At 38.6% G+C, this 72089-nt stretch overlaps 2 protein-coding genes and 1 long non-coding RNA gene across 3 annotated transcripts; 1 reads left to right on the plus strand and 2 right to left on the minus strand.

The window, feature by feature from the left end:
• The first annotated feature begins 11413 nt into the window (after window positions 1-11413).
• Window positions 11414-13102, plus strand: LOC122820119. The gene is made up of 5 exons (XM_044097293.1): window positions 11414-11519; window positions 11599-11844; window positions 11926-12108; window positions 12239-12365; window positions 12841-13102. The coding sequence occupies exons 2-5, from the start codon at window positions 11637-11639 to the stop codon at window positions 13100-13102; spliced, it is 780 nt and encodes a 259-aa protein (XP_043953228.1). The 5' UTR covers window positions 11414-11519; window positions 11599-11636.
• Window positions 13103-24343: 11241 nt separating this feature from the next.
• Window positions 24344-46553, minus strand: LOC122820845. Its single transcript, XM_044098478.1, has 8 exons — window positions 46462-46553; window positions 46137-46382; window positions 45998-46045; window positions 45756-45923; window positions 45564-45659; window positions 40614-40715; window positions 34813-34923; window positions 24344-28094 (listed from the first exon to the last, which is right to left on the minus strand). Exons 2-8 carry the CDS (start codon window positions 46342-46344, stop codon window positions 28033-28035), a joined length of 795 nt encoding a protein of 264 aa, XP_043954413.1. The 5' UTR covers window positions 46345-46382; window positions 46462-46553; the 3' UTR covers window positions 24344-28032.
• Window positions 46554-46604: 51 nt separating this feature from the next.
• Window positions 46605-47489, minus strand: LOC122820869. The gene is made up of 3 exons (XR_006368876.1): window positions 47322-47489; window positions 46951-46986; window positions 46605-46779 (listed from the first exon to the last, which is right to left on the minus strand). It is a non-coding gene; the product is annotated as an uncharacterized LOC122820869 (long non-coding RNA).
• Window positions 47490-72089: the final 24600 nt, after the last annotated feature.

Below are 72089 nucleotides of genomic sequence, written 5' to 3' on the forward strand. Positions count from 1 at the left end.
AAAACTTTGTATTAATTTAGAGTTTAGTATCAATAAACATCCATCATGCAGATTATGTTTAGAAAAAAAACACATTTTAGGAAAAAACATTTTTATTTAGAAAACATTATTTATGAAACAGGCAACACAAAATATTTTATACAAAATTAAAGAAGAAACATTAAATAAAAACATTTATTAGAAATAAACAAATGTTCAACAGAGCAGCAGGTTGGACCTTTAAGTTCCTGCTGCTCAGTTCAGGTTCTGCTGGTTCAGATCAGATCCTCTGTTAGAAATGGACCCGTTTTCTGCAGGACGACTCTGACCAAGTATGAGTTTTTACCAAGTAAATATTTATTTTTATCTCTTATATTCTGTTAGAAAATGTGATTATTTGACTCCAATAAACATAATCTAGCAGCAGTTATCAGATCATAATGTAAAACTGGATCACATTAGATGTGATTAAATTAGTTAAAATAGTTATCTATGAAAACAGGAATCAACATGATCATCACAGGTTATGACATGGTTACAAAATGTTTGTTTTTAGGTGTAAAATGAAAAAAGAGTTTTAATCCCATCCTGTCACTTAAACATCTTTATTCCATCTTCATTTCTAAGTTAAAACCTGTCAGCAGAAACAAGCAGAAAACAGAAAATAGATCCGACCGGATGAAGCCGTTTCCTGCAGTGAGGTCACATCCGTTTTTACATCTCTAAGAAAAGTCAGAGGAAACTGATTTTATGCTCAAACGGCTTGCCATACCGGACTCGCCCTGTCGGAGCTGAGTTCAGTGAAAACAACCATGACGTCACAGTAAAATATGAACATCTGTCTCTGGTTTCCATAGAAACACAGAGAGCAACATCTGCATCAGGCAACAAACTGGAATCTGATCCAACATGAACCTCCTTTAAAATCCACCAGAGATCTTCAGACTTTAATTAGGACATAAAGACGGACAACGCCCAGATCTCTGAGGAACTCACTGCGCATGCCCGGGTTCTGCTCTTCTTGTAAATCACGTGACTTCTGTAGAAGTGAAACTGACTGAGTTTATTTATAAAGTTTTCTTCATGTGATCTGTTGAAACTCATCAGGTTGAATCTGGAAGCAGAAAAAACAACCAACTGGAATCTGTTCATGTGAACGTCACTGGAACCAGTTTAGATCAGAAACTGAAGCAAACAGGAAGTCAGAAACTTTAAACTGGATTTTAGAAAACTGATGTAAACATTCATTATTGACATTCTGCTTCCTGTCGGGATCCAGATCCAGATTATTATAAAGTAGTAAACATATGACGTCATGTAAGTGGATCCTGCTGCTGGAGTCTTCACATGGAACGATGCTGCCACCTTGTGGCCAGAGATGAACACTGCACTCTGTTCCAGTAGAGTCTGAGATGGTTTGAGCTTCCAGTGAAAAGTTTCTGCATCAAACTGGTAAAAACTTTTATATCAGGGCTGAACTGGTTTCTGATGTAACTTCTCTAAGGTTAAAAAGGGGCGGAGCCTCAATTAATCAATCAATCAATCAATCAATCAATCAATCAATCAATCAATCAATCAATCAATCAATCAATCAATCAAACTTTATTAGTATAGCACATTTCAGCATCAAGGCATTTCAAAGAGCTTTACATAAAATCAAACAACAAAAACACAAAAACACAAAGCAACATAGAATCAACAATAAAAACAACATCAAGTCAGATTCAATCAATAAATTTATAATTGATCACGTTTCCAATAAAACTCTAAACAAGTGGGTTTTTAGTTGAGATTTAAAGGAAGTCAGTGTTTCAGCTGTTTTACAGTTTTCTGGAAGTTTGTTCCAGATTTGTGGTGCATAGATGCTGAATGCTGCTTCTCCTCGTTTGGTTCTGGTTCTGGGGATGCAGAACAGAACCAGAACCAGAACCAGAACCAGAGAGTTCTGTAAGGTTGATACAACAGCAGCAGATCTTTAATGTATTGTAAACAGAAACAGTTTAAAGATTCATCGTGTTTCTGGGTCGTTTTGGTTCCTGGTGAGAAATTATTTAGTTCTGATTCTCAGTGTAAATATTCAATTCCAATAAATTATCATTTTGTCTAAACATCAGAATTTTTGTCACTTATTTCAGAAACTGAAACTTTTATATTAGATTCATTGACCTCTGAACCTTCATCGGAGCCTGCAGGCCGTTTTTTAATCGTATTTTCCGGGTTCAGAGTTCATGGGTTTTAAATGTAGAATGAAATATTTCAAGTCTTTATTTCTTGTAATTTTGATGATTATAACTTACAGAATCAAAACCCAAAAATCAGAGAAAATGAAAATATTCCTTCAGAATAATCAAAACTATATTTTAAACAAATACAGTTTCTATAGATCCAGTTCCTGGTGGTCTGGGTTCCTTTTGCAAGACTTCCTGGATGATACCAGACAGAGGTTCTGCTCAGGTTCTGCTCAGGTTCTGCTCAGGTTCTGGACATCCTTCAGGTCATCTATTGATGGTTCTGCTGTTTCTCATCTTCCTCTTTATTTTTAAATAATTGAGCTGCTCACTTCTTTTCATTGTTTCACCGAATATTTTCATCATATTTTCATAACTTCTTCCTGTAAATCCTGGAGGTTCTGAAACGTCCCATCAGTCCCATCAGTCCCAGTTGGACCAGTTGGACCAGTTGGATCAGCTGCAGCTCCTTCAGGACGGAGGACTCTGATTCTCTGGAAGGAAAATCTGGTTCTGTGGTAGAAACACAGGAAGTGACCAGAAAACTCCTAAAATTAGATTTCCTCCTGTCATTGAAGATCTTTTAGGAAAAACAAGTTTAAATTATTTTAAGGTATCAGAACTTTAGTTATGAATCATATTAACAATCCTCCAGAGATTCTGTCTGAGGTTCTGGTCGGGTTCGTTTGCTCATCAAACGCATGAAGCTTCTGGAAGATTTGGATTGGTACCAAGTCCTGCTGGGAAATGAAATCAGAATCAGAAATGGACCGGACCGGGTCGTTGGGTTTTTCTCCTCATCAGCAGAACAGGAGGAGAGGTCAAATGTTTAAACAGCAGATCCTGGTTGGTGAACTTTGACCCAGAAGGTGATCACATGTTTACCACAGTACCAGGTTCAGTTCTCCTGAATAAGAGTGTAACTGGACCACAGAGCAGATGTTCTGGTCCACTGGACCTCCTGGAACCAGAACTCTCTACAGAGTCCAGACAGACTGCTGTTCTACTGAAAACTAACGGAACCAGGAGAGGTCCGACTGGTTCTGATGTTTTCTGAACGAGGAGGAATTAAATCTTTCCAAAGTGGAGATTTTTTAAAAACTCAGTTTGTCTTTTATTCCAACTTTCACACATTTTGAACAGTAACTCATCCATCTGTCCACTAGGGGGAGCTCGTCTTCCTGCAGCTCCAGTCCTGCAGCTTTAAGTCTCTCTGCTTCAGCTGGATCCAGTATGAACTCCCAGTATAGATCTATAGAACTGGACTGATGACAGTGAGACACTTTAATCATTTCACTTTAGTGTGGAGGAAAAGAGACAAATCTTAAAGTCAGAGGATTCTGGACAGTTTCAGTTAGAGAGGGACGGACCAGACCATCATCATCATCATCATCATCATCATCATCATCATCATCATCATCATCATCATCATCATCATCATCACCATCATCATCATCATCATCATCATCATCATCATCATCATCATCATCATCATCATCATCACCATCATCATCATCATCATCATCATCATCATCATCATCATCATCATCATCATCATCATCATCATCATCACCATCATCATCATCATCATCATCATCATCATCATCATCATCATCATCATCATCATCATCATCATCATCATCATCATCATCACCATCATCATCATCATCATCATCATCATCATCATCATCATCATCACCATCATCATCATCATCATCATCATCATCATCACCATCACCATCACCATCATCATCATCATCATCATCATCATCATCAGGAGGAGGAGTCAGGCTGCATCCTGCTTCAGGTGAGTCTGGCCCCTGGGGACTGGAGTAGGAAACCCCTGGTTTAGTCTGAGGTCAGAATGAAGAGCTGAACTTTCTGAGGGAACTTAATTTATTTCTAAAAGTTTTTATGAACTTTATTTTTCAACTTTTTCATGATTTACTAAAATAAATAGGGAAAAAGAGCAAAGTTGAATATTCTTTTATTTTGTAGAATATTCATCATCATATTCAGGATGTTTACCTGCAGTCTTTGTCCACCAGGTGGCAGCAGAACCTGCAGTATTTGTCCACCAGGTGGCAGCAGAACCTGCAGTATTTGTCCACCAGGTGGCAGCAGAACCTGCAGTTCTTCATGATGATAAATTATGTTTGTCTCTGCAGGTTTATTGATTGATTATTGATCCTCTGGTTGATCAGACATGATGTCTTTAACTCATGATGGTTGATGGTGAAAACATGAAGAACTCTTAAAGCTGCAGCTGGAGCTCAGAGGAACCAACTGGACCGGAACCAGTGAAATCCTTCAGTCTGATCCAAGCAGAGTCACTGGGAGAACTGGAGTCCAGATCCACTGGGCCTGGTCAGATATCCTTCATCATCATCATCATCATCATCATCATCATCATCATCATCTCAGATGTTCTGTCTGGTTCTGATCCATTTTATGTTTTATTATTTAGTTTTTTCTAACATCCATCCATCCATTATCTGAACACCCTTCTTCCCTAATGGGGTCAGGAGGGTTGCTGGTTCCTCTCCAGCTGCGTCCCGGGTGAGAGGCGGGGTCACCCTGGACAGGTCGCCAGTCTGTCGCAGGGCAACACAAAGACACACAACCATTCACACACACACTCACACCTAGGGAGAATTTAGAGAGACCAATTAACCTGACAGTCATGTTTTTGGACTGTGGGAGGAAGCCGGAGAACCCGGAGAGAACCCACCATGCACAGGGAGAACATGCAAACTCCATGCAGAAAGACCCCGGGCCGGGAATCGAACCCAGGACCTTCTTGCTGCAAGGCAACAGCTCTTTTTTCTAACATGTCTTATGCTAACCTAGCATCGCTGCTAACCATTAGCCTTCCTGTTAGCAGGAGCTTCAGATGAAGCTTGAAATGAGGCCACATGATCAATGACATCACTTCCTGTCCAAACATTCACATTTTGGAAAATATTTTTAACAATAAGTTGAAAATATTTTGACTTTTTATACTTTATGTTTATTTCTCTTGATATAAACATAAATAAACAGCTGCTCTGCTGTTTGGTTTGGTTCAGACTCAATGAATATGAAAATATTTGAACTAATAATCAATTATTATTATGATTCACTTTTGCAGAAACGTTGATTTTCTGCCATTTTATTTTCTGTTTTCCATTTTTAAATCAAACATTTTCATAAAAATCTTGATGCCATTCAGAAACTTTAGCAGAGAAAACTGAGCTGCACAGGAACACATCATATCTGACCTTTGACCTTTGAAACGTCATTTAGTCATTAAACTATTTAACATTCAGATTGTTACTGAAACCTGGACTGTTGTTGACATCTTGCTCTGCTGTTTATCTGAAGCTGTTTGGATGATTTTCACTGCAGGTCAAAATATAATTTAGTTAAATTTAGTTTAGAAATCAGAACAGATTCTTAGATAATCCAAAGCAGATTAAAGAGAAATCAGAACTTTAATGTTTTCCTCCAACAAACTGAACATCTGGACTCAGATTAAAGTCATAAAGATGAATAAAATGTCTTCATGCTGTTTGGACTGGATTTTATTCAGGAGCATCAGAAGAACAGATACATGCCGCACTTTTCAGAATATTTATGAAAACATTTCAATTCTCCTTCCACTTAATTATTATGCAATAATAAAACATAAAATTGTTCAAAATAAATGTAGATCATTTTTCAGCTGCTGCATTTTGTGATTATTGATTTATAATTGATTATTTTAAAGGGACATTTCACACATTTTACATCTAAAATACATTTCTTTGTGGTTTATTTTTTAATATAACAAATTAAGACAAACAAAGAATAAAAGTGAAGAACTTCAGTTTGTGGAAAATTTAATTATGACAGAAATCAAACTCCCAGATTATTTATCTAATATTGATGTTTTGAATTTAACATTAACTGCAGTTTATCACAGATTTTCTTTAGATTAAATCAATAAACAACCTGAAGGTTCTGCTTTGGTTTCACACTCAGGGATTTTTTTCTGTTTTAACAAGTTTGTTCTGCGGTTCTGAGTCAGTTTTTCTCACCTGCTGCTGTAAAAAACAGTTTCCACTGCAGAACCGCAGACAGACAGACAGAGAGACAGACAGACAGACAGACAGACAGACAGACAGACAGACAGACAGAGAGACAGACAGACAGACAGACAGACAGAGAGACAGACAGACAGACAGACAGACAGACAGACAGACAGACAGACAGACAGACAGACAGACAGACAGACAGAGAGACAGACAGACAGACAGACAGACAGACAGACAGACAGACAGACAGACAGACAGACAGACAGACAGACAGACAGACAGACAGACAGACAGACAGACAGGATCATCATGTTCGTTAGCAGCAAGCTGCAGAACTGCTGGTTCCACTGGTTAAACACGTTAAACTGGTTAAACTGGTTCAACATGTTAAACTGGTTAAACTGGTTCCACTAATTAAACATGTTAAGCTGGCTAAACTGTTTAAACTGGTTCAGCATGTTAAACTGGTTAGGCTGGTTCAGCTGATTAAGCATGTTAAACTGGTTAAACATGTTAAACAGGTGAAACTGGTTAAACTGGTTAAACTGGTTCAACAGGCTTTGAGGTTTTAACAGTTCAGACATTTAAAATAAAAACAGTGAATTACTGAAAACATGAGACTGAAACATTAAATACATTCATTTGGTTCTACAGACAGATAAACTTTCACCAGGAGCTGGTCGATCATTCTGGGCTTTAACTAGACCGTGGAGGTTCCTGCTGGACCTGAGGATTACCTCAGGGTGGAATAAACTACTTTTGGTTCTGGTTGGTGATCTGGAAAGAAAAACATGAAATTAAATCACAAATAAACCAAAGTGAACCTGAACTGTTTGGTTCATAATGAGAATCAACTGGAATGGAAACGATTCAGTTCATGAGATTGAACTGAAATGACTGTAAATAAAATAAATCAGTTTATTTAAAGGACCACAGAAACAGCAGGTTATCACTGTAATATATAATATGAATAAACAAACTGAAACTTTATCTATAATCATCTCATTATGCTTTTAGCTTCATTTTTGTAAATTTACTGAATTTTCTATGAATTTTCCAGAATAACTGATTCATTTATTTTCAACCTGTTGCTTCAGTTCAAACTGTTTTGATGCAAATATTTTTTATTTTTATTTTAAAGTTTATGTATTCATTTATTATTAATAATGAGAGCAGAAATCAGCAGCACAGGTCTGTCCAGGACCACATCAATCTGCATAAAATAATTTATTTTTCTGTCTTTCTGACTGAATCCAGTTTTATTCAACATCACTGTTTCTGATTTTTATATTTCAGATTAAAGATCTGAACAAGAAGATTCATTTGTGCTCAGTTTTGTGTTTAGAGAAGTTTTACCTCTTTTCCTGGTTTCTCTGATGATTATCTGTCCATAACTGACTTCATCTGTCGTCGCCGTGGAAACGCCTGCAGACGGATCGCTTCCTGAAAAACAAACCATAGAAGCTGAATATTGCAAAATGTGGACCGTCATTAAAATGTAGATGTATAAATAAATAGAAGTGACTCACAGCTTCTGACAAAAAGAATTAAAGACAGAATCTTTGTTTCTTAAGATATTTTTAAAATTAATCTTTATTAGAATAATATTTTTATCTTCTGCTTTACATTTTATCTGATCTTCTACTTCTTGTTCTGTTTCCAGATTAAAATGAAACATTTTTATACTTATTTTTAAAACACTTTCATTATTTTATTAGTCATTTTTTAACTTCTAATTTTTCCTTCTTACTGTTACTTACTGTTTGATAGTTTAATGCTTTTTGTCATTTTTTCATTTTTATTAGTTTAACTGAGTTTTATTGAAATTATTTTAACTGGTGGTTGAATTTATTTTAATAACTTTATATATTTTGTAAACATGTTTATTAAGCTGCTGTTTGATTTCACTCCATATATTATTTTATAAAACCTCACATCACCAGGCAGACAGTCAAGAAACAATAACTAAATATTTGGTAATTATTTTCTGATGGTGCAGCAACATGATCATATTTTTATTAAAAGTATAAATTACCAAATCAAAGCTGCTGTGGTGAAAGTTCAGCTTTAGGATAAAAACACTAAACATGCAGTTTTATTTACTTTAACATATTTAAAATGTCTTATTGTCATTAATATTTAATATTAGATCATCTTTAATGTTAAATTTTCTCCTGTTTCAGTTCACCTCTGGAAGTGCTGAGAATATTGAACTTACAGACATTATTTATTTATGATATTATAACATCATTTATATCACTGCTCTCTGGTTTCTAAAAGCTTTTAAAGGAGAATTAATTCAATCATGAACTGAGAAAAAGTCCAGTTTGGTAATATTCTCAGTTTGTAAAATCACAGGTCCATAAATGAAGATGAAGATCATCAGATGATGATTCTGCTGCTCTGTCACTAAAACTGAGAAAACCTGAACAAAAAACCACCAGAAGGTTTTTGTTCTGATCCATTGAGGATCGGGTCCAATTCAGTCGACAGACAAACAAAAGATAAAAATTAAAAATCAAGTAATTTTTACCTTCAGTTGTTATGAAAATGATTTGTTTATAAAATGACTTTAAAAGAAAATTGAGTTTGTGATTTGAAGCCTTGAAATTGGCCTCTATATTTGATATGATTCTAGCAGCATTTATCACTCTGTGTTTTAATACTTATGATAAAGTCAATCTGTGGTTATAGTATGAATGTAATTAAAGCTCTGAGGGAATCAAGATGGAATTTGGCTTCAATTCTCCATCAGATCCATCAGATCCATCATTTCCTCTGTTTCCTAAACAAACGGATCCGATTCTCTGGTCAGAGACGATGGGAGGAATCAGGTTGGTGATTTACAGACCAACCTTTGACTGGAAAGTGACATCAGACACTTTCAGGTTGTTGTGAGGAGAAAGTTTCTAAATGAATCTCTGATCATTTCCTGCTTCATGAAGATCAGGAGGCGTCTGCCTCACTGCATATGTTCTCTTGTTTCTATTTTGAAGAGTTTTCTTGTTACTCTCAAAATCTACAACGATGTTTGTAGTGAGACAAAACACCAACAGCAGTTCAAGGCATTTCAGAGGCGTTTCTGTCAAAACCAGAGTCTGTTGGCTGCAGCAGCTGCAGCAGCTGCAGCAGCTGCTGTCTGACCTTCGTCACTCTGGTTTCCCTCAGGCGGTGATTCTTCCCAGGTCCGGAGCCACTGAAGCCTTTAGCTACAGTTCAGAAGACCTGAGGGCCCTCGTGTCTTTAAACGCCTCCTTCTCCATTACATCAATGGAAACACACCAGTAACAGACCACACTGCCCAGTAGGCGGCCGTGTAGGCCAACATGGGTTAAACATTAAAGATATAAAGTTCATAAACTTAATAATCGCTCTCAAATTAAAGGTTGATATTTTCTGGATGGTATGATGTTAAAACAGTCCTGTTGTTTCATTAATATTTAATATTAGAGTGCCAGTTTTAATGAAACATGGTAAGTCACGAGAACATGTCTGACTGTCAGCAGCGGAAACCACGATGCATTTCACCTCTGTTTACTCAATGTCACAGTTCACATCAAAGCAGAATTAAACAGTTTCAATCAGGTTGAACGGAATCAACAGTCCACGAAGTCCAAACCACAGAGCGACCAAACGGCAGCAGCTCAACCAGCCTCTGATGAGATTCTGCTGTGGTCCTGATGAGAGAAGATCCTGACCAAAAACCAGCCAACAGAGGAACAAGACCAACCAGAACGGGTCCAACCGGTCAGAACACAAGGTCAGAACACAACCGGTCAGAACCCAACTGGTCAAAATCCAACCGGTCAGAACACAACCGGTCAGAACACAACCGGTCAGAACCCAACGGGTCAGAACCAACCTCTGTCCCTTTAAGAACCCAATCTCAGAACTCTGCCTTCAGTCAGAACACGGAGATACCGAGTCAATAAACATTAATAAAGACAGTTTAGTTAAAACTAAATATTCCTCTACTGGTGAATATTTAACTGTTATGAGAAATAAAACTGAGGTGGTTCATAAAAAAATTCAATGGAAAATAAACTTAATAGTTTGGATATTTTAAAGTTATGATCAGTTCATTATAATAAAAACATAAAAACCTTTCAGCTGATTTGATCAATTTATAAGAAGATCTATTATCAATCGGATCAATATTGGAGGATATTAAACCTCCAATATTTTAGGTTTATTAAAATAAAGTTTGTTGTTGGTAACAAACAAAGTTAATGTTCCAACATGAAAGACAAAATGGCTCCTTATCAGCTGTAACTTTTCAAACTGCCGTAAACTTTTAATACTTTTCATAGATTATGAGCAGAATATTATAAAGTTCTGGAGTTTTTCTAGGAGTTGATGAGAAACAGAAGAAACTTCAGGAAGATATTTTACCAACCAGACGCAGAATATAAAAACAGATTTTATATGGTGGAAAACCAGGAGATGAGAAATTAGATAGATAAATATTAATAGTTAACATTACTTATTAATAGTTAACATTACTTATTAAGAGTTAACATATTAATAGTTAACATTACTTATTAATAGTTAACATTACTTATTAATAGTTAATATTACTTATTAATAGTTAATATTACTTATTAATAGTTAACATTACTTATTAATAGTTAACATCATTTATTAATAGTTAACATATTAATAGTTAATATTACGTATTAATAGTTAATATTACTTATTAATAGTTAACATCATTTATTAATAGTTAACATATTAATAGTTAACATTACGTATTAATAGTTAATATTACTTATTAATAGTTAACATTACTTATTAATAGTTAACATCATTTATTAATAGTTAACATATTAATAATTAACATTACTTATTAACAGTTAATATTACTTATTAATAGTTAACATATTGATAGTTAATATTACTTATTAATAGTTAACTTATTAATAGTTAACATTACTTATTAATAGTTAACAACTGAAATCATAATAATTGAATCTTTCCAGTTCTCCCAGTTCATCTGACTGTGAATCCCAGCAGATCTCAGTTCTTTAGAGGAGAATCAGTGATTCTGATCTGTGAGGATGAAAACAGATCTGAAGGATGGACTGTGAGGAGAAACACAAGTAGGAATCGATGTGGAGATGATTTTGGGCAACCAACTGGTTCAGTTACCTCCTCCCATCAGATACTGGTGTGTACTGGTGTGAGTCCAGGTCTGGATCCTCCAGCAGCAGCAGCAGCAGCAGCAGCAGCAGCAGCAGCATCCAGCTCTCTGTCTCTGGTAAGATCAGACTGTGGAGTTAGTGTTGCTGAAGCTGTGTGGAAATGGATGAAATGCTGTAGTTTGTCTCTGTGTTGAGGTGGATCAGTGATCCTGCAGAGTCCTGTCCTCCCTGTGATGGAGGGAGATGACGTCACTCTGAGCTGCAGAGCAAGGAATCCAACCCACAACCTCCCAGCTGCTTTCTATAAAGATGGCTCCTTCATTGGTGATGGATCATCAGGTCACATGACCCTCCTCCATGTTTCCAGCTCTGATGAAGGCCTCTATAAATGTAACATCACAGGTCATGGAGAGTCTCCATCCAGCAGGATCTCTGTCAAAGGTCAGAGGTCAGCAGCTTCTCTGTTTGCTTCAACCTTCATCAGGAGACAAGAAATCAATTATTACCTTTGATTCATTTCAGACAGAATCTCCTCCACTCCTCTATCCATCACCTCCATCCCTCCATCCTCTTCTCCTCCTCCTGGTTCATCTTTTCCCACCATCACAGTCGTTGTTTCCATTTTTATTTTTATCTTCCTGGTTTTTCTCTCATTGATTCTTCTGGTTCTTCTGGTGAGACGATGTTCCTGCAGGAAACCTGAAGGTGAATTTTGAATATTGTTTTTTGTCATTTTAACAGAGCTGCAGTTTAACTTTTTTTATTTGCATGTTTTGTTTTAATGATTTAATAAAGTTACTCTGATGAGTTCTGCTGGTTCTTCTGTTTATTTCAGCTGAAGAAGGAAAAGATGGAGAAAAGGAAATTAAAGAACTGAAAACCTTCATTAACCAGCTGCAGCCAATCAGAAGCAGCAGAGGTAAAACTAGCAGGCTAACAGTTAACATGCTAACAGCTCTGCGGTAATTAATGCTAGCAGGCTAACAGTTAACAGGCTAACAGTTAATTACTTATTAATAGTTAATCTTACTTATTAATAGTTAACATTACTTATTAATAGTTAACATCATTTATTAATAGTTAACATATTAATAGTTGTGGTTAGTAATAGCTAGCAGGCTATTACTTATTAACAGTTAACATCATTTATTAATAGTTAACATATTAATAGTTAACATTACGTATTAATAGTTAATATTAGCTTATTAATAGTTAACATTACTTATTAATAGTTAACATCATTTATTAATAGTTAACATATTAATAATTAACATTACTTATTAACAGTTAATATTCCTGTTATTGAATAGGAAACATATTGATAGTTAATAACTTATTAATAGTTAACTGGGAGGTTAACATTACTTATTAATAGTTAACAACTGAAATCATAATAATTGAGCATCCAGTTCTCCCAGTTCATCTGACTGTCTGCAGTTTGATCCAGGAAGCTCTTTATAAACGAATCAGTGATTCTGGATCTCTGAGGATGAAAACAGATCTGAAGGATGGACTGTTTGTGCTGCAGGAACCTCGATGCGATGATGAGGACAACTGGTCCATCAGTCAGATCTCCTCCCAGAGCCAGATACTGGTGTGTCAATCTGGGTTTCTGAGTCCAAATCTTCTGGATCCTCCAGAGAACAGCAGCAGCAGCTGCAGCAGCAGCAGCAGCATCCAGCTCTTCATCATCTGGTAAGATCTTTCTTCTTGCTGAAGCATCTTAAGGAAATGTGGTACAAAGATATGAATCTGTTGCATTCTCTGTGTTGAGGTGGATCATGATCCTATAATACTGTCCTGTCCTCCCTGTGATGGAGGGAGATGAAACCCAGCTGCAGAGCAAGGAATCCATCACAACCCTCCCACACTTTCTCTGCCAGGAGGTCAAAGATGGCTCCATTCATTGGAGTGGTTTAGAAACATCATGAGTTTCTGACCCTCCTCCATGTTTCCAGCTCTGATGAAGGCCTCTATAAATGTAACATCACAGGTCAGGAGAGTCTCCATCCAGCAGGATATGTCAAAGGTCAGAATGTTCTTTTAAAATAAAGTTTGCTTCAACCTTCATCAGGAGACAAGAACATGAATTATTACCTTTGATTCATTAAATCAGTGTACAGGTCTTCAAACAATTTTTGAATATTGTTTTTGTCATTTTAACAGAGCTGCAGTTTAACTTTTATTTGCATGTTTTGTTTTAATGATTTAATAAAGTTACTCTGATGAGTTCTGCTGGTTCTTCTGTTTATTTCAGCTGAAGAAGGAAAAGATGGAGAAAAGGAAATTAAAGAACTGAAAACCTTCATTAACCAGCTGCAGCCAATCAGAAGCAGCAGAGGTAAAACTAGCAGGCTAACAGTTAACATGCTAACAGCTCTGCGGTAATTAATGCTAGCAGGCTAACAGTTAACAGGCTAACAGTTAACAGGCTAACAGTTAACAGGCTAACAGCTCTGTGGTTAGTAAAGCTAGCAGGCTAACAGTTAGACAGCTAATATATCTGTAGAGGAAGACTAATGTAACAGGCTGAAAGTTAACATGCTAACAGTTAACAGACCCTCATCATGGAGAATGCAAGAAGAAATACATATGATGCAGCTTTCAAGTTAACAGAGTTAAAGAAGGAAACAGGCTAACAGTGAGGAAGAAGACTTCCATGGTTTCAGTAAAGCTAGCAGGCTAACAGTTAACATGACTAACAGTTAACAGGCTAACAGTTATTTAAACCAGCTTCCTGTTAGTGTTGTTTTGCTATATTGCTGCTGTTCAGAAAGAACTACAGCATATTATTAAAACTTTAAAACACTTTCTGTGTACCATCTTTCTTTGTAAATATCTCATGTTTCAATTTGAGGCACAGGAAGCTTATAACACCAGTGCGGCTCTTCATGTATGCAGTGTGTCAGAGCAGCACTAAAAATGTAACTGTTTGTGCTGCAGTTACAAGTTACCTTGTTTACTCAGTGAATTGTAGCGTCCATCAGGGTCAGATTTTAAAAGTAATGTAACTAATTACAATTTTGAGGTTTCTGGTCCAAATCTTCTTTCCGGCTCCCATGTTCAACATTTTAGTTCTGGAGCTGCTGTCCTGCTGCAGCAGTGCAATACCTTCATCATCTGGTCCACTGTTTCTTTCTTCTTCCTTTTCCAGCATCTTTATTAGAAACTGTTTTAGCTTAAATAATCTATTACCTTGTTCTTCTGACTTAATAGCCATGTTTATATACTGTCAATGGAGTAAATAAATTATAGAGAACATGAAACCCACTGATACCCCACATGCTGTTGAAAGTATTTAGGCTTACATTAGTATTCTCTGGCTAATTTCAGCTTATAGACTCATTTTAACAGAGGGTGAATGAAACAACCCATGAGTTTCTGTGCCACTCATCAAGCTAATGACTACTATTCAGCAGCCTGACATTGATGCTAATGCATCAGAACCCTGGTCCAACAGGAACCGGGCACTACAGGCACAATATTTCAGCGTTAAATGTTCTTCAAAATTTTCTAGTTTACTTTATGTTGGCATGAAAACCATAATTATTCACTAGCACATTGCATTACAATATCTCATGGGAAAGAATAGATTCAAACAATTTGTCATGCATCAACACCAAACAGTCAAATATTTGTAAAACAATACATCTATCAGTGAGCTGTAATTACCTCTATTTTGACAGGTTTGACCTCATATAGTCCGTCATAGTTGTTGTTTTTAGCTTTGGCAAACATTTATTGCACATATCGTTAAATTTGAGATTTTCACAGATGTAAATGTAAAGCAGTGCATAAATGTTACAGAAGAATACTATTGTTTTCTGGATTGCTGGTCACATTTGAATCCGAGATGTTTGTGACTTATATTGTTTCAGTGCAGGGCATTTTTCATCAAACAGGTCCTTACAGTGTGTTTACTGTCTGTAAGGTGCAGCTCCGCTAGCCCGGTTCATATACATTGCGTTGGTTGCCGATCTTTTTCTGTTTGTTCAGTGTACCAGTTGGCTGCAAGCCGTGAATTTGTTTGTCTCAACACGACCCCACTTTCAAAAAGAAACACGATGCTAGAGCCCATGAATTGTCTTCTAACGGCCAGTAGGGGCGCTGGAGCAGAAAAGGTAAAATGAGACAGCCTTTAATTTCTAGTACTGGAAGACTGTCATTTTGATGCGCTGCTTGAGCTGCATGAATAAAATGAGCTTGAACAGACCCTCATCAGGAGGCTCCACCAGCACAGGATGGAACATCAGAGTGGCATTTCAAGTTAAAAGAGTTAAAGAAGGAAACAGACAGTGGCGAAGAAGACTTCCATGGTTTCAGTGCACAAAAATATCATTACATATTTCGCAAAGGACTTTTTTGTTTATATGTTTTTAAACCAGCCCTAAATTAGTGTTGTTTTGCTATATTGCTGCTGTTCAGAAAGAAAAGCTACAGCATATTATTAAAACTTTAAAAACACTTTCTGTGTACCATCTTTCTTTGTAAATATCTCATGTTTCAATGTAGGCACATGCGGCTTATACACCAGTGCGGCTTATGTATGTACAAAATGTGTTTCCTTTAAAACTGTAGGGGGTGCGGCTTATAATCAGGTGCCTCTATAGTCCGGGGATTACGGTATATGCTCCCACTGGCTCAGGTTATAACAGGAAATAATATCAGCTACCATAACTATGCAGATGACACACAGCTCTACATTATGATGTCACCAGGTGACCTTTGATCCCATCCAATCACTGAACAGATGCTTAGAACAGATAAATGTGTGGATGAGACAAACCTTTCTCCAGCTGAACAAAAACAAAACTGAAGTTATTATTTGTGGACCTAAAGAGGAACAATCTAGAGTCACAGATCTAGAGTTATAGATCTAGAGTCGGTGCACAGCTTCAGTTATTACAACTAAAAATCAGTGATCAGCCTGAAACCTGGGAGTAGTGATGGACTCTGACCTGAGCCTTCAGAGCCACATAAAGACAGTTACAAAGACGGCCTTCTATCACCTGAAGAACATTTCCAGGATTAAAGGACTAATGTCTCAGCCAGATCTAGAGAAACTCATCCATGCGTTTATCTTCAGTCGTATTGATTATTGCAGCAGCGTCTTCACAGGTCTGTCCAACAAATCAATCAAACAGCTGCAGCTGATCCAGAATGCTGCTGCTGGAGTTCTGACTAAAACCAGGAAGATAGAGCACATAACACCAGTTTTAAAGTCTCTCCACTGGCTCCCTGTAGCTCAAAGAATAGACTTTAAAATACTGTTGTTAGTTTATAAATCACTGAATGGTTTAGCACCACAATACATTAAAGATCTGCTGCTGTTGTATCAACCTTCCAGAACTCTCAGGTTCTGGTTCTGGTTCTGGTCTGCTCTGCATCCCCAGAACCAGAACCAAACGAGGAGAAGCGGCATTTAGCATCTATGCACAAAAAATCTGGAACAAACTTCCAGAAAACTGTAAAACAGCTGAAACACTGACTTCCTTTAAATCTCAACTACAAACCCACTTGTTTAGATTTTTATTTGAAACGTAATCAATTATAAATTTATTGACAGAATCTGACTTGATGTTGTGTTTTGATTATTAATTTTATGTTGCCTTGTGTTTTTGTGTTTGATTTGATGTAAAGAACTTTGAAATGCTTTGCTGCTGAAATGTGCTATACAAATAGAATTTGATTTGATTGATTGATTGATTGATTGATTGATTGATTATATTAGTGAACATTTTCTGTCACAATTACTCTCAAACACATTTGAGTTTTATATACTGTTGGAAGGTTATGTAAAGGTTCTGATCATTTTAAAGACATCATAACATTGTCAGATCACTGCTATCTGGTGCCTTATTATGCCTACATTTATGGTCTAACCACCTCCTTTGGTGTGTTCTTTTTCCTTGTTCAGTGAGAGAAATCTGATCTCCTGGTTTTAACAAATGCATCAACGTCAGGTTGAATGTCTGAAGAGGAGATGTGAAGCACAGCTGACAGATGATCATCAGTGGGAGAGGATCTGTGTCTGGATTTTCTAAATTTCATCACTGAAAATGTTTGTTCACAAATGTAGTGTTACAGCCTGGTTCGGATGGCCGCAACAAAAAGTAGGAGGGACACGGCAACCAGAAACTTTTTTAGCCCTTCAGAGGCATTTATTAAAAACAACCGATTGTGTAGGAGACCAATGGGCAGCAGCCCAAGACGTGACAATCCAGCGCTACCTCAGCCTGGTCCTTCACCAGTCATGGAGCCGGTTGACCCCCACAGGTCTCAGCTCCCACAACGTGTCAACCGACCTGCCGGCGCCACCTCTGTGTCCTGATCTCGGGTGGGCCTGGATCTGCGGGTCGTCTGCGCCTGGTTCTGATTCCACAATCGAGGACCTTAATTGACAAATAATTTACCGGCCACATAGCACACACACAGGACCACACAGCAGGGACTGTCACACCCCCGCCCATAAAAAGCAGGTTCCTATATGGAACCCTGCTCCAACCTAAATTCACCACAACGTGTAAAGCAAGGGTGTCAAACGTACTGAATGATTTAGTCCGGCCCGGTGGATAAATGCATTATCATTATTCAACAATTATTGAAGAAAACATGCACTTCGTTTAATTTAAAATCTGCAGTTTTTATATTGTCCACGAGGGGCGCTGTGTTTTATTCAGAGCAGACAACATGATGTAACACTGCATCGAAACTAACAGCAGATGGCAGCACTGAGCTTCAGGTCCTGTAAACGGCTTCGATTCTATTTCTTTACCAGCTTTTTACTTTGGTCCTGCCAACTTCATCAACAAAATGTCTGTCAAAAAAGAGAAAAGTAGACACAGAGTGTCGAATTTTTCAAGAAAATTGACTTCTTCTTATTTGTTCACGGAGGTGAATGGAAAACCTGTGTGCCTGCAGCAGGTTTCTGTGCTTAAGGAAAACAATATTCAGCGCCACTATGAAACTCAGCATGGCGAAAAATACAAGCACTTGCAAGGAGAACTGAGAAAACAGAAGATAAATGAAATGTTGACGGGTCTGAGGAAACAGCGATCTGTTTTCACCCGGAGTCAAGAGGCCAGTGATGCTGCGGTGAAAGCCAGTTACCTAATTGCTAGCAAATAGCGTTAGCATCAAAGCCTTACTGTGAGGGACAGTTCGTCAAGAACTGCATGCTAAAGGCTGCCGAAATTGTGTGTCCCGACAAGCTTTTGCCAATATTTTGTTGACTAGAAATACCGTTGCAGACAGGATTTCTATCGGCAGATTTGGACAACCAACTCAAACGCAAAACGGAGTCATTTCTCTCATTTTCTGTTGTAATTGATGAGAGTAGCTACTGATATTCTGTCAACTGGCCATATTCGTTCGTGGAGTTGAGAGACGTTGATTGTCACAGAGGAGTTTCTCGAGTTGGTGCCCATGACCGACACCACAACAGCTGAAGAAATTTTCCGCTCCGTTGTTGGAGCGCTGGACAGAGTCGGGGTGGACAGAGTCGGGGTGGACAGAGTCGGGGTGGACAGAGTCGGGGTGGACAGAGTCGGGGTGGACAGAGTCGGGGTGGACAGAGTCGGGGTGGACAGAGTCGGGGTGGACAGAGTCGGGGTGGACTGACTGGTCCCGCGCCGTAAGCCTGGCTACTGATGGTGCGCCGTCAATGATTGGGAAAAAGACAGGTGTTCTGACAAAGTTCAGAGAGAAAGTGCAAGCTGCAAATAAAGGGGGTGAGTTTTGGACATTGTATTTTGCATCAGGAGGCATTATGCTGCAAGTCGTTAAAATGGATCACGTCATGGAGGTGGTTGTCCGAACTGTTAATTTCATCCGAGCCAGAGCTCTCTATCATCGTCAGTTTGACAGCCTTCTCGGTGAATGCAATGATGACAGTGATCACTAACCTACCCAACATTGCCCATGAAGCCAGACAATTTGTTCAAATTGATTCCCAGATGTAGAAAATTGATTTTAAATCGTTTATTCATTTTTATCTCTTTGATGTATTATGTCCTGCAGGACCGTGTTTTTAAGTTCTAAAAACTGTAAATAAATGTTTTGCAACATTGTACAATCACAGTGATCAGTTCTTATGCATAATGCACTTAAATAAATGTTTAACTGAGTAAAAGTATTGTTGAAATTGCATACTTTTCTTAAAAACTGAGGTTTTTCATAATATATTTTGTAAAAGTGAAATTCATGTAATATAAAAATCAACAACAAGCCCACTTTTATTAGTTCTATTTAATCTTGCAGAGTTTACTTGTGTGGCCCCCTTGACATCAGATTAAGCTGTATGCGGCCCCTAAACCAAAATGAGTTTGACCCCCCTGGTGTAAAGGAAACCCAGCCACCATTAACTTGTTGCTCTTTTCCACGTTATACTTAGCTAAGTTAATGTTTCATGTGCAGGTTCTTTCCTCAGTTCACTCTCCAGACCAGCAACTGGTGCATTCAGAAGCTCTTTAAGGAAAAGAGAAAGAACAGGGAGAAAAACAAGCACAAAAAACAAACGTGCTACAAAAGTGGAGCGCGAGATAACGCATCAGCTATGATATTGTCTTTTCCTTTAATGTAATGAATATCCAGATTGTAGGACTGCAGGAACAACAACCAGCGAATCAAAAGCTGATTTGGACATTTCAGTAAAGACAGGAACGTCAGCGGATTATGATCTGTAAACGCCATGATGTTAGCGCCACCACTTAGATAAACATCGAAATGTTTTAAAGCCAAGATCAAAGCAAATATTTCCTTCTCAATCACAGAGTAATTCAACTGATGCTTATTGAACGTTTTAGAAAAATAACTCACCGGCCTGCCAATACCCAGATCAGGACAGCTCCAGCACCCACATGACTGGCATCCACGTAAAGTTGGAAAGGATGTTTAAGACGTGGTGCAGCCAATACAGCACAGAGGAGCCTTTTCACCTGCTCAAAAGCCTGTTGACAAAGGGTAGATCAAAATACGCACTGCAGAAGCAGCGGCCGAACCTCCTTAGGCCACCTCAGTGTCTTTACGTTCAAACAAGATGAAATATTTATCCACATCCAATCAATCGAATACATTTGTTAATATCAAACTGCAGAACAGCCGGCCTGATCAACAGAAAAGCGCACCGAGCCGCGTTTCGCTGCTGCCTCCAATTCCAATTTGCACATCTCAACTTGATGCTGCAGCTTTTTCTCTCAAAGCTCCAAACGACACATCTCTATCTTTAACTCCATTTTACGTACCTCAGAGTTAGACGCCCCAAGTTATTTAATCTGAGAAAGATTTTTATTTTATAAAACAATGTGATGAAAACATTTTGTATCCCAGATTTATTTCAACATGTTCAGTAAAATAGATGATAGTGTGATGTTGTGTTACTTTGACTGGTCCATGTTGTGTTACTTTGACTGGTCCCTGTTTGTAGTTTCTTCTAGTTGTGTTACTTTGACTGGTCCATGTTTGTTACTTTGACTGGTCCATGTTTGTAGTTTCTTCTAGTTGTGTTACTTTGACTGGTCCGTGTTTGTAGTTTCTTCTAGTTGTGTTACTTTGACTGGTCCATGTTTGTAGTTTCTTCTAGTTGTGTTACTTTGACTGGTCCATGTTTGCAGTCTCTCCTGGTCGTGGTCCTGCTGTGTTACTTTGACTGGTCCGCCTGTGTGTTTCCAGAGCCGTTTCCTGCCTGGGTCATCGTTCTGCTGGTTCTGCTCAGTGTGAGTCTGACCGCTGCTACTGTCCTGGTGTATAAGTACAGACACTACTTCAGCTCAAGTGAGTGAGGTGAACTGCGTTACCCATAATGCCGCTGGCCCGGCCCTGATCACCCTGTCTGTCCTCCTGCAGCCCTGCCGGCCCGTCAGCATGAGGAGGATGACTACGATGATGAAGATGATGTCAGGAAGATGAACTCAGAGGATTAACATCATAAACATTTCTGGACATCAACATTTCAGTGGTTTCACAGCAGAAGAACTTGTGAAATGTTTTGAAACTAAAATAAAATTTATTCTGCTGGTTTTAATTGAATCTCATGTTTGGTGGAAATTTAACTTTTAAATAAGTTTAAAACATCCAAACTAAATATTAATATGCATTGATTTTACTGAATTTATGTAAATAATCTGTAGTTAATAATTTCTCTGAGCTCCATCTAACAGATGAACTCTGATTCATTTCAGTGACTTTCAACTGTAGAAGTTTTTAAATTAAATGATTTTTGTTTTAATTCAGAAAACAGAAATACCAGATCAGCAATTAATCAATTGATCACATGAGGAATTAAAAAGTGTTGTTTTCCTCAGACTTTATAAATTTAATCAGCCTTTCTGTGATTTCATTTAATTATGAGAATAAAACCAGAATAAACACATAATTTTATCATCAAAATGCATTAAAGTGGAGAAAAAAGTTCAGATCATTACGGTAATTAAAATTTTCATGGTAGTTTTCATAAAATTACTATTTTATTTTGATACAACAGAAGAGTTTCAACAAACTGAGCAGAAATAAACCTGAATCCAGAGGGCAAAGGTCAGATTATTTTAACTATATTATAATTATTGACAAACAGATTAGATTTGATGATGAACATGAATTATAATTCATGTCTCGCCTCAATTTGCGTAGTGATACCACGCGACAATGCAGCTCACATTTCACCCAACAAATTGCTTGAAACCCAGATGATCTGAAATCTGCTGACTCATAAGGATTCAGCACGATTTTTTAATGTAAAATTAAAATTACATTTAATTTTTGAGTTATGAGTGAATTAAAAAATATTTTCTCATCTTCTGAATTTCAGCTGGTTTCCAACAAAAAGTGATGATGATCTGCTGAACCAGTTCAGCTCCAGGTCTCTGACCTGGGACCAGTTCAGCTCCAGTTCTCTGACCTGGGACCAGTTCAGAGCAGATGAAGCAACATCAACCCAGAAACCAGTTTAAAGCCACAGGCTCCGCCCACAGAAAGTCCAAACAAGCAACAAAACTAAGCAATTACTTCTAACACAAATAAACTCTTGTATAGAAAATAATAATAGAAAAACAATAAATAAATAAACAATAATCAATTGAATAGAAAACACTCAGTTTGTTCTGATGACATCACTACGTTGTCATGTGACTCCCTCCCTCCGCGCCACCATCCAGAAACCTGCTAGAAAATAGAACCGGGAAAATGTTTAAAGATGAAAATAACAGGTTAGGATGAATGTTAACTGTAGCAGGAACACGATGAACCGCGTCAGTTTAGCTGCAACAAAAAATAAGATAGTGAATGTGTTGGTGTGTGTGTGTGTGTGTGTGTGTGTGTGCTGCTCACATGCTGACACGGACTCTATTATTAAGTCCCAGACGGCTCCTCCGTCACAAATTATTTAATTTAGATGTGTTTCCTTTGTTTAGCATCAGATTTCTATGATCATATTATATTTGCATCTCTAATTATATTAGAGATGCAAATCAAATTAATTTATTTTATGCCCAATCTGAAAACATTTGACCTAAACTACGGAGCCTGTAGAAAGTTTTCACCCTCTGGATGTTTTAACCTTTTTATTGCTTTAACAAATCAAGTATGTTCAAGAAAATGTGGCTTTTGTGACAAAAATAAATAAAATATATTTCCAGAAGAATCTGTTGCTGAGAAATCTGAAGTTTATTTAAATTGTCTGATGAGGATCAGCCTCCTCTTCATCACCTCCGTCCTTCATCACTGGAGCAAATAAAACCTGATATGAAGGTTTGATGATGAAGACTGAAACAGTTTTAATCCTGGACTGAAATGTGTTAACAGCAGGTTAAAGGTCAAAGGTCAAAGTTGTTGTTGGGAAGCAGAAGCTGCAGGTGTGTGTAAGAGCAGCAGGTGGCGCTGCAGCACAGGATTACATTCAGAAGAACAGATGAACCAGAGATTTTCCTTCATTCAACCAGGAAGTGAGATATTCTTGTGGAGGTGACGTCATGTTTCCACCAGAAAATCTGAAGTGGCGCCCCCTGCAGACGACAAATTAAAATAATCTGAATATTTCCTCAAAACCAGGAAGTTTAACTTTGAAACAACAAACCTTGAAGTACAGATCAACATTTCTCCGTCTTCCTGTGGACTGATTAGTTTTATATTTATTTATTACATTTAATGATTTAAAGATTAAATTTCAGGAAATGTCTATAAAATCTGCCTCTTTCTGAGAGCTGCAGCAGTTCAGAGGATGAAGTTTGTGGGAGGAAGTTTCCTGTTTCTGCTGTTGCCATGGAAACGTGCTAACATGAGTTAATGCTTTACAGCTAACATTGTGATCTGTGTTGAGCTTTAGATTGTCTAGTGAGTCTGAAGCTCCAGGTTTAATTAACAGACAGAGGAGAAATTAAACTAAGAATCATTGTTTAGTTTACAGGTTTAAACCAGCAGAGGGCGCCGTCCATGTTTGCTATGGATTCACATCACAGAATGTTTTAAATGAGCCTGTAGTGACTATTTGTCCAAAATTAAAATAGTCACCTGATGCACGGTGGGTTCTGGTTTACGCAGTTCAAAAAAAGGATCAAAACAGTCAAAATGCAGCTCTGGTTGCTTTTATTCCAGTTCAGGCAACACAAGTTATAGACTGAAGTGACTCACTGATTGACTGAGTGGTAAAAAACCTTATGAACACCCACCTGGATAATGATGCAGGTGAGCTACCTATTTATACTGTGACACACCCACGTCCCAAACTGAAATTAATTAACTAATTAAGTGAATTGTTAACCAAAGAACCTATTCTAAATACATTAAACAAAAATTCTAATTATAAATCAACTAGAAAATAAACAAATAAAAATACAAATAAACTAGATAATCTAAATTCTAAGATTTAACTGAAAGTAGATAAATAGCTCCTACACTGCCAAACTGACTGAAACATCAGAATCAGGATGAAAAATGAAGAAACTGAGAGTTTATGGTTTTATTTAGTTATTTATTTAATTAATGAACAGAAAATCATCAGAGTAAAAAAGCTTTTAGCTGGTTTTTCTGTCTGCTGCTTCAAAAACAGAAACAGGAGTTAAAATCAGCTAAAAGATCAGAGAAATATAAAAAATGAACATAAATCAGAGCAATGAGCATTATATATAACCACATTATATAAATACATAAAATAATTATATAAAATGCAGTTTTAACAAACACTTTATCTAGGGTGACCAAACGTCCCTATTTCACGTCCTGTCCCGGGTTTTTTTTTTTTAGAAAGTGAGGAAATGTCCTGTTTTTTAAATTACCTTCATTGGACCATTAAATTTACGGGCACTAGGGCCCTGCGCACGGCGCTGCGTGTGACGTAATCCCTGAGCGCGTCAGTGCGGGCAGCCCTGTTCTTCATCAGAAGATAGATAGCGTGGCTGTTACTAAAACAACAACATGCCAAAGCGCAAATGTACGTTTGTTTACCGACGATTTACAAAAGAGTTTCCCCGCTTTCAGACCGGGTCGAGACAAATGAGAGGCCTTGTGCACAGTGTGCAAAGCAGACACACATGTCTCAGTGTCCAATGGAGGTGCAAGGGATCTGAAAACCAACTGTAAATATCATGTTATTGTAGGATTATGTAGGCCTATGTTAAGTGAGTGCATGCCACAGATATCTCTATGCATGGAAACAGAACTGCTGAACTTTATTAAAACTGGTTCATTTCATACATTATTCATATATTTTCCATAAAGTTGAGGTTGAGTCCATTCCAGAATCATCATCCATAATAAAACCAGTTTGGATCATCCTTCTGTTGGAGCAACAAACTGGTTTCCATCAGACCAAACCAGTCAACCTCAGACTGGAACCATTAACCACAGCGAGCCAGGTTAGCATCTAAAACTGGTTAGCGTCTCAAACTGGTTAGCATCTTAAGCAGAGCCAATCAATAAAAACCACCAGTTCCAACTGTGACACCCTGAGATGAACTGAAAGCTGCAGCTAAATGTTTTATAGTCACAGAAACATGGAGCTGATTGACCAACAATGACTCTTCTAACAATGTTTGGAAAATAACTGTCCAGCATGGTGGTGGCAGCATGATGCTAAGGGTCTGCTCGGGTCCCAGTGGTTCTGACAAAGATAATAATGCATAAAAATTCTATAAAAATGAACAAATGAAAGTCAGACAGCTTTTTAAACATGATTCAACAGAAATATTTTAAAACATAAACTGGATAAAAATGATGGGATCCTGAATGGAGAATATGAACAGTAAATAGAGTCCAGAAAAACTTCTAAAGAGGTTAAAGGTGAACTTGAAGGAACATCAGCATCAGATCGGACCAGCCGACCTTTGACCCAAAGTAACTTAAAAGGAGATGATTTGTTTTCAAGATGGTTGAAAACAAATCATAAAATATCCAGACTGGAATTTACCAAACTGCATGTTGACACAAAGATTCTGGGGGATTTTCCTCTGGACAGATGAGACAGAAACTGAACTTCTTGACACATCAGCTCTTTGAAGGATGGAGAAATGAAGCAGATGAAGAAAAGATCACTGTCAGTCACTGTGAAACACGGAGGAGGCTCCGTTATGCTCTGGGCTGCGTTGCTCCATCTGGTTCAGGGTTAGAATGAAACCTCAAGACTCTCAGTGGATTCTAGAGAGAAATGTGCTGCTCAGTGTTTGGATCATCATGCAGGTCACCAGGATGATGATAAAAACACTCAGATAAAAAACAGAGGAAAACATTCAACCAGTCTGCAGTGACCTCTGACCCCTGACCTGAATCCTACTGACGGAGCTGAAACGTTTCATCTGGAAAAGGTTTCAGAACTGAGAGCAGTTTGTTGATGAGCAGAGAAATAAAATACCAGAATCGTTGGTTGATCAACTCAAAAGGTTGAGCAACAAAATATCAACTTAACTTTTATCATTTTATCCAGGAGTTTAATTTGAAAATGTTTAAAAATCAATGACTGACTTTCATTTTCATAGAATCTTTATTCATTATTTTCTTTGTCAGATTGAAGTGATTTCTGTGACCATTGAGGTTTTTCCTTCACTAACTGAGAGAAACCAACAGATGAATTAATGAGAGATAAACTCAGAGGTCAAAGGTCGACACTTTGCCTCATTTCTTTGGAAACTCAGTTAAACATTTCGGAGAACTCAGATATTTAGAAACACATGACCAAGAAGCTGAAATGTTTCCTGTCTCTGTTTTTAAACTCAAACTTTTCTCACCAACAGCTTCAAGTTTTCACAGGTTTTTAATCTCTCAACAACTGGGCGGCTAATCTCTAAATATAAATCTCTAAATATAAATCCTGTAGAGAAGAGGAACTGATCGGCTTCTCGTCTCTATCAACAAAAATAAACACGTTTCACCACAGAGGAGAAAAACGGTTCACTGCTAAAACTATGATCGGAAAAAATGATCAGAAAGCAGAAATGTTCAGACAGCAGCTGCAACGTGTGAATTTCTGCTTTTAGATGTTAAAAATAACCAGAAATGTGGAGTTATGATGAAAACTGAGAGGCTGAAAGGAGCTGATTTAACCTGATGGCTGATTAAAGGAGCCAACAGAAGAATTAATGTCTGGAAACATCAGAGCCTGAAGCAACGATGGGAAGAAGAAGATCAAACGTTTTTCCACAATGAAAGAAAAACAGAAACAGGAAACAAAAAGCTGATTTCCTGCTGCTGATGTTGGTTCATCAACATCAAGTTACTGAAACCAGAATTTAGATGATTAAACAAAAGATTTAAAGTTCAGGTCATATTAGCAGTCAGGCTGATCTCAACCTGACTGATGAAGATTAGTTACATCAGCCTCCTCTTCATCACTCCTTCATCACTGAAGCTGTAAATAAAACCTTCATCTGAACTCAGAGCTGATAAAACCTGAAAATCCTCTTTTAGTTCATGAAACTGTTTTAAAGAAGCTTCATGTCTGAGTGAAGTCAGTATTTTAACATCTCAGGATGAATCAGATTCTGATGTTCAGCTTCAACCAACATGTCTGGATCCAAACAGGATCAAATAATCTTCACTTTTCACCATCAAACCATTTCTGCTGTTTTATGCAGTAAATTTAGATTCATATTGTAATTCAATCTGTTCAGGATAACAGTAACAAATATAACATCTGTTGTTACTAAACACAAACAAGAGTTTAATAGAAATTAAGTTATTATAAAATAAACCTAAAAGACTAACATGATATTAAAACAGAATAAATTCATTCATTTATTATTTGATGCAGATTCTGAGACACCAGAAAATTATTTATTGTAAAACTTAAAATAAAATCCTTTCTGTCTTCAGAAGCTAAATTAGCATGAAGCTAATCTGAAACTTTAAATTTCCAGATAAAAAACATTCAAACATTTCAACCCAGAACTTAAAATCCAACATGGCCGCCGCACAGGAAGAGCTGCTGTGATGAAATGTTTTATTTCCTCTGCTGGTCAACATGTTGCTGCTGAGTTAAAATACATAAAAACCAAAGAATTAGCTTGTTGTTAGCTTGCTGTTAGCTTGGACTGCTGTTAGCCATTAGCTATGTCTCTGACTGCAACACTTAGCTCATGCTACTGGTTTCCTGAGCTGCAACTGGAAACCAGTCCAGCTGATCCCAGTAGATCTGACAGCTGCTGGAGGTCAGAGGTCAACTCTGGGTGACCTCACTGAGGAGTAGAGAACATCTGGGCCTGATTGATTCTCTGGAAACAAAAACAACAAAAAGTTTGATAAAGATTTGAAACTGCAGCAAAGAAACAGGATAAAAAACAGAAATTTATTTTAAAGGCAGAATGTGAGACGAGAAATTAATGAGTTTAAACAAACATCACATTTTTAATGTTTTATTCCTCATGATTGTTTTATTATTTACATGTTTCTGTTTGTCTATTTCATTGATAAAAGAGGATCAATCCTCCAAACAATTTTGATCTGAATTTGTATATTTCATTTTTATTTCATTCACTCAATAATTCAATTTAAATATTTCAAGTAACAACTAATAGAAGTTATGAATGAAAAGGGGTGACGGCCCAGCTGTGCGGTCCGGTATGCATGTGTGCTCTGACTGTCCATTAACATTATTAATTAAGGTCCTCTAGTGGGAGGCGCTTCCATTATGCGGCCATCTGGTTGGTATTTAAGGAGCGCCGTTCCATTCAGGAGAGGCGGCGATCCCCTGGTTGGAGTAAACCCGCCGCAGACAGTCATCCAGTCCAGACCGGGTTGGGGTCCGGACTTCCTGGTGTGGAGGGACCAGGCGTGATCGTCCCATCCGAGCTGCCGTCTGATGCCTAGACCATTTTTGATTCTTTTAAATAAATGCCTTTTCTAGGCTGAAGCACTGCCTGTTTCCGTGTCCCCCCAGTTTTTGTTACGACCTGTCGGGCCGGGTCGTAACAAGGACCAAACATAAGAATACATTTCTCCCTCTTTCCATGTAAAGATAATATTTAGCTGTTCAACTTTAAAAACACAGAAACAATCAGTTTGTTCCCGTTTGGTTCTGGTTCTGTTTTTTCCTCTGATGGACCGGAGGTCGGTCCAGTTGGTCCAGTCGGTCCAGTCGGTCCAGTTGGTCCAGTCGGTCCTCTGGTTCTGCTGGACATGAACATCAGAACCCAAACTAACTTCTCCCTCTTCAGTCTGAATATTCTGTTATTTTTAAGTTATTTTTTTAACAGGTTTGTTGAATAAAACAGATTATTTCAGGTTCAGATTGTGCTGTTTGGACCAGCAGGTGGCCCGGTTCTGTTCACATGCAGAACAGCAGCGGTTCTGAACATGTATGGGTCGGGTCGACCAGAACCAGCAGCAGTGAAACTCACTGCAGGATGAACTCAGAAACCATCAGGCCTTCAGACGCTGCAGCTTCACGTCTGATTCTGATATTTATCATCAACAGTTTTAATTTACCAGCTTCTTCCAAACCGGATCAGTACCAGAACCACGTCTGCAACTGGACCTGATCAGAACCAAACCGGAGAATTTCATCTGGATCCTGAAATGTTTTGATCAAAAATGCTGAAATGATCAGAGAAAAAACTCTGTTAGAAAGTTAATGTCAGACAGTAGGGACCTCTACCTGATCAGATTAACCTGATCAGATTAACCTGATATTAATCTGACATTAATCTGACATTAATCTGACATTTAGAACTAAATGAAGTTTCATCCTGAGAACAGGAGCATCAGGAATCTGTAACTTTTCTCTGTTTCTGTCATGAACATCTTCAGGTTTCCAGTTTTTATCTCTGCAGCTGCTCAGATTATCACTAAATCTAAATCCTGCTGACGTGTTTTAACCTGAAAACAGGAACTGATCAACTTCCTGCCTCCATCAGAAAAACTGAACACATTTCAACACAACGGTTCTAAAATTATGATGGAAAAAATGAACAGAAAACAGAAGCAGAAATTCAGATAACTGGATGAGGAAGATGAACTTCTGCTTTTAGATGTAAAAAACCCAGAAAACATCAAGTTAGAGTGAAAACTGACAGACTAAAAGGATCCGATGTTAATCTGATGGTCTTATCAAGTTTACTAAAGTGTAAAGCATCTTTGATCCAGATTTCAAATGAGGGAGGTAAAGCTGATTTCCAGCACAGCAATATTCTACGCCTCGCCAACAAAGTGAGAAATTAAACCAGATCAGCCTTAAATCTTGACAAAGAAACCGTCTCAGAAAGTTCACCAAACAATGCAGTTAGTGGATCAGGCTGGATGGACATATGAGCTACTTCAGACAAGGCTGCAAAAATGTTTGTCCAATATTGCTTTAGTGATGGTCATGACCAAAACATATGGATCAGTGAGGCAGGTGTTTGATTGCAACGATCGCACTCCAGACTAACGTTTGGGTATATTTTAGAAAGCCTGGCCTTAGTCCAGTGAGTACGATGCAGGACCTTACACTGAATTAGTCCATGTCTGGCACACAGTGACGAACCATGGACACGGTAAAGAACTCTATCCCACAAGTCATCTGGAAACAGAAAACCCAAGTCCTCTTCCCATGCCGCTTTGATTGAGAGAATTGGGGACTCACGAAAACAGCACAATCTCTCATACAAACATGAAATAGGACCCTTTTTCAGTGGGGGAGGTGACAAAAGATTATCCAAATCATTAGCAGGAGGTTTAGAGGGAAAGAGAGAAGTTTTTTCCTTAACATAACTTCGGACCTGTAGGTAACGAAAAAAGTGGCTCTTCGGGAGGTCGAATTTTGCAGAAAGCTGATCGAAGGAGACGAATGTACTCTCCTCATAGAGGTCACCAAAGCTTTTGATACCATGAGAGAACCAAACGGAGAAAGCACTATCGATCATAGAGGGCCGGAATAAAGGGTTCTTGAAGATAGGAGATTGTAAAGAAAAAAAGTTTAATTTAAAATAGCGGCGGAACTGAAACCAAATTTTCAGAGTCACTCTCACCATTTTGTTGTTCGGAATTTCAGCACCTGATAGCAATTTGGGAGCATAAACTAAAGCAGACAAAGACGATCGTATACAGGATGAGGTTTCCAAATCCAGCCAAGCCGGGGCACCGTCCAAATCATTTGGACCAATAATTAAGAATTTTAATATTGGATGCCCAATAATAAAACATAAAGTCCGGCCATGCCATTCCACCCACACTTTTGGTCTCCTAAGATATGATTTACGAATTCTAGAGGGTTTATGATCCCAAATAAATCTAGTGATGATTTGGTCCAGTTTGCTAAAAAAAGAAACGGGGATAAAAACAGGGACACACTGAAAGAGAAAAGAAAACTTGGGAAGCACGTTCATTTTAATCGTATTAATTCTCCCAGCAACGGATAAATGAAGCAAAGACCATCTATCTAGGTCTTGTTTGACCTTTTCCACCAATGGCTCAAAGTTAAATTTAAAAAGTTCGCAAAATTTACATTTGACCTTAACCCCTAAATATGTAAAACCATCAAGGGCAACCCTAAATGGGAGAGAAGCAAGTGAATATTTTCGAGCCACCGAATTCAATGGAAAAATTTCACTTTTGCCAAGGTTTAGTTTATAGCCAGAGACGCGGCTAAATTGATCAAGAGTTGAAAGTACAATAGGGACTGAAGAGGCTGGTTTAGAAATATAGAGAAGCAAGTCGTCGGCGTACAAGGAAAGCCGTTGTTCAATGCCTAATCTTGTGACCCCACTTAAATGTGTATTGGATCTAAGTGAGATGGCCAATGGCTCTATAGCTATTGGAAAAAGTAGTGGGGACATGGGGCACCCCTGTCTAGTGCCTCTGAAAAGAGGAAAGTATTTAGAGTAAATGGATTTTGTTTTGACAGAGGCAAGAGGGGAAGTGTAAAAGAGCTTTATCCATGAAACAAACTTATTACCAAATCCAAAACGTTGAAGTACATAAAAAAGGTAACCCCACTCCACTCTGTCAAAAGCCTTCTCCGCATCCAGACTAATCACAAATTCAGCTTCACAAGAATCTGTGGGGTTATAGAGCACATTAAATAACCGTCTAACATTGGAGAAGGCATATCTCCCCTTAATAAATCCAGTCTGGTCAGGACTGATCAAAGAAGGCAAGACAGTTTCTAGACGGAGGGCTAAAAGTTTGGCGAGAATTTTATAGTCTACATTTAAAAGAGAAATTGGGCGATAGGAGCCACAAGATAAAGGATCTTTATCCTTCTTCAGGATCAAAGAAATAGAAGCCTGTAACAGGGATGCTGGGAGAGTTTCAGTTTCAAATGAGTGCCTAAACATGTTCAGCAGGAGGGGAGCCAATTTAAGACTGAACTTTTTATAAAATTCGACAGGAAATCCATCCTGTCCTGGGCATTTTGAACCTTGCATAATATTAAGAGCACGTAGAACTTCTTCTACAGCCAAGGGCTCTTCCATTTTAAGACTATAAGTTTGGTCTAGTACAGGAAAAACAAGGTTATCACAGAAAGAGTCCAGAGACAAAATATCAAATGGACATTCAGACATGTATAATGACGAATAAAATTCTTGGAACTGGTTATTAATTATTTGTGGATCCGAAGAAATGCCATTGTGAGTTTGGATCTGTGGGATAAAATGTGTTGCTGACGCGTTACGAAGTTGGTGAGAAAGTAATTTACTGGCCTCGTCACCATATTCATATTGGGCGTGCTGCGACTTCAAAAGCATCTCCTCCACTTGTACTGATGCCAATCGGTCAAACTCTGCTTGTAAAGACAACCTAACATTGTATGCCTCGGGTGAAACAGCTTCTCGTTTTGATGGAAAGTTTCACCATAAACACGATGATGAGAGGATGATTGTGATCTGTTCCTGTGAAACCACAGAAAAAAACAGAATGATGAAGCAAACAGTGACGGATCACTTCTGCTTTCTGCCACAATGAGACTCTGCTGCCGGGCTTTGACTAGACACTCTGTCTGAAAGCTGCTCCTCTGGTAAAGTTTAAATAAATACACACTTTATTTACAGCAGCTTGGAAAAGTAGTCAGAACCCCTAAACTTCCAGATTTTGTCACTAACAAAAACATAAATAAATTTCAATGGAGTTTAATGTGAAAGAGCAACAAAGTAAAGTATGTAAAACCTTTAACTATTCTATGCAAGAAACCTAAAATGGAGGGTGCTTGGGTTCAATATCAATCCGGTGTGCGGCACCAATGATGACTACTTATATCTGTCTCCTCTCGTCCCTCTCGCGTCGACCAAGTTCCTCCAACTTCTCCAGAATTTCGTCCTCTCCGCTTTTCCCGATTTTCTTTCCCTCGAGTTTGTATTTTTTTTCACTTCTTGTCCGTTGTCTCACCCTCCGTTCTCCACCATAACGTTTCTCCTCTTCTTCTTCTTCTTCCCGCGTCCTCGACACTCAACCAATCACGAGCCACGCACCGGACGGACTGTCTCAGTGACCTATCGTCTTCTTTTTTATGGCGGTTGGCAAGCAATTTACTGATGTGCACTACCGCCATCTACTGGAATGGAGTGTGGATCGCGATGCTACATATATATTCTCCCCCACACCCCCAAAAAAGTAAATAAATAAAATTTATAACCTTTACAGTGACCTATAAAATGGCGAAGCCTAATAAAATACACAGTGCATCTTACGTCACACTAATATGTCTTTCAATTGCAATATTTGCATAAAATAACGCTCTTAGTTGATTTACAAAGTAGAGTTTTAATTACTAGGTAAGTAAATTACTTAATAGCCACCTTTACACTTTATATTATTTAAATATTAAAGTGAAGGAAAATACTAGTGTATTTCTTTGAATATGAAACCCATAGCTGTCACCAATGTTATGCATTAATAAACATTTACTTTTAATATATTTGGGTCTCGTTTTGAACTATGTAAGATTTCTTTTAACCTTAACAAACAGTCATTACATTAAACTTCAGGGCTACAAGTAGAAAGAAAATGTTTTCCAAGCTGCTGTAAACGAGCTGAGTTGTGTTGGATCAGCCTGTTATAAGGAATCGAAATGAATCCATTTTGATCCATTTGACGGCTAAACCTTCAATGAAATAAAAACAAAACAAAAAAACATGCATATTGAGCCTTTTTGAGTGAATACTTTGTTGAAGCACCTTTTGCTACAGTTCCAAGTGTCTTAAGAATTTTTTAGCAGTTTTACTTACGTATCTTATCTCTAGCAGGTTACAAAGAATATTATGTATTTTCTGCTCTTGTCTGCAGAAGCTCATCTGATGAAAAACCTCCTGATTATTTGAGGCTGAATCAGGACCAACATTCAGATTATCTCACCTCCAGCAGCGTTTCTGCTGCAGGAGGAAACATCCGTTTAGATTTATGATCATTTTTCATCTGTTTTGGATTCATGATTTGTTTTGATTAGATCAGTTTGTGTTTTAATTTTCTACATCAGTTTGTTCTTAGTTATTTCAGTCAGATCATGTTTACTGTTTTTTTCTTGTGTTTGTTAGATCAATGTTTTCTTCTCTTCCCTCTCAGTATTTAGTCCTGATCCATCGTTCCAGGAAACGCACTCATTCAACCTGACATTAATATTCTCTTTCATCTCTCCTCTCTGGTTTCTTCTGTTTTTTCAGTCGGTCTCTTGTTTCCTGACTTTCTGTACATTCATCAAAGTTTTTAAAAGTTGTTTTTGGATTTCTTTAATGAAAACTTTATTTCATCAACGACTTGTATTTTGGTCCAACTTCATCCACACACCATGACAACATTGAGTCTGAAACCAACTACTGATTATTGACAGGAAGGTGTTGCATCATATTCTGTAACCATCGTATTTTACTGGAGGAGACGCTTTTGAGTTTTTACACTTTAGCTGCACCTTGAAAGAGATCATCCTCTGCTAAAAACAGGTTTAGGCAGAGAAGTCATGGGAACAAACACAAAACACAAAAACAAAGAAAAACTCAGCAAACTTATCAGGAGAAGTTTTACCTGTGGCCTTTGACCTCTGCTTCTTCTTCTTCTTCTTCTGGTTGATGATTATCTCTCCATAAGTCACTTCTCCTGTTTTTACTGCTGAATAAACTCCAGCTGTTTCACTGCCTGATGAAAGATAAAGACACATTTATTTCTGTCCAAACTGCTGCATGTAAAGAACAAAGATCAGTCAACAGTGAAACCTGCTGAATTCTAATTATAGTCAATTACAATCAAACGTAAAGTAGAAAATTAGACACAAATAATTATTAGTTAAGTATTTTTTAGATTCAGTTTGCCTGGAAAAGCATTTGTTACATGCAGTGGTGGCTGCATGTAGGATTTCCCCCCATTTCAGGTTGAGCTCCAGCAGGTTAAGCAGGTCCAGCTGGTTTCACTCTGCCTCTTGATTAAGTATAAAACCAGCTGGGAAACTGATTTTCAGGGCCTCTTGACCAACTGGGCAGCATGTGAGCTGCAGCTTTGTGGTGCTGTGATGGAGGATTTGTTGTTTGCTAGAAACCCTGGTTTTTGTTGTTACTCTTCTTTCTTTTCTTTTAGGTTTCTTCAGGTTAACTTAGAAAGTGAGCTATTATTGCTACTAAACTATAAAAAATTAACTGTTAGGGATGCTCAAAATTGAAAAACTGGTCTTCTGGTTTGTCATGCGGACAGGATACACGTAGCAACGGACTGCTTCGGACAAATCTGGCCTCTTAACTAATTTCACCCCACAAAGCAAATTTTACGCCACTCATCAATGCAACAACATCTTGGCAAGTGTTTTCGATTATTTACACGCTAGTGATGGCGCGAAAGGAAGTAAGAAGGACGACGCTAGTTTAAGGCTAGCTAGATGCTATCACCGCACTACTTCAGCAGCATGGTGAGGATCTGAAATCTGAGTTCAAATCTTCTGCCAACATGGTGACCTCCAAGCTAGACCAGGTGCTGCAAGTCCTGGAGGAACAGACAGAGCGAGTGTCCTCCTCAAAGCTCTCAACAGAGGATCTGGGTCAGCGAGTGGCTGGCCTCGAAGACTCATGTGCTGATCTCCGTGAAAACAACGCTAAGCTAAAAGATAAAGTGACTGACTGGAGAGCCGCAGCAGACGGCGGAACATTCGCATCCTTGGTCTGCCCGAAGACACTGAAAGGAGAAAACCAACCTTGCAGAGAAGGTTGGTTTTCCCCAACCTTCTCTGCAAGTTATTTGGGAAAGAGGTGCTCCCATCTCCACCAGAGCTCAATAGAGCTCACCGTTCTCTGGCAGCGAAACGGCCCGCAGGACGTCTTCTCCACCCGGTGATCCTTCGTCTGCATCGATACCTGACCAAAGATCTCATCATTCAGGAAGAGAGGGAAGCTCGACTACAAAGGTGCGTCTCTTCGTATTGTGGAGGACTACAGTCCAGACGTCTTGGCCCAGCGTGCAGAGTATAGGGACACCATGCGGGGCTTGAAATCGGCTCTTCTCTTCCCAGCCCATCTTCGCATTGCGCAATCCAGCGGGGCCAAAACATTTTTAAGTTTGGTGGAAGAGGCTCAACAGTTCATCAAGAGGCTTCCAAAACCACAGGAAGACCAATAAAGGAGCAACAATCTACCGAGGGCTTTCTCCAGAAACACAGGCGGGCTGATTTTCCTCAGGGCGCAGTAGGTACTATAAATATATAACACTTTTAACCAATGGACTTATCCTTTTGGTTGGTATTGGACTTTATGAATGGAAGGGCAGCTCTATTAATACCTGTTTGTTCTTCCCAACAGTGTCTTGAGCCTCTCTCCATGCTATTTTTTGTGGTTGCTTTAAATTTTATTACATTACTATTTTCCTATGGTGATCATGGAGGCCAGTAAAGCGTGTCTCAAAATCTAGATCAATGTGGGGGGTCTATACCTACTCCAAGGTGTAGACCTACTAAGGTCACGGCCAGGGGTCCCACAGGGTACTGTAACCTTTCTTTACCTCTTTTGTTTCAATCTCTGCCTGCCACACTGCTATTGTACTTATCAAAGTAAGGTAGCACACAAACTCTGAAATCATGAGTCGGCATTTAAATTTTTTAAGTTGGAATGTCAAAGGTTTAAACCACCCAGTGAAGAGAAGGAAGGTTTTTTCCCATATTAAACGTTTTAATACAGATGTGGCGTTCCTGCAGGAGACTCACATCAGAAGCTTGGACGGGGGTCGTCTCCTGGCTTGCTGGAAGGGACAATGTTTTCACTCCCATTTCCAGGTTAAGGCACGAGGAGTTTCTATACTGATCAGCCAGAATACTCCGTTTGAGGCTGATAATGTGGTGGCTGACAAACACGGCAGGTTTATTATTGTAAGTGGGAAACTGCACGGCACTCTGGTCACCTTGGTCAATGTTTATGCTCCTAATACAGATGATGAGAATTTTTTTTAAACAACTATTCTCTTTCCTACCTGACCTCAATAAATATTCACTGGTCCTGGGGGGGGATTTCTACTGCTGGTTGGACCCAACTTTGGACTCATCCCTAAAAAGTAATGCCATAAGCAAATCTGCATCAGTCATCCAAACCTTTCTATCTGAGGACGGGTTGTGTGATGTGTGGCGTACTTTAAATCCTGACAAGAGGGAGTACTCGTACTTTTCACATGTACACAAAACTTATTCAAGAATCAGTTATTTTATTAAAGATGTTAAATGGCTGCAGCAGATCCGATCCTGTGACTATCATAGCACAGTTATCTCAGACCACGCCCCACTCACTCTGGACCATGGCGTTTCAATTCAACCCTACTGTCTGATGAAAACTTTGTAAAGTTTATTCAGGATGAGATACGTTTCTTTTTTGCCACTAACTCCTCCCATGAGACCTCCAGCCTTGTGGTATGGGATGCTTTTAAGGCCTACATTAGAGGCCAGATTATTGCCTACTCAGCCAAAATTAAAAAACCGTCCACCAATGAACAGAACAACCTAATTCAACCAGTCAAAGAGGTTGATGTAAAATATGCTATGAATCAGTGTCCTGAACTGTTTAAAAGACGTGTTGAACTTAAAACAAGGCTTGACCTCTTGACAACAAACTCAGCTGAACGCCTGCTTTTACACAGCAAATCCAAATTTTATGTGCATGGCGACAAACCTGATAAACTATTAGCGACCATGCCCATATGTACTGGTCCATATGCACTGGTCCATATGCACTGGTCCGTATGTACTGGTCCGTATGTACTGGTCCTGCCCCGCTTTGGGTCAGTTCCTGAGAGATGTTTTCCGTACAATGTCCAGGTTGGCCGGAGTTTCATGGGATTTTTTTGTAAGACACCAGCAGGCAGCAAAATTATGGTTCCAGACAGAATTCCAGTAATGAAGTGGCCAGCACAATATCTGGACCTTAATTTCATATAAAACCTGTGGGCTGATAAAAAATGATGTTCATGAGGGAAAACCAAGAAATACAGAGGAACTGGGGAACATGGTTCAGTTGTCCTGGGCTGCAGAACCTGCTGACCGGCGCCAGAAGTTGGTCAACTCCATGGACCACAGATGTGAAGCAGTTATCAGAAACCGGGGTTATGCAACGAAATATTAGTTTATGATTCTCAGGAGAGATGAATCTTTCAGCATTTCTTAGTTTATATAGTTTATTTTTGAGTTTGTAATGAAAGATGTCAACAATGTGATTTTTGAACATTGTATTATTGTAACATTCAAATACTTTCTCCACTTTAGTGCTTTGAAAAACAATGTGCAATGTCCCCAATGCATTTGTGTTCATTAAAATACAATTTATTTGAAGAATTTTGACGTTTACTCACCATTTTACTGCTATTATTATGAACATAACTGTAGCTCCTAAATTTTGACGGGTTGTGAATAAGACTGTCATGACACTGTCATAAACATGAGTAGGTCTTCATGAATATTTATGACTGTTGTCATATAGTGTAATTCAGTAAATCATGACACTTAATACAAGATTCACATTATTCAAAATGTCTTTGTTATGAAAACTTGACATTAACCAAGAAGTCATGATCTGACATGAATTTGTTATAAAAGTATTACTGATTAAACTTTAGCTTTAATAACATAAAGCTACATCCTTTGTAAGTGCAGCAAGCCTCACTAGTCCAGCCCCTTAAAGCTCTGTCAAACACGAAATGTTTCTTTTTAAAAAACGGGTCTTGAATCCGACGGTCATCTTTAGGTCTCTACTGAACTTTAAAGAAAATAAAAATAACAAACAGATTCACAACAAATAGAAAGTGAAAAGACTGTGTTTCTCTCAAGGTGCCAGACTTCTACAATAAGCAAATACTTTTTTCTTTCATAAACCAATCAGACAATATCCAATCAAAAGGCACCACGTCAGAAGCTTAACGATACAATTACAGATGCTTATTTTTTTCAAATAGCAGCATAAGAAATTAAACTCACATAAACACAAAATAACATTTTGTTTTAAGCTCCAAAAATGTATATTTGGCTCCTACATCATTTTTAAAGTTTAATCAGTAATACTTTATTACACCTAAAAGATTTGTCTCTTCTCTGTAATTTCTTCTGTCATAAATTCTTATAAAAATGTAGAATATTAATGTTAGTTTTCTTGTTTCACTTGCTGCTGTTCAGCTCAGATGTTTGGATGCTGTTTGCTGTTGCATTTTGGGACAGCTTCAGGACTTTTAGATGTGTGACGGCTGACCCTGCTGTCACACAGAATTGGTAATGGTTTTCTGTTTTTCTTTAATGTTACTTTACATATTAATTAGTGTTTAGTTTAGATTTATCTTTGAAATTATTTTTATTAGTCTGACTTTTTAAGTTAACTATTTGAAGTGCACACATTTAGTTAACTTTATTTGTCAGTTCTTTGTATTTTTTGTTAAAGACAACCATTTAATTTCTTCCTTTTGAGTTATTAGTTTCCTTTGGACCTGCCCCTGGAAATTACAGATGAGCTCCAGCTGACTGAGGTCCACGGATGTCAAACTCCCTCAGCGGGCCGGTCCATTTGTTTACCAGGGGAAGGGGATATTTGGTTTATAGTTTATTTTGACCATTTATTTAATGTTTCTTCTTTTTGAAAGTTAGTTTAAATTTGATATTTATTTAATTTACAGATTTAATAATAATCTCACCAGTATTTATTAGGTTCTTGTGTGTTTAGTGGTCTGATCAGCCACTATTTAAGTTTCCCTCATGTCTTGTTTGTTAGGTCAGTTTGTGCTTCAGTTTCTTTTGTTATCACTTGAGATTCTTTTGTTATGTTGACCTCAGTTTTTGGGCCCAATTTGTCATTTTTGAATTATTTTGGACATTTTTTGTAATAAATTAAGATTATTTTTGGAAATTATTTTGGCTTTCTATGCCAAAATAATAATTTGTCTGGTCTATGCAAAACCCTCACAAGATGTCATGAAAAGTTTTTGTGAATGAATTTTGCTTTACATATTTTAACCTGTAACTCCTTTGTGCTTTTATTAAATGTAGATTCCCACAGAATGTAACGACTGTTGCAACAGTTTGTTTTAATCATATGCAGTGACTTAATAAATAATGAAGTATTTTTGGATTGAATTGACGATTTATATTCATTACTGCTAACAGAGACCAATGAGAAGCAGAATGTTCACATTTACATATGCTGAAGGCATTTCATGTTTTTCTAAACTGAATAGTTGAATTAAAGTTTCTTTATGATCATATTCATTACAGGAACAGAGAAGTCTTTGCTTCATCCTCTTTTCTGTTAAAAACATTAAAAAATCAACAGAACCATGTGGTTTCAGAAAGAAGAACAGGAAACTTTCTGCAAAAGAAGAAGTTTTACCTCTGGCCTTCGACTTCGGCTTCTTCTCGTTGTTGATGATTATCTCTCCATAAGTCACTTCTCCTGTTTTTACTGCTGAATAAACTCTAGCTGCTTCACTGCCTGATGAAAAACACAAACATCTCATTTTTTTCTGTCCAAGCTGCTGCCTGCATGTAAAGAAATTACATTAGTCAACCCTACAGAAAAACCAACCTGCTGAAGTCCAGATATAATCAGTATTACAGCAGCAAATGTAAAATAAGAGGTAGAAAATGAGATACTTTGAACTATTAGTGGATTGTTTCTTAGAGTCAGTTTGTCTGTAAAGAAGGAAACAGTTGTTATAGTAGAATTTACATTTTAAACATTTGGCATTTCTTTTTAAAGACAATAATCCTGAACAGAGCAGCAGCTGGTATCTAACAGTGTTCATGTATTTTATTTGTTTTCTACAGTCTAACATGTTCAGCTTCTCATTAAGCTGAATAACAGAAACAGGAAACTGTTAGTAAAGTTAACTGTCAGTTAACATAAAAACCAGGCAGCTCCTACAGACTAGCGGCAGCAAATGGAACACCATCCATCTTCTAACATGTAAACACCTTGTCTGCATGTTGTTTACTTGTTTTTTATGACATAAATGGAGGTTTGTGTTTGTTATTCATTATTGGCTTAGTTGTTAGTTTTTATTTTAATATGTTTCTTTATATCCCAGACTGCGTCCGTCTTTGCTCCAGTCCACTGAGCCTTTCACTGGTTCAGTCTCCTGAAAGACGGGTTTATAGTTGATGCATTGAACAGAGTCATTCTGATCACATCATTGGAGCACAAAAGGAGCACAAAAGGATATCAACAATGTGAAGGCATGCCTCAAAGTGCTTAACGAATGCGGGGATAAAATTCCCAGATTTGTGTCCTATTACTTGGACGAGTTGCCTCCTGTGACTTTTTCCAACATGGATGTCTGCGGCTTGCTACGCAAAATGGAACAGCTCCACGTTTCAGTATCTGCCATGAAGCAAACACTTCAAACTCAGGCTGAAGTAAGTGAAGGTCTTCACGATGTGATGACGGATCTGCGAAGCCGGGTGTCTGCTCTAGAACAACATACCGATCAAGGATGCGGAATCCGATCGGTACCGTTGAAGAAAATGGGTAGGGCGCACATGGATCTGAACACCGCCCTGGATATGGAACGCCGTCTTCAAGATCTGGAGGGGGATTCGCTATCAATTGCAAAGGAAGATACTCCAGCGTTGTGTACCGGAGAATCTACGCCATCTCCGGGATCTCCGAAGTGGAGCCAGGTCGTGAAACGGCACCATCGACAGCCCAAAGATCCCTCGGTGAAGACGACGACTCGCTCTGGCCCTTCACTGGGACGCAGGAAAGCTGGACAGACCATTGTTGGTACTGGAGCCGCAGGGAACATCAAAATGGTGAAAACCAAACTGGTGAGTGTTTTTGCCTCTAAATTTTCACCTGACCTGGATGCGGAAACACTATGTGCTTATCTTAAAGCCAAACTTGGGCAAAATGTGACATGCCAGAGACTCACTACTGCTAATACTCGGTACGCCTCATTCAAGGTTTCTGCCGAATGTAGTGAGGTGGCTGTCATGTACAACCCAGAGCTTTGGCCTGAGGGAACCATTGTGAGAAGGTTTTATGAGCCGTGCAAAACCATTATTGGCGCAAATGCTGCCCTTTCTTCCATGGACAAATGCGCGCCTACTGCTGGGGTGAGCACAAAGTCATAAAAGAAAAAAAAAAAAAAAAAAAAAAAAAGGACATTAAAGTCATCTCTTACAACTGTCGTGGCCTGCGCTTAGGGCAGAGTGCAGACGATAAAGCTCGCCGTTTGGTTGTCGACCAGTTGTTGCTACATTGCGACATCTTGTGCTTGCAAGAAACTTTTTTAGCCAAACAGGATTTAAAAGGTCTAAACTCTATCAATGATAGTTTCCTGGGTGCTGGAGAATCTACTACTGACTTCAGTTTGGGAATTAAAAGAGGAAGGATACCAGGAGGGGTGGCTATATTATGGAAAAAAGCCTGGACTCAGTGATAAATGTCATGAGTTTAGGTGTGGACTGGTGTATTGCAGTACACGTGAAACAGCTTGACAAAGAGTTTATTATTTTAAATGTCTATGCTCCATATGAATGTCATCATAACGAAGAAGAATACCTTAGTAAACTTGCTTATATTAGCTCTTTTATGCAAAATGAGAAGTCAAAAAGTATCTATGTTATGGGGGACATGAATGCAGACATCTCAGATAAAAACTCGCTGTTTGCTAAACACCTGATTCATTTTTGTACAGATTTTAATTTAATATTGTCAAGTAAAGAACTTTTGCCAGCTGCAAGTTACACTTATATAAGTGAAGCCTGGCATACTACATCTTGGTTGGACCATTGTATTACTACAGCAGATGCTCATGCTGCTTTGATATATATTAATATCTTATATAATGTGTCCACTGTTGATCACATCCCTTTCGAGGTATCAATTAGATTTGATCATATACCTGCAACTGTAAATAAGAACAGTATTCAAAAACAGATGCAAATAGACTGGTCTTCTTTATCTAATAAACAAAGAGCCTGTTACTATGCCCAAACTGATCAACTGTTATCTTCCATTAACTTACCAAGAGAGGCAGTTACTTGCACAGACTGTAACTGCTCTAAAATTGAACATAGGATCAATATAACTAGCTTATATTTTGACATAATTGAAGCGCTTATGGGAGCCAGTCTGCCTTATAATAAGAGTAATGTAAAGATTAAAAATAGACCAGGGTGGAACACATATGTGTCTAAATTCCACCATGAAGCCCGCGAAGCTACTACATCTTGGGCTCTAGCAGGTAAACCTAGACAGGGCCCTATATTTGAGCAGAAAAAGCTGTCCACTTCAAAATACAAATATGCACTACGTTTCATTAAACAGAATGAGCAAACCATGAGGGCTGATTCCTTGGCAAAAAAGTTTTTAGGAAAGGATACAAAAACCTTTTGGAAAGAGGTCAAAACTATCAATAACAATAAATCCTCTCTCCCTTACACTATTGATGGTGTTTCTGGGGTGAATATGATTGTAGATTTTTGGCAACACCACTACAGCAAGTTATTCACCTGTGTACAGAGTGAACCCTTCCAGGTTGACAAAGTTAGCACTGTAGAAACTATCAAAACACACGAGGTCTATCATGCAATTAAAGAACTGTCTGTAAATAAATCTATAGGAATGGATCTTATTTCAGCTGAACATCTCAAATTTGCCAGTTCAAGAGTTGTCCCTCTGCTTGCCTTGTGTTTCACTGGTTTTATTATGCCTGGTTTTATTCCTGAATCCTTGATGAAGGTTCTTTTACTTCCTGTGATTAAAAACAAAGCTGGTAAAATTGGCAGCTCTGATAATTACAGACCTATAGCCCTAGCTAATACACTGTCTAAAGTCTTTGAACTAATTCTTCTGCCAAAATTTGCAAAGATAGTAATGTCTACTGAAAATCAATTTGGGTTCAAGCCCAAACATGGCACTGATATGTGTATATATGGCCTAAAAGAATTACTGAAAAATTATAACAGCAAAAATTCTACAGTTTTTCTGTGTTTTTTAGACGCCACCAAGGCTTTTGATCGTGTTAATCATAGAAAACTATTTTTAAAATTGTGCCAAGTTGGTGTACCTAAGGATATAGTAAGATGTCTGTCCTACTGGTGTGCTAATCAAACTATGCAGGTGAAATGGGACAACTGTATCTCTGCATCCTTTCATGTCAGCAATGGAGTCAGACAAGGAAGCATTTTATCTCCTATTTTGTTTAACTTTTATATGAATGATCTTTCTAAGCAGCTAAACCTGTGTAGAACCGGCTGCATGGTTGGTGATACTATTATTAATCATTTAATGTATGCTGATGACCTAGTGGTTTTTAGCCCAAGTTCAGCTGGTCTTCAGGAGCTGCTTAATGTCTGTTCAGCATATGGTGAGTTACATGATGTTAAGTTCAATCCTTCAAAAAGCACCATCTTGATCTGTCGCACTAAGGAGGACAAAAATATACTATTTCCAAATTTCAAACTGTCTGGGTCTTTATTGAAAGTCTCAACTGAAGTGAAATATCTTGGTCATATGTTGACAGATTGTCTGTCTGATGATGAGGACATTTACCGTCAGGTTCGAATGTTATACGCTCAAGCAAATATTCTTGTCCGTAAATTTGGATTCTGTTCGGATGAAGTGAAGATGAACTTGTTTAGATCATATTGTACATCACTGTATACTGCACATTTGTGGTGCAATTTAAAAAAAGCCAGTCTTCAAAAATTGAAGGTGGCTTACAATGATGCACTTAGACTTTTGTTAAATAAACCCAGATGGTCCAGTGCCAGTGAACTGTTTGTATCTGCCCGAGTCAGCACTTTGATGGCTGTCTTGAGAAAACTTATGTATAGATTTATTTGTCGCTTAAATGAGTCTAATAATAAAATTATACTACTGTTGGCAAATGTTAAATATAGTGCAATAAAGTACTCATCTGTACTCTGGAGACATTGGTATGATTGCCTTTTGTAAGGCTAGAAGTCATGTGTTTGTATTGTTTATTTTTTTGTACTTTTTATTCTTTTATTGTCTTTGTTTTCTCTTTGTATGTAATCTGGACTCTGAGTCTGTAATAAAAATCAATCAATTAATCATTGGCACCTTTTCACATTGGCTGCCTCACACGCTGTCACAGCTGCATCTCTGGAGTTTAACTCAACATGGATTTTTTACTCAAAACTGACCATTTGGAAGGCCTCCTGATCAACAGTCTCCAAATATAATTACTTGTTTCTTCAGACTCTAAAAAATAACATGAACTGAATCTAAAATGGAGGAAATCCTCATTAGGAAACATTTTCTGATCAATCTGAAAATCTAACAGAAACAAAAACACATGAACATCATCACCATTTCCTGTTCCTGGTTTGGTTTTCTTCTGTTTACTCTGGAACGTCCTGATGTTTCTGGAAGTGATGTCATCCTCTCCTCTTCCTCCTTCATCACCTGAAATGAATCCAAAGTTACCAGGAAGTTTTTCAGGAAGATCTGAAAAGTTTCAATGAATGAAATCAAGAGATTTAACCAAGAGGTTTGTCTCACCTTTAGGTTTGTTATGAACTCGTCGTTTCACCAGTAAAACCAGAACAACCAGCAACAGCAGGAAAACCAAACCACAACCAGATGCAACAAGAAGCTCCATTAAGGGAAAACTGGAGGAAGAACCTGGACCAGGTGGGACTGTAGAGACAGAGATGTTGGTGGGTTTCTCTAGAAAGAAGAAGCTGCTAAATAACCGTCTGCAGTAAACATCAAGACTCAGAGCTGAAGGAGAAGCTGCTCACCTGAGGAAGAGGAGGAGGAGGAAGGTGGAGAGGTGGTTGGAGGTTTCTCTAGAATAAAGAGGTTTGATTAAATATATCACCAGATTGTGGATTCTCAGACATTATCAATGAGATTCACTGTTAGAAGATGACCTCTGACCTTTGACAGAGATCCTGCTGGATGGAGACTCTCCATGATCTCTGATGTTACATTTATAGAGGCCTTCATCAGAGCTGGAAACATGGAGGAGGGTCATGTGACCTGATGATCCATCACCAATGAAGGAGCCATCTTTATAGAAAGCAGCTGGGAGGTTGTGGGTTGGATTCCTTGCTCTGCAGCTCAGAGTGACGTCATCTCCCTCCATCACAGGGAGGACAGGACTCTGCAGGATCACTGATCCACCTCAACACAGAGACAAACTACAGCATTTCATCCATTTCCACACAGCTTCAGCAACACTAACTCCACAGTCTGATCTTACCAGAGACAGAGAGCTGGATGCTGCTGCTGCTGCTGCTGCTGCTGCTGCTGCTGCTGCTGCTGCTGCTGCTGCTGGAGGATCCAGACCTGGACTCACACCAGTACACACCAGTGTCTGATGGATACAGGAAGTTGATGCTGCAGGGAGAACTACCTGGATTACCAAATTCATCTCCACATCTCTTCCTGGTTCCTCCGGTTGTGTTTCTCCTCACAATCCATCCATCAGATCTGTTTTCATCCTCACAGATCAGAGTCACTGATTCATCCTTAAAGAACTGAGATCTGCTGGGATTCACAGTCAGATGAACTGGGAGAACTGGAAAGATTCAATGATTATGATTTCAGTTGTTAATAATAATAACTAACATTATATTCAGTAATTATCCAGATGAACATGTTTCCACTATTTTAATTCAGATGTAACCTTTAATCCAAACTACATCTCTGAATATTTCAAATGGTTTTAATGTAACATAAATTCACCAACCTGGATCTGTTGAGCAGCTCAGCAACAAGATCAGAACTAGAGAGAAATAAAAAGATGTTTAGTAGAAATTAAAGCTGTGAAACTGAAATTCAGACGATTTTTATGTTTCATAGCTTGACTTTAGTTTTGACCTGCTTTTATTTCTAACATTATAACTGATTGTTTTGTTCAGTTGTGTTTTTCAAACAGCTCTGATTCACTAAATTCATCTGCTGGCCCTTTATTAGACCACAGATCAGTTTTATCCACAGAAACATAAAGTCCCTCAGTAATTCTAGTATCAGATGATGATCTAGTAAAATGTTTCCAGTGTCAGTCAGACAGAGAGAAATGCTGATCCAGCAGAAAGACAGTAAAAGTGCTCTACTTACAGATCAGACAGTGAGATGTGCCTTCCATTGTTCTTCTCAGTGATCTGACCATGTTTCACTGAAGCTGAGAGCCTGAAGCTGAGCCCGCCTACTTCCTGCTGCTGGTCCGTCTGCTGCTCTACGGAGACGCTGAGAGAGGAGGGGCTGCACTTACTGACACTTTATCACTCAGGGTTGATCAATAACGTTGGTTCAAAGTGTCCTGATGAACAAGGAGGAAATGAACCACTGTTTGTATTAAAATGTCAGATTAATATTTATTAAATTAAAACACTGAATGAATCTGGACCAGAGGAACATGGAGGAGCTTCAGCTGACAGAGAGAGGAAGACGATGGAGAAGGTCATGGATGTGATGAAGAAGAAAATGCTGAAGGCTGATGATGCAGTAGAGATGAGGGAAGAGACGCAGATAGGCGCCCTCTAGTGGTAGCAACTGGAAGAAGATTTTAATTGGAAATCTTTTTCTAATAATTATTATAATGATGATAAACCTTCTGGTGTGGTTCCACTCAGGACCACAGAACCCACAGCAACTTACTGGTTTCTCATTGGTTTGTTTTTGCCTTTTTCTCAAACAAGTTTCTAAAAAAACACAATTTCTCATCTTGGACTCACTGATAACTGAAATATGTACATTGTGAATGTTTTTATTATAGTTGATAATGTTGCTTCTCATGTCTCCTTTATTTCTTTTTCCTGTAATTGATAGAGATGTAAATATATTATTTATGGTAACAATAAAAACCAGAACTGGCCTCCATAGCATAGAGCAGCAGTTAGAAACCGCAGTGAAGTTAGTTTCAGGTTGGATAGTTGATATTCGCTCCGTGGAGTGCGCGGTGTTTAGCTCAAGGTTGATCCGATTTTTGAAGGCTAAAGTCGGCCAGCCGTTCTCCACCACATCCTCCTCACCCAAGTCTAGAGGTGATGAACCAGATGAAGATCAGCCCAAAGACCCTATATGAACAGGACAATCAATAGATACAGTGTTCCCTCGGCTGGATGCAGGTCACCCGGGCCCCACTCTGGAACCCAACCTGGAGGTGGGGCACCTTGGGAAGCACCTGGTGCTCGGGCTTTAACCCATGGAGTTGACCTGGCTCAGCCCAATGTGGAGATGTGGGCTCACCTCCCATGTGGGATGAGCCAAAAGGACTGGGTGCAATGTGAGATGTTGGAAGGCTGAGGGCAGGACCCTTGGTAATCTGACCCTGGGCTGCAGGAGGTTTCTCATCGGGCCTGGAGTCTCACCTCTCTGAGCTGGTGTGAAGTTGAGAGGATCCAACTAGAAAAAGTCTTATCTCATCTCATGGCTCAAGATGAGAGCCATGGATAATGGAACACTAATTAATAATCTGATATGTAGCGATAAAATGTAATGTTTCACCTGTTGGCTGTGTTCCTATGACTTTGTATTTTTGTGTTTTTATGGTGTTGTCATGAAATGTGGGGTGTGGTGGTGAGGCAGATGCCATAGACACAGGTTGAAGTGGATGAAATAAAGATTTAATTAAAAATATCCAGAATAAACACAGTCCAATCCAGAATACCGGGCAGCACGGCCGAGCTGCCCGGCTAATGACCTCTGATAGGGCATTAGTAGGTTCTGTGACTCCCTCCAGCACGGTGCCGTCCACCTGCTCAGCATCTTCTGCGTCTGTCTCACTGCCTGCTCCCAAAGGTAGGTCAGATACCCACACTCTTGTTCTAAACTCTGCTGAGTCAGAAATAACATCACTGATTGCTGACTTCTCAACACTGAGGTCAAGGGAACTTGATGTTGGAGACAGAACAACCTCCTCCTGGTCATCCTGAGGCAAAGGCAGAAAGTTTATCGACATTATCAGATTGCGGTGGACCACTTTTACTTGACCTGTAGTGGGGTTCTGGAACCTGAAGGTGTGATTCTCATCATCCTTTCCAACCACCACATACACTGTGCTGTCCCAGTGGTCAGCAAGCTTCCTTTTTCCACGTTCTCCTTTGTTGGCCAGCAGCACTCTGTCGTTCACTTCCACTGGTACACCACGTACTCTACGGTTGTATAGCTCGGTGTGACGCTGGAGCTGCTTAGCTGCAGTTGACTGGGCTATGGCCATAGCTTCTCTCATGTCTTTTCGCAGGGATTCAACGTATCGATCATAGTCCACCACCTCCGGATCACTGAGCACTGAACCAAAGATGACATCCACTGGAAGACGTGGCACCCTCCCGAACATGAGCAGAAACGGTGCATATCCTGTCGTCTCATGCACTGTACAATTGTAGGCGAATGTCAGAGATTTCAGGGCCTCAGGCCAACGATGTTTAGCTCTTGGTGGCAGTGCTCGAATCATGTTGCCCAAAGTCCGGTTCATTCTCTCACACGAGCCATTCCCCATAGGGTGATAAGGCGTAGTGTGGGACTTTTGCACGCCCGCCACATACAGCAACTCTGCAATGAGCGAACTCTCAAAACTGGCCCCCTGGTCGGAATGTAGTCGCTTGGGAAACCCATAGATACAGAAATAGTTGTTCCACAGCTGGTGTGCGACAGCTTTAGCTGACTGATTGGGGCACAAGAAAGTGTGTGCCATCTTTGTGAAGTGGTCAGTAGCCACTAGCACATTCAGTGAATTGTTTGAACAATCCTCAGCAGTCCAGAAATCAATACTGACAAGTTCCAGAGGTTCAGAGGTCCTTATGTTTTTCAAAGGAGCTCTGGCTTCCAGCTCTGGTGACTTGCTGACAACACACCGTCTGCAGTGTTGTACATACTCAGTAACATCATGCACTAGGCCAATCCAATAAAACCTCTGTCTTGTCAGGTACAGGGTCCGTTGCTGACCCTGGTGACCAGCCTCATCGTGAACACCTTGTAAGACCTTCTGGCGCAGTGAGCGGGGGACAATATAAAGGTAGGACTTTTTCTTTGTGACAGGGTTTTTAGCTACCCGGTACAGAACTCCATCTCTCAATGTAAGCTTTTCCCAGCCTTTCAAAAGCTTGAGGACATCTGATGACTCCTTGACACGTTCCCTCCTGGAAGGTCTCCACTTTCTCTCCACAAAGAAGATCACCCTACTTAGAACTGGGTCATTTCTCTGCCTCTCCTGCAACACTTCAAGTGAGAGCACCTCAAAGTTGACCTTTGGTGTTGTTAGAACAGTCTGTGAGAACTGTGGCAGGAGAAGAGCATGTGGACACACCACAGGACCACTTTCACTGCATCCCTGGAGTACAGCAGCAACCTCCAGTGATGATACTGCTCCCGTCTTAACAACAGCCACACCCTGAGATAGCTGTAGGACAGACTCAGGTACTTCAGGTGGGTTGGCTGAACAGCGAAACACCTCCTGGATCCCATTAGCACCAACCCCTGCAGCCTCTGCCAGCAGCTTGTCATAAGGCACTCTTGTCAAATGGTGAGACGTACTAGACTGTACGAAGCGCTCTCTGCTAAGGGTGTCAGCCACCACATTCTTTGATCCAGGGATGTACTTGATGTCGAACTGGAATGGCGCCAACCTAGCGATCCACCTCTGCTCACACGCATCCAGCCGAGCCTTGGACAAGATGTAGGTTAGTGGATTATTGTCCGTCCACACGGTGAATTGGTGACCTCTCAACCAATGATGGAACTTGTCACACACCGCCCATTTTAAGGCGAAGAATTCCAGTCGGTGCGCTGGATATTTAGATTGGGCATAACTTAGCGATTTGCTTGCAAAAGCAATCGGTCTGGCTGTTGAACCACCAGCAGGCACTTGTGACAGGACTGCACCAAGTCCATCGGTGGAAGCATCCACAGACAGGAGAAAAGGCTCACTGAAGTTCGGGTGGGCTAACACCACACGATCTAGCAAAGCCTGCTTCAGTTGAAGGAAAGCCTGCTGACAATCTGCCCTCCAATCCTCAGCACAGAGCTGTTTGCGGATTTGGCGGCGTTTTCGTCCACCTCCACGCGGACCTTTAGCGCATGAGATCAGCCGAAACAATGGTTTGGCCATAGCCGAACACCCCTCAATAAACTGCTGGTAGTAGACTACCATGCCAAGGAAGGAGCGGATCTTCCTCTGTGAGGGAATATTTGTGCCAACCTCCATAAGATCTGACTCAGTAATGTCGGCTATAGCAGTCACTTTATCAGGGTCAGACTGGATCCCATCTATGCTGATGATATGACCGAGAAACTTCACTGACCTCCTCAGAAAGTGGCATTTCTTTGGAGCGAGCTTGAGGTTATGGTTCTGGAGTCTCTGGAAGACCATGTGCAGACGCTCAAGCGCTAGGTCTTCTGTTGGAGCAAACACCAGGACATCATCCAGATAGCACAACAAGCTCATGAAGTTCTGGTCACCGAAGATATTTAGCATCATTCTCATGAATGTCGCTGGACTATTACATAGTCCCTGAGGCATCCGATTATACTCGTACAATCCAAACGGCGATGTAAAGGCAGTGTATTTTCGGTCAGCCTCATGCACTTCCACATTGTAATAGCCGGAGGTCAAATCCATAGTTGAGAAAAAGGCATTGCCCCCCAAGGCTGCTAGAGCATCAGCTGGATGAGGGAGTGGGTGTGCATCCTTGACAGTGCGTGCATTGATCCATCGAAAATCATTACAGATCCGTAAGTCACCCGACTTCTTCCACACGATTACCAGTGGAGATGCAAACTCACTGCTAGACTTTCGTATGATTTCACGCTCCTCCATCTTATCCAGTGCCTCTCTCAATTTTTCATACTGGATTGGTGGTATGCGCCGACATGGCAATCTGAATGGTTTCTCATCCATGACTCTGATGCGATGTAGAAAACCAGTGGCTTTACCACAAAACAGTTTGTCCCTTGAGAAGATCGACTGGTATTGAACAGTGAGCTCAGCCAGTTTAGCTTTATATTCCGGGGCAATGTCACATGACTCAATGTCTACATCCGAAAGTCCCAGTTCTCTTAGCATTGCCTGAGGGGTGTCAACTGTGCACGGTGTCACAAGGTGAGGATTATCTGGCAAGGTGGAGTCCTCTGAGACGAAGCTGTGTCTCGTACTGTCATCCAGCGGCACTTGTATGTGTTGATGAACGCCAAGTTGGGAATCAGCAAACATCTCCACTGAACAACAAGTACACACATCAGCCAACTTAGCATTACGTCTCAAGGTAACCGGCTTGTCTGATGGATTAATGACCTTTAATGGGAGCCACCCATCTGCTCTTAGAATTGACACCGACCTCCCCACTAAGACTGTTCTTGGTTTGGATCTTGCTGTTGTTGGCTCCACCACAACAATACATCCAGCCAACAGATCATTCACTTGAGGCAACTTGCCCCAAATCAGATGCTCTGTCATAGGTTCAAGAGTAACAGCTCGCTTGATTTTGACAGTTCCAACTGCATTATGGACGTCTTCATCAGCAGCTTCCACCCTTGCCAACAAGCCTAGCATTTTCTGCTCTGCTTCACTTCTGTCACAGAGTGCTGTGGGGCCCTGGTCTTGGAGATCTTGCCTCAACTTAAACCTGTTAATGATGTATCTCAACAGGTTACTGCCTACAACCAGTTCTTCATTCTGGTTCTCAACAATCAGTGTCGGGACAATCACTTTGCAGTCATAAAGACTCATCTCCAGATCACACATACCAGAAGGTAAAGTCCTGGACCCCCCGCACCCAATCAACACAGTGGTTGTCGGCTCAAGGTTGAGGCTCCTTAAAACATCCCTATGTAACAGCTGAGGTATTACTTTAGAGCTCAGTGTGCACACCATCGACCCACTATCCAGCAAGGCTCTGACTGTAACCACTCCCCCCAGTGTCACATCTTCATAAAACAAGTTGTCATGCTGTTTGAGTCTCTGAATGTTTTGGAATATTGGTGTATATCCCATATCTCTCACTTCATATGCACTTTGACATATGGACTCCATGTCATCTTCAACATTTGGAACAGGGGGATCACTTTTAGGCCCAACACTTTTCCCCACCACATGCGGGCCAGTCAGTTTTCCTGAGACTGCACCACCTGTTTATTGCTCCCAGGCTTCCTCACCACAGTCTCTGGACACTCTGCTCGGATATGGTCAGGTGCAAAACAGCTAAAGCACAGATGGTTGGATCTGCAGTGGTACTGAGTAGTGTGTCCACCATCGCTGCACACAGCACAAGGTACGGCAGGCTTTACTTTTGTCGGCTGGTCCCTCTGGCTGTGTACCTTGAACCTACTTTGAAACTTGTGCTGTTGTGGCTGCTCCTCCAGAACACGTTCGAGCAGAGCAATGACCTGGTCCAGGCGGTCCAGCGAGTTCTCAGCTGACTTCCCAATAGGTGGTGCAACAACTGGAGCTGGACGTAGTACTTCAGTACTGAGTGTCGCATTTTGCACCGAGGAGGTGACTTCCTGGTGCTGGGAAGACAGGAAACTTGGCATTTTGTGTTTGGTTAATCGCTTGCGATTTCTGCAGTGCTCAACAAGCTTCTCATGAATGTCAGCCACCGTCCAGTCCTTCAGCTGCCTACATTTGAATATGAGCGAGAGTTCAGGATCAGGGCAGTTCTGGATAAACATGGCAGCTAGATCACAGACCAGAGAGTCAAAAGCCTTATTTTGTCTCTTTAAAGAGTCCTCTGTCACATCCAAAGCTCTGTTGAGTCTCAGCCAATAGTCAAAGGGATGTTCGTTGGGGTGGGGCACAGTAGCATAAAAGTCCGCTAAGGGCAAGCTAGAGGACATAGTGTCGCTGAAGTGCTGCTTCAGTATCTCAAAAATGGGTTCAGGTCCTGTAGTCAGATTTAAAACTGGCTTACTGCGTATGCCAACTTTAACTACGTCATGTGCCCTCCCCACCAGCTTAGACATGACCTCATCAGCCTGTTCAGCCACAGGGATGCTTTTCTTTCTCATATAAGACAACATCATAACCTCCCACTCTTGGACTGAACATGAATCATGATCCCCTTTAAAACTCATAGGTTCTTTCACATCAGGGCGAACAATGACATTTAACATGGCAGACTCGTTAGCTGTAGCTCCAACCACCACTGGACCCATTGTATTACTCAAACGGGTCTCAATGCAAGATGCAATACTTTCACCGATAGAAACTCCAATTCTTGAAGCTATGTCATTCAAAAGTCTGCCATCAACATCACACTGTGGAGCATCAACAGTGTCGTTAACTCTTTCACCCAAATAAACAAAATTTGGTTTTGGTGTGGATGCTCCTGGGGTATTCAAAAACAAACCCCTACCTCTAGCAACTGCAGGCATAGGAGTAAACATGCTAAATCCCCTCCCACTACCAAAAGAGTTGTTCGCCATAACTCAGCACTTAACTATTAAAAGAAAAAAATAAAACTTTTTTTTTTTTTTTGAGCACTTACAAATTAAACACAGCGACAAAAGTGCACCTTCAACAAATAAAACCCGAGTGAAAAGGCTGTAAAAACACACAAACTAATTTTGTCTCAAAGTGCCCCTCCTTAATAATCACAGCCCAGCTATACATTAGCTCTGCGCAAGAAAACAAAACAGTGAAAATAATAACAAAAAACAATAACTCCACACTTTCAAGACTGACTACCGAAGCAGTGAAGAGTCCAAACAGAGCACCGTGTCTGATAACCGATGCGCCGCCCACGATCCGCTGAGGCGCCAGGAAGTAGACGCATCCGCCTGCGCTGGCGTAGTTGAAGACAGGTCACAGGCACCAATGTAACCTCAATAATTGTGATCGGGTACTTCAATCGGGTCTGCGTTGTGTTAATAATGAGCCAGGAGACAGGATGAGATGGAATGCTGTTTATCCCTCTGTGTGGAACAGGATAGAAACTGATCAGGGATCAGGATAATCACCGCGGGTACAGCACCTTACAAAGAATAACATTCTGTTAGCATCAAGCTAACATAACATTTCAATAGAGCGTTAAGTCAGTGAACCTACCTCGCGCCCATTTCTCATGAACTGGCAACGAGCTGTCTGTGTCCACTACATTTAACGCTACCAACCACCAGAAGGGGGCGCTGTTTCTCCCATTACACATGAACCTAAACTTGGGAGTAATGACAAGTGGAATTCTCTACTACAACATTAACTATGTTACACCAGCAGATGAATTTAGTGAATCAGAGCTGTTTGAAAAACACAACTGAACAAAACAATCAGTTATAATGTTAGAAATAAAAACAGGTCAAAACTAAAGTCAAGCTATGAAACATAAAAATCGTCTGAATTTCAGTTTCACAGCTTTAATTTCTACTAAACATCTTTTTATTTCTCTCTAGTTCTGATCTTGTTGCTGAGCTGCTCAACAGATCCAGGTTGGTGAATTTATGTTACATTAAAACCATTTGAAATATTCAGAGATGTAGTTTGGATTAAAGGTTACATCTGAATTAAAATAGTGGAAACATGTTCATCTGGATAATTACTGAATATAATGTTAGTTATTATTATTAAGAACTGAAATCATAATCATTGAATCTTTCCAGTTCTCCCAGTTCATCTGACTGTGAATCCCAGCAGATCTCAGTTCTTTGAATATGAATCAGTGACTCTGATCTGTGAGGATGAAAACAGATCTGATGGATGGACTGTGAGGAGAAACACAAGTAGGAATCGATGTGGAGATGATTTTGGGCAACCAGCTGGTTCTTCCTGCAGCATCGGCTCCCTGTATCCATTAGATACTGGTGTGTACTGGTGTGAGTCCAGGTCTGGATCCTCCAGCAGCAGCAGCAGCAGCAGCAACAGCAGTTTATTTATTTGAGCACTTGTTTAGATTTGAGCTTTCATATTTCATGTTAAGAAATTTACATGATATTTATTGGATGTAACTTGTCTGGAATTTTATATTTATGAAAATGCATATTGACTTTTAGAATTATTTGTAGTGCAAAGAGTGCTATGTGATTAATTTGTGTGCACACTAGAAGGATGGCGAGCTAGAGCTTCTGGAAGGAAAGACTGCACTTTGTGCTGAAGGACTTCTGCTTCTCCTGCCTGGTGGTAGGAGGCTCCTGCAGCGAACGAACAATTTTAAATTCCATTTTGATCTGACTTTTTGTCAGTTCGGACCTGCACCAAGCACCTCAACGGTTGATTGGGACCTCTAACCAAACCCAGCTGGGGTAGATGAACTAAAGGGTGGAGGTTCATGTGGAACTGTGGGACTGATTATTCTTGTTTTCTTTGGTTATTATTTTGTTTTCCCTTTTTCTTTTTGTGCATTTCTTTTGTTATGGCCAATTGGATCTTGTAAATATGTATACATTTCCACAATATAAATTCAAGACACCTGCAAACTGCAACTTTTCTACTGTCTGCTCCTTCATGAGTCGCACCTATTCTCAGAATTTCTAAAACTAACTCATTGATCTTGGTTACTATCCATTTCCATTTATGGAGAAAAATAATATTACCTTTCATTAATATGCTACAGGAAGCAGCTTTAATGCAGCCAAACAGTGAATCAAACATCAAACTGCTGACTCAGCAGATTTATTATCCATACATCCTAGTTTTGATCCGTCTGTTTTATTTTGTTGAAGATGACAGTAATCTTTATTTAATTTATTTTATTCTGGGCTTTCATTAAACTGCTGTTTTACTTCATGACAGGCAGCTTGTAAACATAGAAATGGTTTTAGTTTGTGTCTGCAGTTACTAAACTGTATTTGTATTAAACCACCCTAGCAAAAGAAAAAAAATACTTTAGTTTATTTCAAATATACTTACATTTGTGTAAGTACATTATGAGTATACTAAGTATTACGTTTACTACCTATAAGTATATATGGATCTTTGTATCTCAGTAGTTCTGGTCTCTCATCCCATTACAGTAAAAATTTCTGATGAACCATAAAGTCGATCTTAACTGAGGCTGTTTCTCTAACACCACACTGTTAGACTTTTTATTGTAATTTTACAGTAACTTACTGGCAACAGTGTTTCCATTGGTTCTTGTCCAATTGTGTTGTCATCTAACTTGGACTAGGACGTCACCAGCTTGAATTGACCAAAACTACTAACTATTGTCAAGGTCCTCTCTACTTTTAATTTAACATGCGAGTAAAAATGGTGAATTTGAACAACATCTCTTATCTTCCCTGGTTTCATGGCTTTTTTTTATGGCGCTTTTCAAAAAAACTGAAAGTGTGCAATATCGCCACCATCTGGTCTGGAGTGTGAACTGGAGCTAATTCAATAACAGATCTTCCATCATACATCTGAAAATGGATTGGATAAAAACAGCTTCTGTGTTTTAGTTAAAACCTGAAACAACAGATCATATTAAGAGAGATATAAAACTGAAGATACATTTATTGTTCAGGACAAGTTTTGTTTTGTTACAGAACCTAAACTGTCAATGTTTGATATGTTGGCATTAACACCTTATTTATTTTATTAAACAACATTACATCAAGTTCCACTGTAAGGACTGTAATTTTTTTATTCTTTGCCATTTCAACAAAAATAGTAAAAGATTATTAAGGAACCTAAAGAGGCACTTTATTAGCCTAAACCAGGGCTTTTCAAAGTATGAAAGGGTGAGCCCCCCTCCAAGGAGCACAATGCCTGCTGCGCCCCCCCCCCAACCCCCCCCCCCCCCCCTGAAAGTGGTGGGTGGGGGGGGGGTTGTAAAAACTCCACCTTCAGCCCCGCTCTGGCCAAAACCAGTGTTGGCATAGTTACTTTAAAGTAACTTTAATCAGACTACTAATTACTCCTTGAAAAAGTAACTTAGTTATATTACTGACTACTTGACTTGGAAAGTAACTAAGTTACACTAAAAGTAACTTTTTAGTTACTTTCAGCAGCTGCTAACAACAACGCTCCGCCTCCTGTGAAAATCACATTGATCTTTGCTAATACTTAATTGTAAGCTATTTTATAATGGTAACATCAACAATGTGTCTCCACTGATAAGGTTGAACTGAAGAGGAGATTGTACAAAAAAACAGTACAAAAAATAAAAACGTGAGTAATTTGTGTGGTCCACTGTTGTCTGGAAAACTCTAAGAAGGATTTTAAAGCCCCCCTCCCCCAGCCTCCAGGTTCTGTGTTACGGCCCTGCATTTGGTGTCACAGCGCACAGATCTCCTCCTGCAGCTCCACAGCTCAGATGGCTGCACAGATTTGTGACACTTATCTTAATATTAATAATTATAATGATGTTAAGTTTCCATTATAACTATTGCCAACTACAGACACGTTTATTCGTGGCTGTTTTCACGTTTATTGCGCTGTTCATATTGGTCTCGATGTTTGCAGTTTTCTGGAGCGCAACGCGAAGCTCGACGTCATTCAGAGGTAATATATTAACTTGACATTAACAAAGACACAGCGGGAAGAATCATCCGGGAAATGATGGACAGGGAGAGACTGACTAAAACTAGCTTAATGACGGACAAATTCTGGAATTTATTATGAGTCTGCTTATTTCCAAACCCAAATGAGCAACTTCACGTTCAAAAACGAGCCCAAAAAGGCGCAACCAGCAACTCGTTAAATTTTCAAACGACTTTTTAAAAAAATGAAGCCCAAAGCCGTTTATAATAATCGGACTTGGCGACAGAAACTCAAAATAGTTCCAGTTTTTCCACCAACAAAATGCGCATCTCCCTCCATTGTTTACATTTCTGTCGCATAGAGACGTCGGTCACTCGACAAGACGAGTAGAGGAAATACGATTAAATGACAAAAGAAGATAGTAAAGCAAAAATGATTTTGATAAGTAACTGTAGTCTGACTACTGGATTTGAAACAGCAACGCGTTAGATTACTGGTTACTGAAAAAAGTGGTCCGACGTCAGTAACGTTACTGACATCACTGGCCAAAACATCCTCTAAGGTGCGAAACATTTCCACTGATCCCCGCTCCACACGCGCACCCCACAGTACCAACTTTTTCCTAAATCCACAGAGTTGATCGTATTCGTAAAAGACGTTTCTCTCACATCAGTAGACAGCAAGCAGATAGCTTTTCCGGTTTATTTTTTCCCTCGCACCGCGCCTCCCCTAAAGTGCTCTGGCGCCCCCCAGGGGAGGCGCGCCTCACACTTTGAAAACCGCCGGCCTAAATATGGAAGTAAATATGTGCCGTCAGAATTTGAATAAAAAATACCTCTGAAATTTGAATGTTGTATATTAGTGCTTACTTTTTCAGTATTAAAATAAATTCAGAATATATTTTTAACCTAAAAAAAAATTCAATGTCATTATTTTTGCAGTAAAAAAAAATTCGGTGTAAATTTTTTTACATGGTTGCAATTTTCAGTTATTAAAAAAATTCACATTCCTATTTCAAAGTGATCAAATTTTCAATATACATATTTTTCACAGTTTACATTTTCAGTGTTAAAAATTTCAGCATATAAAAAATTCAACTTTTCAAAATTCAAATGCAATATTTTCGTTGTCCTCCAATTCAACTTGCTCAAATTCGCCGTCTCAAATTCAGCGTCTAAAAATTCGCTGTCTCAAATTCAGCGTCTAAAAATTCGCTGTAAAAATGGCCAAGGTTACTTCAGGTCACAGACATTAGCAATGGATGTCCGATTCCAACATCCACCTAATCACGTGACACAACCGTCATATTGAAGAAATACCAGCATCACCCAGGCTGGCGACCATGGAGGCGAACGCAAACCCAACGGTGAGTTTAATGCTTTCATATTTCTATAGTATATTTTATTTTGTGTATGAAGTTTGATACATTATCTTAAAGCCTGATTTAAAACACGGGTTTGGGCCGTTGTTAATCTTACAAATTGTAGATTTATTTGTGTTTTATATAGTTTCTATAATTTTAATGAGAGAAGAGCACAGTAGGATTGCCATCCTTTCAGTAAAATACGGAATCGCCCGTAACGAGACGCGATTTGTTCGGTATTTCTGTATGTCCGACAGTAACGCCTATCACATGCATATAAACATTTAGTGTAACAATAATTACAAAATAAAACACAAGACATGTTAAGCTCAGCTAATGTGGAGCTAGTAAGGACCCCAGAACGCTTTGGACCATTGATGATGTCACGGTTGCCTAGAAACACTAGGGTGCAAAAGAGGGTTAGCAGTCGTGGTGAGCCGCTCTCAACCTGCGTCTTTTTAAAACGTCCTCAACCGATACTCTACCATGTCCTAGCAAAGATACAGGAGAGGAAGACACACATGCCAGGCTGAACAGTGTCAGTGAGGATGAATGCTAGCAAAAAAAATAATTAAGAGGGAAACTGAAGAAATTATACCGTCTCTTTATTCTTTAAAACTTATGGTACTGCAGTTTTAGTTTCTCTAGTGAAATAGAATGACACTTTCCATCTGCTAGATCCTTATTTTAATTTCTGAAAGGTGGGAACCCTACAGCACAGAGCTTTCCTGAGTAAAAGTGATCATTCTCATGAAGTGTAAATTTCTTTTTAACTAATCCTTTTTCAACTGCTACTTTGTCTTTTATATATTTTGTGACTACAGGGTAGTCAGGATGCTATTGTTGAATCTGCAAGCCACTTACTTAATTTACTAACTGAAAGACCACGGAGTGGAGGAAGAGGAGACATGATGAAATTCTGGACTGGATGGGAAAATCTGCCAGCAAGTCTGTCTGTGGAGATTGTTCGTGGAAACTACACCACATGCTACAAAACACTAAGAATTCCTTGTCACTACTGGAATTACAACTCTTTCAGTGAGGATTTTGTAGCATGAATTTCCTCTACGCAGTCTGGCTTTGGCTTGCTTTGAGTGATTGACCTGTTAAAAAAAAAAAAATAAATAAAAAACAATCTACATTTAAGCTGTAGCAGTTCTTTGTTTGTGAATCAGTTTGTTAAAACAAAACAGTTTTGTTGAAATGTAGAATCAATTCAATTTTCTGATTTTTGTCAGACCACAAGTTTGATACATATGTTTAAATGTGATCATATGTATTACTCATTAGAGCGACAACATTGCTGTTACTCTAATTTCTCTAGTTTTGTCAAATTCAAAACTAGAGGAACTAGAATAACACAATGTTCAGAGTAGATATTTCATTTCTCTGAGTCAGTACTGTTTGTACAGGCAGTTTTAAATATGAAACTGAAATTGTTTTTTTATGCAAAATTTTATTGAATGTACTTAGATGAGTTCATATATGCTTTAGGTATTAGAAAATAAACAACATAAGACAAAACTTTTTCTGATTCTTATAATTGAAGTAATGTAAAGCAATACAAAAATGTACAAATGTACCTAATGGGTTCCTTTTGAGTAAAGAAAAAAAACAAATTACAAATTTAGAACATTTTTGTTCTCTGACATGTCTACCATAAAAGCACTAAAATTCACCTCTGTGGTAACATGATCAGCATTTTGCTTTACATTTCATAAATGGTGAATTTTTAAACTGGCACGGAAGCGTATTGCTGTCACAGGAAAAAAAATTGAGCGCTATCACGTTATAACGTCATATGTATCTTATTAAAATGTGATAGTTATCTTGTTAAAACATGATTGCCTTTGGTGATTTTGGTTGCTTGGTTACAAACAGCCGTTTGCCGTTATTCAGCTATTGTTATTAAATAAAAATCTGAACATAAAATGTTCAGCAAATACATCTGAGCCTCCGTTATAATCTTTATAACCTGTCAAGGCACCGTGGGGTTCAGGAATTGGATGATGTGTACGACCAAGAACCCAGAGCAGGTTAGGAGTCATGTTGCTTCAGTTCGAAGTGGGTGATTGTCCCAGCCACTGCAGAAAGTATCCAGATCATCCTGCAGACATGGCAGGAAGACATAATGGCAACAGAAGAGGAGTGCTTCATTTGAAATGTCCAGGTATCCCTCTTCTTTAAGGTAGTGTAGCACGTCATAATAGATGCATGTTACAGCCGTCCACAGATCTCTCCACAGTCGCTCAGTCCTTCAATTATGGAGTAATAAACGATTAAAAACTGCCCTTCAAATCTCATCATATTGAAGACCACACAAAGCTAATGTTACTATAGACATTCAAAAGCATCACATATTGAAACTTGTCATTTGTACAAACCTTTGATTGTGCACACTCTTCCCAGATATAAAACTGCTTCTTCCTGCTCCAAACGATCACGGAGTCTATCAAAAATATGATTCAGCAAAAGTTCCTTGAAAAAAGAAAAAAAACATTTAAAAAATTGTCAGTAAAATAAAAAAGTATTTTGACATCAGTAGGTCAGCATTGAGAAGTCACAGTAATCTAAATTAAATTATGATATTTAATCTAAAATAAGTTAACAGATGTACTTACAAGCATATATTTTCTTGAAAATTAGTTAAAATCAACTGAAAAACAAAGGCGGTTGTTTATAGTGTTGCTAGGTAACAGAACGAGGTTTTAGGCAAAGTAAAAAGAATGTAAATTAATATTGTATATCAACAATTGTCAGATAAGAGAAGCAGTATTTTGGATGATGTTGTAATGAAGTCACCTGAACAATACGGTAGCTGATCAGAATGGGGTTGTGGTTATAATTAATGTCGGAAAGTGTTCACAGCCCCTCTTTGAAGCACACAAGGCAGCGATATTAGCGGTAGCATCTCCTGAAAAATTACGACTTTACTAAGACTGCCTGTCTCAGTCTCACCTAAGACAACATACAAACAACCCAGAATGTCGCCACCCATCAGTTCTCTTTAAAGATTCTAGACTTGACCCAAGTGGTATTTCTTTTTGAAATAAAACTGAGGAAATTGGACGTGGGACAGCGGGGAGGGGCTGGGGGTGCTAGGAGGTAGCAAGATGTAATATGCCGGCACTACACGGTGTAAGATTAACAACGGCCCAACCCGTGTTTTAAATCAGGCTTTAAGATAATGTATCAAACTTCATGCACAAAATAAAATATACTATAGAAATATGAAAGCATTAAACTCACCGTTGGGTTTATGTCTTCCCATGGTCGCCAGCCTGGGTGATGCTGGTATTTCTTCAATATGACGGTTGTGTCACGTGATTATGTGGATGTTGGAATCGGACATCCATTGCTAATGTCTGTGACCTGAAGTAACCTTGGCCATTTTTACAGCGAATTTTTAGACGCTGAATTTGAGACAGCGAATTTTTAGACGGCGAATTTGAGCACAACGAATTTTGAAAAGTTGAATTTTTTATATGCTGAATTTTTTAACACTGAAAATTTAAACTGTGAAAAATATGTATATTGAAAATTTGATCACTTTGAAATAGGAATGTGAATTTTTTTAATAACTGAAAATTGCAACCATGTAAAAAAATTTACACCGAATTTTTTTTTACTGCAAAAATAATGACATTGAATTTTTTTTTAGGTTAAAAATATATTCTGAATTTATTTTAATACTGAAAAAGTAAGCACTAATATACAACATTCAAATTTCAGAGGTATTTTTTATTCAAATTCTGATGGCACATATTTACTTCCATACCTAAACTATACACTGAGATGTAATTTAAAATGTATTGAAATTAATCATTTAAAGAAAGCATTATGTGAAGTTTAAAACATTCTATTTTGTGTATATTTTAGAATATACACAAAATATCTATCTAAACATACATTGTTTCATTACTTGAGCAAATACATATTTTGTTCACTTGAAGTACTTTTATTTAATTCTTAAAAGTGTATTTTGGTACAATTATATTTAAGTGTGTTTAAAATTATAATATCAAAATTGGTACAAGCATGCTTTTAGTATGTATATATATATAGGTAGTAAACGTAATACTTAGTATACTCATAATGTACTTACACAAATGTAAGTATATTTGAAATAAACTAAAGTATTTTTTTTCTTTTGCTAGGGTGGTTTAATACAAATACAGTTTAGTAACTGCAGACACAAACTAAAACCATTTCTATGTTTACAAGCTGCCTGTCATGAAGTAAAACAGCAGTTTAATGAAAGCCCAGAATAAAATAAATTAAATAAAGATTACTGTCATCTTCAACAAAATAAAACAGACGGATCAAAACTAGGATGTATGGATAATAAATCTGCTGAGTCAGCAGTTTGATGTTTGATTCACTGTTTGGCTGCATTAAAGCTGCTTCCTGTAGCATATTAATGAAAGGTAATATTATTTTTCTCCATAAATGGAAATGGATAGTAACCAAGATCAATGAGTTAGTTTTAGAAATTCTGAGAATAGGTGCGACTCATGAAGGAGCAGACAGTAGAAAAGTTGCAGTTTGCAGGTGTCTTGAATTTATATTGTGGAAATGTATACATATTTACAAGATCCAATTGGCCATAACAAAAGAAATGCACAAAAAGAAAAAGGGAAAACAAAATAATAACCAAAGAAAACAAGAATAATCAGTCCCACAGTTCCACATGAACCTCCACCCTTTAGTTCATCTACCCCAGCTGGGTTTGGTTAGAGGTCCCAATCAACCGTTGAGGTGCTTGGTGCAGGTCCGAACTGACAAAAAGTCAGATCAAAATGGAATTTAAAATTGTTCGTTCGCTGCAGGAGCCTCCTACCACCAGGCAGGAGAAGCAGAAGTCCTTCAGCACAAAGTGCAGTCTTTCCTTCCAGAAGCTCTAGCTCGCCATCCTTCTAGTGTGCACACAAATTAATCACATAGCACTCTTTGCACTACAAATAATTCTAAAAGTCAATATGCATTTTCATAAATATAAAATTCCAGACAAGTTACATCCAATAAATATCATGTAAATTTCTTAACATGAAATATGAAAGCTCAAATCTAAACAAGTGCTCAAATAAATAATTTAAGACACCTTATTGCTACTCAAATGGGTTACCGTCAGTAATTTAGCAGCTACACAACCAACTGATATGAGCTAATGCTAAGTCACGACAGAGACTCACCGATTCCACAATTTTACAGTGGACAGTTTCCACCCACAATGGGCTTTTTTCCCCCCACCTCCTTCTGGGTACATGTAGTCGGCTCCTATGGTTTAGTAGATTGTGTGAGCATCACACAGATTTGAAAATTGATTAATGACTGTTTTTCTTTTCTTTTCGAAAAATTTTTATTGTTACTTAGAACATTTTAAAAACATGGCATTTTACAGTTGTACAGAAATTCCTTTTTCATTTAAAAAATACAAATCTCCAATTTAAACTAAAAGGAGTTAAGAACAAAAGTATTAAAAAAAAAAAAAAAAAAAAAAAAAAACACAACATCTCTGGGTTTTAAAAGTTGGACAGGACCGGGGTGACTCCTTACAAAGTCTGGAGCCGTCCCGTTCTTCCAAACAGAGCTGGGGCTCAGAGGGGAAGCCTGCCCTAATGCTCCTTCCCTCCTGCCTCACCCGGAGAGCCAGGCCGCCGCTGCTTGGACCTCTGTTCGTGGTGCGCCGACTCCTTCGTCCACGGAGCCGCAGGCGATTCTTCTTGGTGGCTGTGTCCTTGGCGCGCCACCTGCAGCCCTCGATGTTTCCCTCCTTGCTGCCGCCATCCGGATCACAGCCACGGGGGGCATCTGCCTGCGCCTGCTCACCAGCAAGTTTCTGGAGGTCCAAATGGCGTCTTTTATGGCGGCTAGGGTGAGCCACATCTCCTCAAAGTCTTCTTTAGTCCTTTTCTGGTGGCTCACCCCATACAGCACTAGCTGTGCGTGGAGGACCTCCCTTGATTAATGACTGTGCTCAACTAACCTGCAGCTCTGCTCCTCCCAGCGCGTCCTAATCTCACTTCTTCTTTGTGGTTTTTATTGGCAGGTGACATCTATCGTTAAGATGTATTATCGCCATCTACTGTGCTGGAGTGTGGACCAGAGCATCTCCCCCCAATCTAAATTCTTACATATAATCCTGTTACCTTCAAAAATGCAATAACTGCTTTATTTATTTTAGGTTTAATTAAAATCTTATTAAGTTTTAATGTTTCTATATCATATTTCCTAATTTCTTGTTTTAACTTCTCTCTACTTACTGTATATTTTTCACAATGAATAATTGCATGTTCTACTGTTTCCATATCCATTCCACATTCACAGCTACCTGTTGGATGTTTACCTATCAAATGTAGAGTTTTATTTAATCCAGTATGTCCAAGGCGCAATCTTGTCATTACTACTTGCTCTCTTCGATTTTCTCCTATTATTTCCATATTTCCTACTTTCTTTTGTATATGAAATAAATGACAACCTTTAGTACCTTCTTCCCACAATTGTTGCCATTCAGATTTAATTTTGGTCTTAATAATTGATTTTATTTCAGATTTACAATACGTTATTTCCATAATTCTACTTTGTTTCAAAGACACCTTAGCTAAATGATCTGCCATTTCATTCCCTTCTATATTTTTATGGGCTGGAATCCACATAAACCTAATCTCTACTTGAGTTTGTGTCATTCTAAATATAACTTCATAAATTTCATATACTAACTCCATACAACTTTCAGATGAAATATTTAAAATAGACATTAGTGCTGATAATGAATCTGAACATAAAATAACTTTTCTTATTTAATTTTGCTCTACCCACTGTAAGGCCATCAGTATTGCTAACATTTCCACTGTATATACAGCTAAATGGTCAGATGTTCTTTGATTCATAAATATATCTAGTTCAGGAATAGCATAAGCAAATCCTGTTTTATTTGAAATTAAATCTTTTGAACCATCTGTATATATGATTATGAAGGATTTATACGTATTCTTAATTCTGTCATTTACTAAACTTACCCAGTTATTATCTTTATTAACCTGCATTTTGTTATAAACTTCTAAATCAACATTCACATATGGAAACAACCAAAAAGGTGTAGTTGGATAAGGCACCGCAGCACAATATCTCTTTCCCTGTATCCCCATTTCTCTAGCGGATTTATCTGCTGCCCATGCAAAACTATCTATTTTAGCTTTTCCACTCTCCCAGCAAAGTCTCAGGGTTCTTACTGCTGGATTATTCTCCTCCTTATGTCCCTGCAAACTCACCCAATAATTTAGCATAATTTGCTTATGTCTTAAATATAAAGGAATCTCTCCCATTTCAACCTGCACTGCCAAAGATGGAGATGTCTTCAAAGCTCCACAGCATAATCTCAAAGCTTGATTTTGAATTACTTCTAACTTACTAATGACTGATTTTGCAGCCTGCCTGTAAACTACACATCCATAATCCAACACTGATCTAATCAAAGCAATATATATTTTTTTTAAATTAATTTTATTTGCGCCCCAATCTAACCCTGTTAAACACCTCATTATATTTATAACTTTTTTACATTTCCCTTCAATGTACTTTACATGATCACTCCATAAAAGCTTGGAATCAAACATGATTCCTAAAAAACGAAATTTATTTACTTTTTCTATTTTCCCTCCATACATTTTAAATCAATTTCTTCAATTTTTTTCCTACTGAATACAACAGTCTTTGTTTTACTTACTGAGAATTTAACTCCCCAGTTATAACCCCATTTTTAACAGATTTAATAGCATTCTGTATTTTCTCATGCACTATTCTTACATTTTTCCCTTTTCTCCACAAAGCTCCGTCATCAGCAAATAATGACTGCATGACATCCTGATCTACTTCTGTAAAAACATCATTAATCATGATTGAAAACAATAAAGGACTGATAATACTTCCCTGTGGGGTTCCATTATCAATTTTATATTTATTGGATCTTGTTACTCCCATCTGTACCTGTATAACTCTATTCAACAAAAAATCTTTAATCCAATTATAAGCCCTTCCTGTAATCCCCATTTTATATAATTTTATAAGCAGCCCATCCTTCCATACCATGTCATATGCTTTCTCAATATTAAAAATACTGCTACTACTACTTCCCTATTAATTTGAGCTTTTCTAATATCTGACTCCAAACACACAACTGGATCCGTTGTACTTCTTCCTCTTCTGAATCCACTTTGACATGAAGACAAAAGTCCTTTACTTTCTACATAATATGTAATCCTTTCCATTATCATTCTTTCCATAATCTTTCCTAAACATGAGGTAAGTGCAATTGGTCTATAACTAGAAGGGTTTGTTGGATCCTTTCCTGGTTTAATAATTGGCACAATAATTGCTTCCTTCCAATTAGAAGGTAATCTTCCTTCTTTCCAGATCTTATTATATAAATCTAAAAGTTTTTCCTTCAGCTTGATTCTTTAAGTGTTTTAACATAATATAGCATATCTGATCTTTTCCTGGTGCTGTTAATCCTGTTCTAGATATTGCTCTCTTCATTTCTTGCATAGAAAAAGAAACATCCATAACATTACCTGGAGTTGTTCCACCTTCTAAAATAAACTCATTTGCCTCTTCTGTTAAATTATCTGAACTATGGATCTTTGCAAATGTTCTTGCCATTACTTCAACTTTCTCTTCATTTGTTACTGCTGTTTCTTCTTCATGATTTAGATTTGGTTTTGTTCTCTCCTGTATGTTTCCCCTCATTTTCTTAATCATTCCCCAAACATTAGCTGTAGGAGTTGTTCTGCCTATTGAATCACAAAATTCTCTCCATTTTGTCTTCTTTGCTTTTTTAATAACTTTCTTTGCTTCTGCTTGATCTTTTTTATATTCAATTAAATTTTTAAAATTATGTGTTCTTTTCAATATTCTAAAAGCTCGATTTCTTTTCCTTATTGCTTCACTGCACTCTTGTGTCCACCATAGGACCTCTTTCTTTCTGCTCTTACCTTTACTTACAGGGATTGTTATTTTTGCTGCTTTCAATATAACTTCCCTAATCTTTCCCTCTATATTTTCTATATCTAGATTTAAATTGACTTCATCCATGAATTTCTCACATATATATTTAAATATATTCCATTTTGCCTTTTTAAATATCCATCTTTCCTGTCTTCCTACCACCCTCATCTCTTTAGAAATAAGAATTTTACAAAAAATTGGAAAATGATCACTACCCATTGTTGTTTCTTCCTCTATTTCCCACTCACATAATCCAGCTAAATCTCTTGACACCAGAGTTAAATCTATAGATGAACACTTTCCTGTATGCACATCTATTCTTGTCCCATCATTCATACACACTAATTGATTATCTTCCAACAGCTGTTCTACAATCTCTCCATTTATATCAGTTCCCTGCCTTCCCCATAAATTGCTATGGGCATTAAAATCTGCACACCAAATAACTTTATTTCTGTTTTGTCCCTGAATTTCTTTTAATTTATTCAACTCTAATCTTTTACATGGATTGTAATAATTTATTATAATAAATGGATCTGTATTTATCCAAATCTCTACAATTATAAACTCATCTTCTTTCCCTTTCTTAACCACTCTATACGATATCCCCTCCCTAATAAAAATGGCACATCACCCACCATTACCTTCAATCTGATCAAATCTAATGACAGAATAATTTAAGATTTTAAATTCTAATTGGGGTTTTAACCATGTTTCTTGAATACAAATAACCTCTGGAGCTTCTTCTAATTTATTAATAAAATGCTTTAATTCCTGTCCATTTGACATTGAACTTTTTCCATTCCATTGGAGAATCAAGACCATAGTGTTACTATCCTATCCATGCTGCCTCCTGACTGGCCTGAGCACTAAGATCATCCCTCACTTCCTCCCATGTTAATTCATTAATGTTAAGATGATTTGCTGCTGCTTTCACAATTACTTGAATTCTTTCGGTTTTTGATTTAATTTCCATAGTTGCATTTATTACCCCTACAATAAATATCACTAGCTTTTTTAAATCCACATACACTTTATTTTCTATTTTGGTTTACCTCTGTATTCATCCTGTTTTCCACCCCAACATCTGTTCTTTGCTTTACCACTTTAACAGTCTCTGCATAGGATAGCTTGTTGCGTACTCTAATTTGTTGAACCTGCAGCTCCCTCTTCATCACCTCACATCCCCCATATGCCACACTGTGGTTGCCACCACAATTACAACATTTTGGCTGCCTGCTCTTATTGCACCGTTCATATTCATGATCCTCTCCACATCGTGCACATCTTCTTTTTCCTTTACACGTATGTGCTGTATGGCCAAATTTTTGACATTTAAAGCATCTAATCGGTTGTGGGACATACTCTCTTACATTGTAGGTCATATATCCTAAATAGACTCTCTCTGGAAGTCTTTCTTCATCAAACTCTATCAAAACACTTTCACTGTTCATTTTCTCTCCATTTTTAAAGGTCTGAAGCCTTCTTACATCTTTGACTCTTCCTCCTCTGAGATTTGATTTTATTTCCCCACTTGAAACCTCAATCGGGATCCCCCAAATCACTCCCTTCCTCCATTTACTTCCTTCTAGTATCAGACTCACGCTTGTCACTTTGTATTTTCCTACTTCTTTCATCCTACATGCTCTGTCTTTTTGTTCTTCCGTATTACAAATTATCATTAAGTTTCCATCTCTTAGCACTTTCACATTAGTAGTGTCCCCCACTTGATTCTTCAGAATCGTGGTTAGTTTGACTGGACTGATCGTTTGCAATCCCTTTTCTTCGTTAACTCTAACAATTACTTTAAACTCTCTTATTTCTTCCTCCATTTCTTCTTCAGACTCATCCCAGTTTTTCACCACTCTTCCCCTCTTTCCCATACCTGCCTTCACTGAAGAACTTCCTCTTTTTGGACTCATTCTTTCACTACTCGATGTTTCACTGCCCCTGTCACTCTCGTTATCTATACTATTTTCCCACTCTGATCCATTCACAACACAGCTGTGTCTACCCGCCGTAGTCTTTGTCCAAAGTTCTTTTACCAATCCACGGCTTTTCCCAACTGCATCTTGAACATTTCCTCGACGCCGATTTCCTTTAGTCCGAGATAATCTTATTTCTTTATCCTCTTCCTCCTCTCTTTCAGTTCTTAATTTTAATTTTTTAACCATCAATCTTTCCGCTGCTCTCTCCGAGAGCCACAGCTGACCACTGACCGCCGTTTCTCTTCTCTCCTAATCTGAGATTAGTAATCTCACTCTTCCCTGCTCCAAGTAATATAGCTAGCCGAATGGGCGGTGATGGTACATGTGATAAAGAGCCCAACAGCGATTGGCTATGGACAATCTCGCGAGAATCGCTGGTATTATATTAGCGGTATCGCGAGATTTAAAATGGCGGAAATGGGAGTCAAAATCTACACCCGCGTTACATTCCTGTTTCATAGAAATAATGTTGGTAACAGGAATCCACTGTAAACATGATTCTGTAGTAAAGAGGCAATAGAGCTGCAGGAGCTTAGCTTAGTTAAAAATGAATAATTCAGATATTTATCAGTATCTTCAGCTGCAGAACGACTGAAGCTGTTAAAGTTATTTTTCTCTCCTATCTGCTGTGAAGTAAAACCTCAGACTGTTGAGCCTCTCTGAGGTCTGACTGTTGATTCACTTCAAACTTTCACACTTTTCTTGTTTTCTACCTTTATTGGTGAAAAGTTTAATCTGTAAAGATGGTTAAGAATCTTGTGGTCTTATTCTTAGTTTCAGATCATTTTCCATCACGTCTTTAGTAACTTGCAGTTTATCACGTCTTCTTGATGATGATTTATAAAATGTTTTTAGATGCAGCGTCTCAGCAGCAGCTGTTCTGTACAGAAATGAACATTTGTTTTGTTTTGCAGTGGCTGATCCATGTGCAGCGTATGCAACTGTGAAGATAAATGGTGGGAGGAAAACCAGAGGTAAAACTCTAAACCTGACAATAAAAACTATTTTCTTGCTTTAAATGCAGTTTTAAAATGTTTAGTTATGAATCCAATTCTGCTCTGAATGAAACTGATTCATTATTCAAGCAGATTTGATTCATTTTCTGAATCTCTGCCTGTTTTCTATCATAAGGCTGATTAATA

Source organism: Gambusia affinis, linkage group LG18 (assembly GCF_019740435.1).
Source record: "Gambusia affinis linkage group LG18, SWU_Gaff_1.0, whole genome shotgun sequence".
NCBI lineage: Eukaryota > Metazoa > Chordata > Actinopteri > Cyprinodontiformes > Poeciliidae > Gambusia > Gambusia affinis.

Coding starts and splice junctions, on each gene's coding strand:
- LOC122820845 (XM_044098478.1), bottom strand. CDS start 46,344: ATGGAGGGAGATGACGTCACTCTGAGCTGCAGAGCAAGGAATCCAACC. Junction 45,924..45,997: donor CTCCTCCTCCTCTTCCTCAG/GTGAGCAGCTTC, acceptor TCTTCTTTCTAG/AGAAACCCACCAACATCTCT. Junction 40,716..45,563: donor CAAACCAGGAACAGGAAATG/GTGATGATGTTC, acceptor GTTTTTCATCAG/GCAGTGAAGCAGCTAGAGTT.
- LOC122820119 (XM_044097293.1), top strand. CDS start 11,637: ATGGAGGGAGATGACGTCACTCTGAGCTGCAGAGCAAGGAATCCAACC. Junction 11,845..11,925: donor CAGCAGGATCTCTGTCAAAG/GTCAGAGGTCAG, acceptor GATTCATTTCAG/ACAGAATCTCCTCCACTCCT. Junction 12,366..12,840: donor AACATGCTAACAGCTCTGCG/GTAATTAATGCT, acceptor GACTGTCTGCAG/TTTGATCCAGGAAGCTCTTT.